Consider the following 61,262-nt stretch of genomic DNA (forward strand, 5'->3'; position numbering starts at 1 on the left):
ACATTTTCATCTTTGTTGCCAACCTCAAAATTAGTAGGGACATTATGACTTTTGTTATTGTTGGTGTTAAAATGTTACTTAGCGTAATGTCTGTACATTAAATTCTAGCAGTTACCCGTATTTTGAGAGCACACTCTTCTTTCAATTTTATATATCTGAAAACTTGCCCGTTCATCTTCAATTTGGGATATTTTTAGGCTATCTTTCTATATTATTTTATCTACTACTGGTTGAATATAAATATTTTTTGTTTTCAGGTATTTTGCTTGTTAAGTGAGCTTGATCCGGAATTTATTCAGCAGTTTGTTTCAAGGCGTGAGCTACTGTTTCTTTCTTATCTTCCAATTACTCCTAATTGTCAACGAGTGGTGGAGACATCACATGTTTTTGCTGATGGTCCAAAATTATCTTTTGTAAGTTGCTTCTCTATGTGCATGTTGTATATGTATGTAGGTTCTATAAGATTGCCACCTTGTTTGTCGAGTTGCTATCTCACTTTGTTTCCTTTATGCTGACATACTATGTCTTGTCCTTATGCAGGATGAACGCACGAGGGCTTATAAAAGGTTAGCAGATGTAAGTAAGAAAATTGGTGAGTTCAGGCATCATCAGCAGTTTGGTCCTCTTGCAACCTCTTATACCATGAGCCGGGTTCTTGACTGCTTTAATGCTTCTAAGGCAAGATATACAATTTTTTTCTCTCATGCATGTGGTACACGACATGGATGTGATTCTATAATGGTTTTGGATCACCATGCTATGGCATGGTAGAATGTTAGAATTGGGTCATGATAGCATGTTTACCATGCTTCACTCTATATGATTATATTTATGTGCCTAGTGCTGGTAACCTACTGGCATCATATGAAGAGATCTTAATCTGAAATATATTTACATCTGTCACCAATCATTTTCATGTTACATGTGAAGCTTGTTTTTTGCAATTTTTCTATTTACTAATGCACTTTTCGGAAAGTACGTTGTTAGCTGCAATTAATTTTAGTAAATTATACTCAGGAACTGCAGTTATTTTGTTCGATCATCAGTCAAATGTACGTTATACGAATGGATGTTTGCATGTAGGATTCACATATGCTATAAATTTGCATCAATTTATGTAGGTATCTTATTTTATGTGCTCATACTTTTTTTTCTTTTGTCGTTATAGCTACATGCTTCTAGTTCTTCAAGGGGAGATTCTACTTCTGGAATAAGATGGCTGAAAGATGTGGTTTTAAGCAAAAGAACAGATAATGTATTCCGCATGACTATGGTTGGTGATCCAAAGATCAAGTTGCAGGAAATTGGTATTCCGTTTGATATATCTGAAAGTTTGATTGTTGCTGAACAAGTTAATTCATACAATTTAGAAAAGTTGAACATGAGTTGCAATCTTCATCTGCTCAGAAAGGAAGGACTTAATACTAGAAGCAAAGGGCAATTAACTTCACTTCATAAAACCAATCAACTTCAAGTTGGTGATATAGTGTCTAGACCTTTGGAGAATGGGGACATTATATTAGTTAACAGGCCTCCATCTGTGCATCAACATTCTCTTATTGCTTTGTCTGTGATGATCCTTCCTATTCAGTCAGTCATTTCAATTAACCCATTATGCTGTGCTCCACTATTAGGTGATTTTGATGGAGACTGTTTACATGGGTATGTGCCACAATCCATTGGCTGTAGAGTAGAGCTTCAAGAGCTGCTTAGTTTAGACCACCAGTTATTTAATGCACAGGATGGTAGAAGCTTAGTTTCACTGACACATGATAGCTTAACTGCTGCATATTTGCTAACAGCAAATCGGGAATTTTTGAACAAAGTTGATATGCAACAGTTAGCTATGCTGTGTCCTTTTCCAATGCCGCCACCTGCAGTTGTTAAGACTCCTAATTTTCAGATTCCTTTATGGACTGGAGAACAACTATTTAGCATGCTTCTTCCTCCAACCATGGATTTTGGTGTAAATTCAAGAAATATGATAAGTAAGGGTGAAGTTATGGCCTCTCTTGGAGGATCTTTTTGGCTACAGAATACTACTACTGGTTTGTTTACTACCATGTTCAAACATTATGGCAGGAAGGCTCTTGATTATCTCTGTTGTTCTCAGGAACTTCTTTGTGAATATTTAACATTGAGAGGTTTAAGTGTTTCCTTAGGTGATGTTTACCTCTCATCAGATTCATATTCCCGACGGAAAATGATGGATGAAATATATTTTGGATTGGAAGAAGCTGAGGATGCCTGCCAGGTTATGCAGCTGATGTTGGAACCTGAGATGGAGATCTTGAGGAATCAGAATAAAGATGAAGATACATTAGATTGTATTAGTCAATACAAGATTGCTTCAGAAAGAACATGTGTAAGCCAGGTTTCTATTGCTGCTTTTAAGAATGTTTACCATGATCTTTTAAGTCAAATATATCAGTTTATTAACAAGGATAATTCAATGTTGGAAATGATTGATGCGGGTAGCAAAGGTAGCTTGGTAAAACTAATTCAACAGGGTGCATGTCTGGGTCTTCAACTGTTTGCACATCCACTGCCTTTTACGGTGCCTAGCAAACTTAATTGCTGTATGTGGAACAATCTGAAGGCATTGGATGGTGGAATATCTGATGCCGCAAAAAGTTCGTGTGGGCAAAGCTCCTATGCTGTTATTGGTGCTTCTTTTCTTGATGGTTTAAATCCATTGGAATGTTTTGTCCATGCAATATGTGGCCGTGCTAATCTCTTCACTGAAAATGCTGAACTTCCTGGAACTTTGACAAGAAAGCTTATGTTTTACATGCGTGATCTATATCTTGCTTATGATGGAACGGTTAGAAGTGCTTATGGTCAACAAATTGTGGAGTTTTCTTATAGCATATTGGAGGATTCAACTGAAGGTGGGGAATCATGTGTTGCATATGATGGAAAGGATGCTGAATATACTGGATTAGGTGGTGAACCTGTTGGTTCTTGGGCTGCTTGTTCGATTTCAGAAGCAGCATATGGATCTCTCGAGTTTCCAATGAATAGTTTGGAATATTCTCCGCTTATGAAATTAAAGGTTATATTTTCAACTGATTTATTACGTCTAGTTACTTGAACAAATTGATGCTGATTTTTTTCCTTTTCTGAGTAATGTTTTAGCTAAATGATATGCTTTCCACATTGATATATTTCTGACATTTCCAGCTAATAACAGCATATTTGCTTATCACTGAGTTGTCTAGATGTCCTTATTTTTTATCATAGTAGTTTTTTAATGCTCTTTTGTTATATTTTATTTCATGCTTTGCATGGCAGTGCATACCTGTGTAGGTTTTTAGTTACCTTTTGCCGTATTTTGTTTGTTATAGTTGTATTCCTAGTGTTTACTTGGTGAGGTACTAGTTGTGTGATACACCCATAAGAAAAATGTTGTAAAGTTATTTCATGCCAGTTAGGTCTGTACCACTAGTAGAGTGTGGTAATTTCTAACCATGTTATCCTTCAGTCTCCAATGAATACAATGTATGCTTTTGACCAATAAGCGCATACTTCTTTGGGGGGAATATATCTGATGTGACTTCCGTGGAGATAAATGATTGATAATTCAATATGCAAACACTACTTAGGTGCTTTTTGGAACAAAAAATGTTGGAAATGCCTTAAAACTACAATATAATGATCTTTATCTTGTTCAAGGATATGATAGTTAAATGTTTTGTCAGGGAAGGATGAGGACATTGTATTTTAAATATCTCAAAGATGTCTATGGGATGGGTCATTTTCTCTAAAGAGTTGCCCAATGTTCAGATAAGCATGCCATTAGCATTATAATTTTGAAAATTTTAAATTTCTTTAGGTCACAGGAAGATGTACTAATTGTGATTTGTGTCCACATTTTTTAGCTTTAGTAGCTAAAGTTTGGTTTCAAGTGCTCTTGTATACCTATTGAACTGGTGGACTGATGTACTGATCTTATTGACACATCAAGAATTTTTTAGTTTTCTTAGTGGATTAATTCATATGTAGTTTGCTGATTGGCACACGCCAATCAGATAATATTTTGGTACATGTATTGGTAACACTATCTAAAGCCTTGACCTGAATTATTGTGCATTCACGTCTTGCAAAACAATACTTTCTACTTCTCATACTTATGTTTAACTTTTGAGTTCTTGTCATTTTCTATTTCTGGTTGCCTCTTTGTTTGTGTTGTGAATGAGTTTGTTTTCCTTGACACAGATGGTGTTGGACTGTTGTAAGTCTAATGCATCTACAAATCACACTGCCTTACTTTTTCTTTCAAAGCGACTGCATGGTTGGAGATACGGTTGCGAGTATGGAGCCTTGGAAGTGAAGAATCATCTGGAGAGAGTTTGCTTTTTCAATTTGATCATCACTGTCATGATTCTGTCTGTGTTTGGTTTTCACCAACTTTTTCATCAAATGATTTGGTTTTCTTCTATTACTTTTCATGAATAACATATGTTTTTCTGATGTTGCAATGTTAGTTATGATGGCCATGATGTTCAAGGGACAAATTTTAGTCCATGGATCATGCATTTTCATGTGAGCAAGGTATTGGACTTTTTGGAACTTTTGTGGATGTGTACTTGATCTAGATAGTTTTGGTTTACAAGAGATATAATTATTTTGTATTTTTGTGTTTACAGGATAAGATGTTGAGGAGAAGATTAAATGTGCAACTTGTCAAAAATGAACTCATAAAACATTACAATTGTATGAGGGAAAGGATGAATCCAATGCTTCCTAGATTATGTTTTGTAAGCAAGTCAGTCACTGCTTTCTTTGCAGCACTGTCCTCCATTTTCTTGTAAATAAATTTCAAGATTCATTTGTGTAATCTGCTGCTTGTACTGACCTCTTCCTTGCTGACATTTACACATATTTTTGATCCCATATGCTTGTAAATTGAGCTTACTTGTTTCATGTTTTTTTCATAACTGAATTGGGCAATTTAAGTGAAGACATGTTGAGATGCAAGTAATGCTTGAATAACGTACTGTTATATATCACAAAACATTTTAATAGTACACTAATCACAAAGCCATGATGCTCTAAACTATTTGAGGTCAAGCGACATGGATTTTTTAATTGTTACCTCTATATAAGGTAATATCCTTAGTTAATCTAAGATCATTTGAATCTTTGATGTTTCTAGAAAAGTATCTTGTATCTCTAGCTCAGTGCACTATCAATACTTATTGATTCACATGATCTAATTATAAGATCTATCGGTTTCTCTTAAATGCGTCTATATTATCTTGGGTGAAACCATTTAATCTAACTGTTCAGGAAGGAAAATATTTTCTTTTCTATTCTTGCTTCTAATGACATGCATTATTTATCAGAGCCTGGTGAAACCATGATTTTCTTGCACCTAAATCATTCCAAATCACAAGTGAACTTTAAGCATTTTGGTAGATAACTTAGTATTTGGAATTCATTTAACTAAAATTGACTGGAGGGAAAGCTCTGGTGAACATGGTATGGTTGTTCATCTGTGACTTGGCATCATGACTTTCATTCACTAGTATACTTTTTTTCAGACTGTTATTCCCAAACTACCTCATTTCTAGGAGTCTGATGCACTAAGACATGAAACTCAATTGATCTGATGTAGCCTGGCAATGTGTACATCATAATCTTGAACTTTTTTTTGCAATACTAATATTGCAGTTTAATTTGTATATTAAGTCAATGAAAGTTATAAGGCATGTGTAAATATGGTGTTTGAATTTGTCGATATCAATTTGTTGTTTGACAATACAAGTATAATTTGTTCTCTTGTACAAACATGAACTATGCACATAATATGATATCATTAAGTTTGTGGAATCTATTTTTCGGTATTTGGGATCGACTATATGAATCTTATTGCCATTTTCTATAAAAAGTAATATCCTTAATTAATTTAAATCTTAAACAATTCTCCATTTTATTTCTTATTGAAGCCACACCTAATTCTACTTTTACCATAACATTCTCATCTCATTGACATAAGTTAAATATATATGTTGTAGAATATATTTTTCGATACATACGAATATTTCATTACTCTTACCTTGTACTCAAGCTGAGATTACAGAATTTGCTTATTGTTCAATGTCCTCTATAGATTCTTTTTTTATTTCCATTAATTGCAGAGTACTTGAATTGACTATTATGATCATTCTTAAATGTTATCTCACACGTTGTGCTAGGTATTGCCTTCTTTTTATGCAGGCTGATCATTCTGACATTATGCCCTCTAGTTACCTTACAAGCACTGACCTGTTATGTTTTCCTTGTATTTTTTGAAAAATGCCTACATGACAGGAATTGTTCATCAGCTTATAAGTGGAAGGAACATGATGACTCTTTCTGTATGTCAGTTGCAGCTGAAACTTCAGAATCACTAATACAGTTGGATACAATAAGAGATATGGTGATACCACTTCTACTTGAAACACCTATTAAAGGTCATGATTTTGTCCATTAAGCTGCTGTAGCTTAGCACTTTGTTCATTTGCTGTTATAATTTCAATTATTTATCTGTCTTTACTGAAATTGTAACTGCTTTCTCATTTACCATCTAGGCTCTTTAACTGTTCAAGTACTTCAGAATGGAGTAGATATATTTAAGGAGAAAATTTTCATTAGTAACAACAGATTCAGTTGTTATCAGTAACAAGTCTGTGCCAACCCATATATGTAATGCTTCCGCTGTTGCAAGTTGACCTGTGCATGCTTTTCTGAAGTTTGCTACCCAACCAGGTGGTATGTATCAGTCCAATCAGAAACCAGAACATAAGGTCTGCCTAGTTTCGTGCGGTACATGGCAAACATCCTTATAAGTTATAACTTATAAGAATATCCTTTTCGATCTAAACTAGTCAAAAGCTTGTCCATTTCTTAATTCTTTGATCTTGGATCTTTGAATATGTTAAGAAGACGAAGAGGAAGAGGAGGTTGCAGTTTTATTGGCTTTGAGCTATACTGGGGCGTTGAGATAACTAATGATGTATGAATTTTTTTGGTTTCCTCATTTATATTTATTTACTTTGGTCGCACCCTGTGTTGGTTCCCATCTTTATGTCAGTTATGTTATCATTACCATACTGGTCCAACCAAGGACCGATATGGGGTGGTGCCACTGGTGCAGGCATTATATACCAGTTGGGCTTACCAGACCAGGGACTGTCTAATTTCAGGTGGTGTACATGCGGTACAAGGGTTATTGTCCGGTAAGTATTTGGACTGGGCTTATTACTTGGCTCTTTTTTCTAAAATTTGAACTCCAATAAAAAACACTTCTATCTTCTGTCTCTCAGGCAATTCCCCTTGCACTGTTTGTTGTTGTTCGCCAGTCCATACTTCTCTCCTCCTTCCTCTGCTGCCGCCACCTCGTGCCGCCACTCCTTGTCTTCCTTTCCTCTATTTTGCTTCTCCACATATGCTTTTCTTTTGTATTTTTCTTCTCCTTCTCATCCTCCTCTCTCCCCTTTTTCTTGTTTCCTAACCCAGATATAAAAGTAATTTTTTTATGTCATCTAGGTTACTAATTTTTAATCTTGCCGCTTCCTATTTTCATTAATCATGGATTCAAGTGCCAGATTTGGATCAATATCCAAATATAAAATATAACAAGATACTGTGCACAGAAATAGTTTATTTGTCAAAAGTGTGCAGACACTAACCTTATCACTTGTTATATCTGAGCAGATGGCAGGCCTTCTATGTTTGAGAAGAGAGCTAGGTAACGAACAATTATCATCATATTGTTTCTTCTGAGGTCACACCTTCACTTTGTCATTTGAAGTCTAGTCCCTATATGCATGAACATAGAAATGATGTTTCAAACCCAAGTTTTCTCTTCCAGTGCGCAAAAAATTAGCTATGGAGGGAATCCTGCCTTATTATCTAAATGAGATGTTGGAAGGTGTGATCCACATAGCCAACATTATGAAGTTAAGAATTACATGCTATTCATGGTGTTGTTGACATGTCGCCCTTATTTGAAGCAACGAAACTATATGTTTCTGTTAATGTTTTTGAGTTCAATTCATAATTCTATTTCTGCATGGTAATAGCAATTGAAAAAAGATAATTTATATCGAGAAATTAATAGATCATGCTTTTGTGATGTTTGTAAATAATCATGTTCGTCCTGCTTAAGTGATGCCATCTTTGATTTACTCAAAGTTTTCCTATTTTTTCCTACTTACGGGACATGCCAAATTAATACATATCTTGTGTCACAGGTTTTTGGGCTTCTGAGAAGGTGGAAATACTGTGTGAAAGCCTTCCAGGTTCTGGTTCTGAACTTTTTCTAAGAGTTACAATGTCTAAAAAATGTTTACCTGGAAGTTTTTGGAGTAACCTTCAAGATGCCTGTATACCAATAATGGACCTGATTGACTGGCAACGCAGTCATCCTGACAATGTTTATAATATTTCTGGCACATATGGAATAGATGCTGCATGGAAGTACTTTGTAAAAGTGAGTCTCTTGTTTTTCTTTCTGAATAATTTGTTAACCTGAGTGATCACTTTTAATAGGCTATCATGTATTCTATTCAACTTGCAGTCCTTGAAGTCAGTAACAGCTGATATAGGGAGGGACATACATAAAAGACACTTATTTATGGCTGCAGATTGCCTTTCAGTGACTGGGGAGTTTCATGGATTAAGCACAAAAGGTCTAAGACAGCAAAGAAACGATATGTCAATCTCATCTCCATTCGCTCAAGCATGCCTATCTGTGAGTGCTTTTTTTTTTCATGTGGCTTTTTACTCATTTATTTCTCGTCCTATATTATCCCAGTATTGTTTGTCTCTTGTTGGAGCATTGGCAGAATCCTGTAAATTGCTTTGTAAATGCTGCTAAGCAAGGCTCAATGGATCATCTATCTGGTACACTTGATGCAGTGGCTTGGGGTAAGGAGGCTCCAAGTGGAACTGGTGGACCTTTTGAAATTGTTTACTCAGGAAAGGTGCGACTCTTATTAATTGCTACCGATAATTTTGGCATATAGCCTATCTCATATCTTTGATAACTCTTTCTGGTAGCATGGTTTTTGAAAAGTAAACCATATCCATATTGTGGTCCTAACGTAAAGGTGTGCTCTGGCCTGATGCTGTTATTTTTTTCCTTCTCTAGTTTTATTTAACAGAAAATGGAATTTTATCATATTTGTTTTGTATATTTTGGTTTTTCAGATATCATTTTCTTTAATGTTTCACAACCTTTGCGTTCTTTCAGTCTTGTCGCCCATTTCTCTTTTGTGGTCCACAATTAGTGGCCATGGCTTCATGGTGTCATTTATCTACTGAAGTTCTGTTCGCTGTCATATCCAATGATGTCTCCCATGACCTTATTGGATCTAACCCCCCTCTTTAAGGAGTTCTTGATGCAAGATAATTATTAAAAGATGTGAAAGTAAACGTGTGGAAATGTCACCTTGTGAATGTGCCATTTATTGGTAAATCACATAATAGCTATATTTATATCTGAGTTATTGGATCTTTAGTGAAATGCAAATAACAATGATATTTTGGTGAGTGACTCATTGTTGGAAACAAATCGTTTTTACACATTTTATGTTGATTAATTGCATTTTATTGTGGATATTTCATTTTCGTCAACAACTTTGTTTACTGGTGAGAAGATCCCATAGGACTTAGGAGTACTATATGACTTTTGCAATGAGTGATTATGTAAGCTTGTCGGTTCATAAAATTTGGTGAAGCACTAAATTTCTGACATGTGCCTCACCAAAATTATTGTCTGTAATGTCTATCAAACAAGATGTAATGAAGTGAAAATATTGAGTCACTGATAGAGAGTATCGTTTATGTACCTAGTGGATTATTAGGTCATCATGAGAATGCTCACTTGACTGAACTCTACAATTGCATGGTGGACCTACAAAGAGGTACCACCGCCAACTATCAAAAATGTGTTTCAGTCATCTTCCTATATTGGTGCATGACAGTTCTAAAATCAAATTCGTAACAATGTTTTACTCCAATCTATGATAAAACTGTTATTGAAGTCAGAAGATTATTGACCACTACCACAGACACTCATATTCAAATGATTTCATATTTGTTAATATATCTGGTCCATATACTTTGAATCTTCTACCTTTTGTTTCATGAAGTTTTCATTTCAATTATATTGTTCTAGACTTCTCAAGTATCTTTAATTAGTGAGTAGAAAGTTTTGTTGCTAGGTAAAGCAATTCATGGCCCAAAACTCAAGTCGTTGCATGCGAATCACACATGATGTGGAAAATCAAACTGTTTTTGATATAATTATTTAGTTAATCATATCCCATCAGATAGTCCTGGTTTTTTTAATCATCCATATTGGTGGGAGAAATCTATGAACATAAAATTTGCACTCTATGGGTAGTTTCCTATTCAAAGAGATCTTTGTATGCATTAAGATACCAATTGTAGGATGATGATAAACGTTAAAACAACAGAAATGTACTCAAGCTGCAATTTTTCATGGTTAGATCTATAAGTATGATCTATGCAGTTGTTACTTTGCCTTTTGTCTAAAGTCAAATTAAATGCCTTAATTGGGTGTTTAGGGCCTCCAGTGTAACCATGTTTATCTCAAAATGGTTTACATCTGCATGGTTTTTTAATTGGCTTGAAATATATAGAAAGCCATTTTTGAATTGATTGGTTGATTCTTCTTGTTTTTGCTTCGAGTTTTCTAGGCATCAGTTTTTATTGATCAATCTTTATAAAATTTTCAGGTTCATAACCTAACTAGAGGTGAGGGTATATATAAAAATTTGCACAGCATTAAAGCTGAGTTACAGCAGGGTGATGGTGAAGTTTGCATGGCTGCTAATCAAACTGTCCCTGCCAAGTGGAAGCAGCAACCAAAGTATTCCACCAATTTTGATGGTGCTAAAGAGACAATTGACCCACAGACTTCTGATGAAGATCACCTAAAGGAAAGAATCGTTTCTAAATTTCGTACCAACAACTGTATAGGTTACAACAAGCAACAACAAATTTCAGCCAATGATTTTCTTGCTAAAAGCCACTTAACTTTTGGATTAAGATCAAAATTCTCTTCAGAAAGTGTTAGCTCATGGACTGATGTCGTAGATATGTGCTCTTCATTACGAACAATTCTATACAAGTAAGTTGGCTTTTTTGTTGCAAAGTTCCTGTTATTTTATATCAGTCAATTTTGTGGGATGAATAAAACTGAACTGCAGAGTTCTTTTTATATCAAATTGGTTCACCTGCCATGATGGTTTTTTCCTTTGTTTTACATTGTAACAATAGAGAATCTTACATGATTTTAATGAGTTATGTCTTTCTGAATTTGATAGATAATTGCTAAGAGTTCATGATTTTATACAAGTATACATTTGAAAGAAATAAAAGTGTGTTAAAATTTTGTTAGTTTTCCTGTTGTATTCCTTACACTTATGGTCCTTGTTCCCCTTAAGAACAGCTTATTCTATGCCTGCCTCTCAGTTAGCTATGTTAGTTTCCCATTTGTCTTTACTAAGAACTGTTGTTTAACCTGTCTTCATTGAGCCTGTTCATGATTACTGCAGAGTGTTCATTGTTCTTCATAAATAAATGTCATTTTTTTCATCTTCCTTACATTTTTCTCATTGAAATTGAATCAGTGACAATGCAATCACTTAGTGCATTGCTAATATTGATTTTTCTAAACCCTTCTTACGTCGGCACCTTCTAGTGCCATCAGTTGCCCATTGGCTATTAGGTGTTTACTTGAGCATCTTGCATCCAGCTTGACTGCATATTAAGAAAAGATATCCTTGACGCCTGACATATGATCACATGAACTGCATTTAAGATATGTGCATTCCTTAATAGCGTTCAATTAATGCATCTGGATGAATGCTGATGTTTTATCATTCCAGTGTTCTCATTCTTCTTATGTAGAGGCACTATAACATGTGTCAAGCATATATATGCCTGTGTCACACATCCATTAATTGCGTGTATTTTCTGTTTAATGAGTCTCAATTATGAACAAAAGGGAGTACAATCATCTGTCCATATTTAGTTTTCTTGTCTGAGTTGGGCCAGACTTGGTTGGACAAACAAGGTTCCATCATGTATTCAATATTCATAAATATTGCTCTACTTTGCTTTTCAAATATGGATATGAACATATCTTGATATGGCCCGAGTTGAATAATCATATATGAAAATATGCTTACAAGTACTACAACTGAAAAGAAAAAGAATAAAAGTGTGAACAACTATTAGATATATTCGACATTTTTTTTTAACCACTTGTCCCCAAGATATGCTTGGGTGCTACTTGTAGAAGGTTGGTTGGGATAGATAATTAAAACTGTAGAAGTTAGATCTTACATTGTGAGGGTTAATTGAGATTATTGTGATTTCATTATGGGTCAATGGGGAATTATCTGGATTATTAAAATGAATAAAGGCCTATAGTAAGAGATATGTTTGAGATGAGCCTATGAAACTTTTACTTGGGAATGTGGTTTTTCTGCGTCAACATGTCTCATTATGAGATTGATGCCTTTGAAAGGGACTGTTTCTTATGTTAAACTAATTTTGTTTTGATTATCTGTTAATATCATCCATCGATGGCAAAATGATGATGACAAATATTGGGGTTCTATTTAAGGAGAATACGCTAACCGAGGGTGAATAAGATATCAGAAATCTCAATGGTTTATAATTTTTATTGCATAAAGAAAATACCTAATTTCGTAACCATGCCTCTGGTGATTGTGACCACTCTTGTATATAGCTTTGCTAAGATGTGTAGTGGGTAAAAAACTATTATTTTCTGATATGTAGTAATACAGTTTGAAGTGCTTTCAGCTGTGTGTTTTACCTTGCATAGAAGAAGATTGACTGCTGACGTGAAAATAGAACTTCTGTGGATTGTTAAAGTCACCACTTCTGATAATTATGTAGGATGAAAAGATTTCTTTTGGAGGATTAAGCCTCCATCCATGTCTAGTTTCCAAATATGAACTGTTATAACCGTTATAACAAATATTTTGATGTATTTTGGATGGTATGTAAAAAGTAACTGGCATTATATCCCCTTCGTTGTCCATTGTAAAGTGTGTTAATGACTCCAATCATATACACTAATATAATGTTTTTCGATCTATAGTTCACCATGAGCACCAACTCGTGATTATTGTTACACGGATGGTCACTTGGCCAGTTATGGCTACCATCTTCTGTTAGTTTCTATTAGGGGCCTTCATAATAGCCATTTGTAATAATTAACTTTAATGATTAGGTTATGTTCAGTGCACAGGGGAATGATAATTAACTTTAATGATTTGTAATAATACACCGATGGTCACTTTAATGATGCGACTTCAAATCATTGCTCATCATTTTAACTTCTAGTTAGAAGATGAAAATAGAAACATAACATTCCCTGCTGAAAGTTTTCTAAATAGAATGGGCTAGTTCATTATTTTCCCCTCGTATTAATTGTTCCCTTGTAACAGTATTTTCTTCCTCCTCGTATTAAGGTTTCTTTATCATAAAAGGTATTCATCTTTGAAGGTACCCAATTGATGGATTTCTTGATGAGAAAGATAATTCATCTTTAATCGAGGCTTTGAACTATCATCCCAAAAGAGCTGCAAAAATAGGAAGTGGAATCCAAAAAATCAAGGTATTTATTTTTTAGAGCTTAATTGCATTATCCGTTATTTGTTTGACTGACATCTAAAGGTTACTTTCTAGTGGCTATAATTTATAAAGGATTACTTTCAGAATTAATGACAATGACAAATTCATTGTGTTCATTGTGTTTTTTGGTGTAATTACCATATTGGTTTTAAAACAATTGCTTGGACTAAATTTAGAATTTTCTTTTATAGTTTTTTTACTTTCAAAAATATATATGCTGAATGAATGAATTTATTTAGTAAATTTCAGCTGACCTGGCCTACATTTGATGTCCTAGACATGAGGTTCTTATGGGAGATTATAGGATGGATCCCTTTATGTAAGCTATACATTTTTCCATCTTTAGGATGAACAGTTCCTTTTGGTGGGCTTTTGGGATTAAATGCCATGTGTCTACTCAATGAAAAATTAAAACTAATGGTAGTTGATATTATTATTTTACTAGATAATCTTTTGATAGTTTATGAAGTGACTGGAAATCTTTCTATTAATGATTTGTTAGTAAAATTAAAGGATTTGGTGCATTGAACTTCATAAAAGGAGTTTGATAATATGTGTTTTGTGTTAAAAAAAATTGAATGAAGAGCTTTATGGGTGATTAATTGCATATTGATTGAAGAGCTTTATGGGAGGTCGACTAATCTAATTTCAGTTCAATGTCTTCTACTGTATCTTGCTATTGTTTTATAATTAATCATCATTCCAGTTCCTTTGGCTTGTCTGTGCTATCCATTTCTCTTCTTTCCTTGCTAGTTCTGAGATAATATCTTAACCTCTTGCAGGTTGGGTGTAGCCCATTGCATCCTGGCTCCCGATGTTTTGTTCTGTTGAGGTCGGATGGTTCACTAGAAGATTTCTCATACCGCAAGTGTGTGGTCGGAGCAGCCAAACTTATATCACCCGAGTTTGGCTCTATTGTCCACAAGAAAATCTTTCATAGCCGATAACTCGAAGAGGATGATAGTGAACTGTCTCCTTTGATTAGTTTTGTTAAATGAGAATTAGGCTGTACATACTCAGAAGGTCCTGTTCGAACAGTGAGCAGCAAGCTCTTTTGGTGGATAGCTAACATTGGCAAGCTGTTCCATCAGTTGTTCTCTTAGAAGCTTTTGCCCCTTACACGACACATGATCTTCATAGTTTTTTTTTCTTTTACTATTGGTTGGAGCTCATGCAGAAAACCAGAAGCTTTTTAAGCAGCTTGAGGAGTTTATCGGTGCATTTGAAAGATCACAAACCAATGTTCTTGCTTGTATCCATCCATTCTTATATTATCCATTTCTAATTATCGTGCGGAAAACCAGAAGGTTTTTAAGCTGCTTGAGAAGTTCATACGATGCATTTGAAGATCATGAACCAGTATTCTTGCTTGTATCCATCCATTCTTGTATTATCCATTTCTAATTATAGTGCAAGTGATGATAGCTAATTGTACATGCACCAATTTTGTTATCTAATTGATGTCAGGTGGTAGGATGGATGTAATTATTTTTTGCTAATTCATGTAGATGGATCAATCCTCAAGAAAGCAATTTATTTTGGGTAATAAAGCGAAGCTGCACCTTCCTGTTTTCTCAATCTTTGTACCAATAGTATCGTCACCGATCAATCCTCAAGGGTTTCTTTTACTTTTTAAACATTTGGTGGTATAGCATATTCCCCTTCTTACTTTTCTATCACACCTTATCTGTTCTTTTTCTATTTCATAGCAATGAAGTGTACTATTTTTCGTGATACTTTGACGTTCCTAGTTGATGGTTATTTGAGTTGGATGAGGTGATTGATTGGTGACGATACTATGAATTTTTCCATATACAATTATACTCTTCTGGTTGTATGTTTTTGAGTTAGCTGGAATCATTTTAACATGTGATTATGACTGGGTTAATTATATATTATTTTTTATAGTTAGATTTTTTTTATATCTCAGTTTTTAGATTTAAAAAAATTATATTAAAAATTTTATAGTTATAAAAGTAAAACATTTGAGTTTATTTGTACTTATGTTATCGATTTTACGAATGGAATGTACAATACGTGATAATATGGTATAGAAATGTACAAAAATGAGAAACAAAAATATAGTTTTAATATTTTAATTATGTTTTCGATGGTGATAGATTCGTACAAGATGATGATTAACAGCACTATAATATAAGGATCAATAGTGTAATAAAATCACTATAAAAACATCATTCTTAAATTATCAAAATTTAGTATTTTACAGTAATGTCATTCCATCTAACAGCTTAAGCTTAGAAATCAGATACGATACGTTGATTTATATTACTAACGCATGGATTGACAGATGACAAATTAACACGTGAGTGAACTTAAGAAAAATATACTTTAAAAAAATGTCATGGATAATTGTCGAATACATGGCGTTGATGTGATCGTCAGCCGCGGTGGTGCGTTACCATCTTGGAATGTTCGACATGGAGTTGTGTCCGGAAATGTTGGGCTTGTCGGCTGACATCTTCCCCAGAATAATGTGTGCAATGATCCGAGTCCAAATGCGTCTCCGTCCATCTGAATCCCATCTCTCGTGGTTGCATCAGTTCAACTCCCACCGCCCGAATTCTCTGCTCCAGTTCATACCTGGCGACTGCCTTCGACCACAACTCCTCCTCCGTCTCTCCATCATCTAAACTCGAATGACTTCACTCAAAACGAGATCTCTGGCCAACGTCGCCGATGCCGCCTCGTGGTTCCTGGCGCTTGTCATCGTTGCCCTGGTCCTGTTGTGCTCGTTGCCGAGGGATCAGCTGCCAGCGCGGGCCGGGAGGCTCCGCGAGCGGGCGTGCGACGAGACTTACGTGGTAGGGGAGGGAGAGACGCTGCACATCATCAGCGACGAGTGCGGAGATCACTTCATCGTGGAGCGCAACCCGCACATCCACGACCCCGACGACGTCTTCCCGGGACTCGTCATCAAGCTCGCCCCCTCCAAGCCTAGATAGGTCGCGTGAGATGGATACAGGGACGCCGCACACGTATTTGCATGAATGCCTCGCTGAGATGTTATCATACACTCTCGTCAGTCACAAGGCATAAGGAAAAATAAGCGTATTGAATGGGTATATATGTAAGTACCCGTTTACATATACAAAGTGGTTGCAAGGCAGCTATTGCCCTTCCGTTACTCCTCCCTTGCCATGGCTCCATAATCGGGACCCACATGGGCCAAGGACTACATGCGCAATGGTCGGTTGCGTGGTGGGTTCCGTCGAGGGTAGCTCATCATGAAAGATGTCTCGATATAAGAGAATAATAACTTGGAGATTCGCGAAACCCGATTTATTTGGTGTCCGTCACCCGGTTGTCTCCAGCTGGCCTCACTCACCATTCCTCACCGTCCGATGGGGGGATCGGAAGGACCATTGAGTTTTTACCAAGAGTAGGTGGGGCAGTTGACAAGCCGATGCGGGCCACCGACCGCAAGCGAAATGGTTTGTTATGGGTAAACCACGTCGTAAGCAGTTCAAAACCGCGCAGCCAGTTATTCCCAAGGTGGGCCCACGGTACCTCTGGACAAGAACAACCACCCAACCAAGGGTCGAAACGCGTTCAACAGTCAGGTAGGGCCCGTGCCACGTGCCCCACCCACCACCCCTGGTACGTGGCGTGGGGACCACTGCCCCTCCCAGTCTCCGTCCGTAGCTTGTCGTCTCGCACCCTCCGGATGACCCCACCTTGGTTGTGGGCCTCGCGTTTTGTCTGTGGGATCCAGTCGCCCATGCCGACCTCTCCGCCCTCTCCCCACCGCCCACCTTCGTTTTCTCTGCGAGGGCAAAGGGGACCCGGCTGGCACAGTACCGAGCCCACACCCTCAGTAAAGTGACGTGATAAACGAGAGGACAACGATTTAAGGGACCAGGGTCCCGCCGCTGTTGCAACCTATCGGTGTGGTTCGACAGAGCAGAGGTCCGTGTGTGTTTCTAGGACGAGAAGTTTTGGCGAGGTTTCGTATGAGAAGAGCGTTGAGGGGGTTTACCTACCTGTGCTACGGATTGGAACCATGACTCGTCGATCTCGCAGGCGTTGCCTGTGGAGTCACCGTTAACTCCAGTCGCAAGACAGGTAGGTCCCACGGGTACGATATTAATGGTAGGAAAAATATGGTTCAGATCAAACGGGTAGAAGACGAGCAGTCTGGGAATCCTCATCCGCACGCGACACGCACGCTTTGGCCTTTCCAAGATTAAACAATTACCGGTTCACCGAATTCCCCAAATCAACCTTCTTGTCTACCCTTAAATCTCGACCAAGTGGACCATCCTGGAATCCGACGCTCGTTACAGCGCGGAGCTGGGTCCCGATCTGGAATAGGTGTCCATTTACCGTAGCCTAGGATGGAGGATAAAAAGAGAGGGGAGTGGGTATCTAGGTTTTGATTCGTGTGCAAGTGTGCGTGCGATCTGTTATTTTTGGGAGAAGGGAGGGAAAAGGCGAAGGACGTGAGCTTTTTCGAAGAGGGTAAGGTGGGGAGATATGGAAACACAGAAGCGCGACGAAGAGGTTTGGCAGAGGAAGGCAACCGGAGGCGGCGGCCGCAGCCTTAGCGGGGTAGCGGTTCCGTCCCCCGGGGCAATACCGGTACGCCGCTTCATCGTCCCGAAGCCGGAGCCGATCGAGATGTTAGGGGTTGGGGCTTTCCAGATAGTCCGGAGGCCAGCAAGCCGGACCAAGGACCGGCACACGAAAGTGGAAGGCCGTGGCCGGAGGATCCGGATGCCGGCGGCATGCGCCGCCCGCATCTTCCAGCTAACGCGCGAGCTGGGACACAAGTCCGACGGCGAGACCATAAAGTGGCTCCTCGAGCACGCTGAGCCGGCGATCATTGCCGCCACCGGCACGGGGACTGTCCCTGCCATTGCCACCAACGTCGGCGGGACCCTGAAAATACCCACTGAGGCACCGACCTCCGCTCCAGTGAGCTCCACATCCACCATCGTGGCCGCCGACGACGCGCCAGCAACGGACGACGAGGAAGCGGGCAAGAAACGAAGGAAGAAACTCCAGCCGTCACGGACTGGTGGCGGCACTGTCATCGCCGGGTACTACCCCGTCCAGGACCCGTTGCTTCCGGTGGGCGGCGCCATCTCGATATCTTCCGGCTTGGCGCCAATCGGGCCAGGGGCGCAAGGGATGATGCCGATGTGGACGCTCGGAGGCGACGCAGCCGGGGCTAGCATGATACCGCCGGGAGCGCTGTGGGTGCTGCCACCGCCATCCGTGGCGGTGGCCCCGTCGAGCCAGTCCCAAATATGGACGTTTCCCCGGGCGCCACAGATCATCAATCTCACAGCGGTCCGCCCAGTCTCCACCGAGACGCGGTTCACCACCACAGCTTCCGGCGTCAACGTCGCCAAGGCGGCGGAGGTTCAGCACAGTCCCGCGCCACCGGTCGCAGCTGCGTACGCTCCGGCGACTGGAGGAAAGCAAGAGCTGCAACTGATGTCAAATCCCGGCGCGTTGCGGCGCGGGCAAGTGCATGAGCTGGACGATTACGAGGATGACGAAGACGATGACGACGACGACGACAGCAGCGCCGAAGATTAGAACTGGATTTAGGATAAGCCGATGGATTGCCCCTCTTCTACTCCTTTTTTAACTTTTCTTCTGTTTCCCATTGCTGTGGCTCTCTGTGCAACTCCCAATTCAGTGGCGCCACAAAGCACGGTGGCGTCCAGCCCGTGAAACAGTCGCCGTTGCATTCACAGCGAGGTCGGCACGTGCGAGGGGTGGTGTTCACGGTGGGTGGGGTTGGAACGGGGTTGCGAGTGGTCCCCGTTCGGGTTGTTGGAAGCCAGTGCGAAAAGTGGGGTCCGCTTTCCGCCACCTGTCCGTCATGTGAGCCAGCGGGAGCGGGCCCCAAGTCCAGGATCCTTCTGCTGCCAGGATGCTAATCCTAATCTATTTCCGTGTTGGCTTTAGGGAAACTAATTAAAGGTTTATTAAGCATGATTTATGTCCTTCAAACTTCATGCGAGCCCATTTAAGCATATCTCTGTGGATGTGGTCGCATCTTTTCCTGATTTCCTAATGTGCTATAACTATTGAAAGCATGATTGGTCGCATCTTTAATCCTCACTTTAGTTTGATATCATCTAAATCTTAGTTCAGGTTGGCCGAGATGATCAAGCCGCTTTAAACAAGGCTCATCTAAATTTCATTATGTATGCAATCTGAGGAGGCTTTCTCTTTTAATCTAATCTCATGATTTATGTAAAATACTTATAGAGGTACATATGAAAAAAAAAATATTTTTTTTAGGAGTAAAACATACAAAAATTTTAGGATAATTATATATTATCTTCTATAAATAACTATGATTAATATTCCGATCTTATACTTTAAAAAATAGTACAGAGATTCTTAAATTTATAAAAATGAAATATTTAATATCAATTTTTTTATGTTGTTAACTTTTTCGATGGAAAAAAAAAAAATGTGATAACAATGAAAGTGATAAAAACATAATTTTACTATCTTTAAATTATTAATTTTATATAAATTTTTCTAATCGATTTTCTCTTCCTCTTCTCGTTCCAACCTATTCGCTCGTTATTCGTTAATTCTGCTTGCCCGTCACACTTATCGCCCATTACTCACCCACCGCACCTACTCAATCATTGCTTGCCCATCGCACCTAATCGCTCATCTCTCACTCGTCGCAACCGTTCACCCATAGCACCTACTTGATCATCACTCGTTTACCGCACCTATTCATCCGTCGCACACATTTTCTTTTATTGAAATGATGAGAAATTATTTTTTTCTCTCATTTTACTGTATGAAATGAAAGTGTTTATGTTGGATGTAAAATCTTATTTCATTTGCCTGCTTATGAAAGTAGCATGACAAAAAAAAATAAAAATCTGTGGCAACATTAATAGAATTGATGTTGATGGGCATCTTTGAAATAGATCTATCATTTTGTGCCATTTGTTGCGGAGCTCATTTAGTACTTTTATACATTTGCTTTCTCCTTGTAACTTTATTTGTATGAGACTCATCATATCGAGATATCACAACAACTTAAGCAGAGTTACTGTAAGCTAACAAAAATTACATTCAAATTTGTTCATTTGTTTACATGAGCTCATAATGACATGAAAGCGATAACGAGCGATAAAAACTTGTATGCTTATTGGTTCATGAACTTTGCCGGTTTGACTCAGTGGCAATTTCTGACATGATAGCGATAACGACGATAAAAACTTTTGTACATTTGCTTTCTTTTATTTCTGATGCAAGTTGTCTATCTATAGAGATGACACTTCTGCTACATCTGTAATAAAAATTACAACTAAAGACACATATGTAACACAATAATCACAGTGGCAACTTTTGTACAGTAAAAATTAACAACGAAAAGAGGGGCAGTGGGCGAACGGTGAGTGAGCAGATGTCAAGGGCAACAAGTGCGACAAGCGTGCAAGATTAATAGGTGCAATAAACTGTTATACACTTAGTTGATTTTACTTAAGTCGTAGTACTCTTGCTTATCTGTTCAACGATCAATCTTCCCCAAATCTCCTCTAGTCCCTTAGGATCTATAAATGAGAAAACAAATTAGAGAAAGTGTCTTACTCTGGATCCACAAGTAATCATTTCAGTAAACATTTTATAGCCAATAAAAATTACAAACAGATTTTATAAGCATCGTACGGGTCCAAAATGATCCACTATAGACCAAAAATCTTCACAAGTACCCACATGACATAATCTTTGTTTGCAAACCTAAGACAGCCACCAAAACTAAAGAAAATATGGATGCTAAGCCTGCTGCCAGCCCTTTAAATATTCTGCAAAACATGAATAAAATTGACATATACAGACATACATGAGCATTACATCAAACACCCCATTTACAGTTTTGTCTATGACATTCTCCCCCACTTATTCCCTCAACGTCCTCGTCGAAGCCTTTGTAGACGCTGCATCTCCTCGCCTTTGCTGAGTCTTCAATCTTTTGCTCCAGTTGCATTGCGCCTCTTGGCTCCCAACTAGACTTTACTATTGTTGTTGAGTGATTGAACTTTAATCTGCCATGCTGCTTCAACTCATCAATGACTCTAACTCTAATATGGGGTTAGCTAAGTTGTGCTAATCACTATTGCTTCCTGCAAATCTCTCAAATGAAGGAAAATATCATTTTTAGTATTTGTTAGTCTCTCAAATACCTCATACCGCTTGAATTAGGTGGATACTTGTTGGAGCTTTAACGAGCATCGCCTCGCAACTTTAAAGTTTTTGGATCATTCCTCTATAAAATTTGCTCATCAATTCTTCTTCTACTTAGTTGTCACTTTTAAGTATGTTCGCATTACCTCTGCTTTTAATTGATATTATGTTGGGAAATAAAATGGATAATCTACTCTCAGTAACATTGATCACCACCGGTGAAGATTTGACAACTATTATCTTCCATTAAGTTTCTTCGAATGGTCTTTGAACCATGTAGAGCCCCTCTGCTTGATATATAAGATAATTGGGGTACTCGATTTCACCCATTCTCTCAAAAGTTGAGAAGACAAACGTTACTTTGATTTCGCCCCCCTCCTCGAGGATTGTACTCCATGCATTGAGCTAGTTACTAGCCTTTGCTTGCTCTTTGCTCGCATTTCTGAAACACTTGAAGTGTTTTCACTCCTTGCGTTGAGTTAACTACTGTGATTCACCTTCTCAATGTCATCAAACTTCTAGAATGCATGATGTTTTCACCATAACTTGGAGTAAGTCTCTAGTAATTTTGGTCGCCTCTGGGATTGTACTGTATTCTCCATCATCTTTGTCGTCTGCTCCTCTAAATTACAAAGGTACAACACCATGTACTGTCAACATCGCCTACTCCATCATCTTAGTCAAGCACTTTCGCATCGACTCGAAGTCTTCCACTTTCGGCTATCATGATGAGAAGCTTGTTGACACTAGTCTTACGAAATTCCCTGACCTCTGCCCTTTAGCATTGTCTCCATACTTAGAGTTCACATTCACATTCTCCACCTCCTCAGCCACTTTCATAACCAAGCGCTCTCCCTTTATGAGAACAAGGGATCGATGACTTCATGAAAGTCTCGTCTCTACAATACCATGGTGTTGCCATGCTCAAGGTCCTACTATCTGTCATCTTACATTTGTGTCTCGTTCTTCATGAGCAGTAGATCTGCCTTTATGGCACTACGACACTCATTCGAGTCTATCTCAATTCTAACCGATACTTAATTTTGGGTAGCTAAATCCCTTTGGATTCATCATCGTTTTCTTGCCCCTTTCGACCCCTAGTCTTAATACCTTTGTGTTTTCCGAGTAGTTCCCCTTGGTCTATAGAAAGACAAATTGCAACTCTCATGCATGACCACCGCCATCATGTTGTAGGGTTCGCATCGATTCTGTTCCTATTAGCTTCCTTGGTAGCAACTGTTGAATCTCGGATTTTGATGATAAAATTAATTGATAAAGTTATGATCTAATGTGCATTTAAGTGATATAGGACTAGCTTCGATCAAGAAGAAGTAAATTGATTAAAGCAGGAAGAATCAATTGTTGAGTCGGAATGAACAATGTTAGAAGATTGGTCGACGTGTCAGTAGAAGGCTTCATGCCATGAGTTCGGGTATTGGGCCAGAAGGATTGGATATTGTGCCAAGAATATTGGATGTTGCAGGAGGTCAACATATCGATTGAGCAATACGCCAAAGGAGACGATGATGAGCTGAAGGGTCGGATGAAACATTAGAGGAATCAATGACATACCGGATAAACATGTAGTTTATGCTTTGTAAAAATTTGTCTACATCGAAATAGTTTAGGTTGTAATTGAGTTAATTTTGAATGTAATTAGGCTAACTCAATTAGGAGCCAACTAGAACTAATTTGGGCTCATTAAGAGGCTCATTCAGTGATCCAAAAGTTGGGTTAAACGGTGGCACCGTCGGTCCAAGCAATCGAACAGCTAGAGGTTCGGTCTCCAAGACACAATCTTTAAGACTGTGTCAAGTAGTGGTACCATTAGACTAGGCGATAATACTACCCAATGTTAGTACTGCAAGCGGTGGTACCGCCCAACATAGGTGGTGGTACCGTTAATATCCCAAAATCTCAAGGATTTAAATATTAGCTCCAAATTTTGAAGTCATTTGGGGTCTATAAATATCCTAATCTTTTGTACTTAAGGAAGCAAAAGAAAGCTGAACAAAACTATGTGATTCTAAAGTTGTAAAACCTTGTAAAATGTAGAGTCCCTCATCTTAAAATTTAGAGACTATTCCAAGGGAAAGTGTTAGGAGAACTTTGTAAAAAAGGGGTGTAAAGGTTCTCTCCTGAGCCTGTCAAAAGGAGAAAAGAGTTATAAGAAGGTAGTTAGTCTTTGCCCATTAAAGAAAGACCATTAGTAGACATCGGTGGCCTAAACGGAGGAGAAATCGAGAGTAGATGTAGGTCATAGTGATCGAACCACTATAAATCTGGTGTGCTCTTTTCTTTTGCAATTTACCTTTATTGCTTACTGATTTTATTACTCATTACATTCTACAAATGTTTTCAAATTAAGCATCTTTCCAATACGGGGTTTATCGAATAAGATTTTTCTAAATCATTATTTTTGCCAATGGTTTGAAAACTCTTGACAAATATTTTTCTAATCTTGAACTTGTAAACAAGATTCTAAGATCCTTTCCAAAAAGTTGGGATCCGAAAATAACTGCAATACAAGAGACAAAGAACTTAAACAATTTTTCATTGGAAGAACTCATTGGTTCATTGATGACATATGAAATGACGTGCAAAGCATATAATGAATATAAGAATAACCTTTTAAAGAACAGGAATAATTTGACACTTAGAACAAAAGAATACCACTTGAGCAAAAGCTCAAGTGATGAATACTTTGAACTCCTCATAAGTAAATTAAAAAGGTTCATAAAACGAGAATCAAAAAATAAAAATTAACTTAAAAATAAGAAGTTGCCAACAAAAAAAAAGTATTCAAGGTAAATTAAAAAGGTTCATAAAACGAGAATCAAAAAATAAAAATTAACTTAAAAATAAGAAGTTGCCAACAAAAAAAAAGTATTCAAGGTAACTTGGGATAAATCGAGTACATTGAGAACGAGACCAACAAAGACAAAGTGATGAACTACGCATTAATAGCTTTCGACCACGAGGTAAATGACTCAACCGAAACTCCTTTATCTTATAATGAATTGCTTGATGTTTGCCATGATTTATTTGATGAATTAAAATTAGTTGGTAAAAAATATAAATTATTAAAAAAGGATCATGCTTCTTTTTCTAGTAAATTTTAAAAAATTAAAAAATTTGTATGATAATTGCATGTTAACCTTTTGCACTGAATGCGAGGAATTAAAATCATGAAAAAAAAATTTGTTACTAAAATAAATATTAAAAAAATTAAAATTGATGGCAAATTTTTAAACATGATTTCTGCCAATAAGAGTCATGTTCGTAGAAAAGAATGAATCAGCTTTGTAATAAGTAATACTTAATAAAAACCAACTACATTTGTTAAAGGACCAACATTACATATTACCCCTAAGATTAAGTGTATTTTTTTGTAGTAGACATTTATTTTGTATATAAATGTCCATTCAAAAAGTATGATCCACACAAATTAGTTTGGGTTCCTCCTTATGTCAAAAATTAAGATAGATATATCTGACCATGAGAGACTCAAAGCTAAATTGGTACCTAGAACAAACCCACCCTTCTTGTATGAATATCTACAATCGAAAGCCAGGAGTAAAAATCATATCTTGATAGTAGATGCTCAAAGCTTATTACAAGAGATCCAATACACTTTTCAAAACTTATTAGTTGAAATAATTAATAAAAGAAGTAATAATATATATCTGGATGATTTCAATATTACTTTTCATTTTCAAATGATGATATAATGCTTTTGTCTAAAAGACTAGGGCATCACACAAATTGAAACAAAAAAGGAATGCATTTTCTTTTGGAAATTTCTCTATCCTATCGAGTTTTCAATAAGAGATTAAAAAATCTATTTATGTCATTTTGAATCTCTTGAAAGTGATCTTGATGATTTAAATTTGAATGAGTTTTATCCAAATTTTACACTTGATACTTGAAATTTTTTATGAATCATGAACTTGATCATTTGAGATTTCTTATGTATGAATTAAGTTCTCCTATGTTGCTTTTTACTATAGAGAAGTTTTATCTTAATTTCTTGATATTTGATACTTAAGATTTTTTTATGTGAATCAAGATATCTCATTTGATCTCTTATATTTCTTTTTATCATTTACTAAAGTGAAAAATTATCCAAATTATTCTTTTGATTACAACTTGAAAGTTTTATATGAATCAAGATTTTCCTTTCACTAAAGAAGAGATTCATCCAAACGAATCTTGATTCTTTCACTTGATATTTATGAATTGAGATTTATTATGAATCAAGATTTTTCATTAATTATCCTATTCTTCTTGGTATTTACTAAATAAGAGATTTATTCAAATTAACCTATGTCACTTGACTCCTTGATATTTATGACTTGAATTGCCTTATATTTATGATTTATATATCTCATGATATGTTTGAATCATTCATGTAAAAAGAAAAAAATTATACTATTGTATTCTTCCCTTCTGTTTGATAATAACAAAGAGGGAGAAAGTCTTGCTTCTTGCACTTCTCAAGAGAAAAATGCTAGCTTACTGAGAAGCAAAACTTGCTAGCCTTCATATTTCAAAGAGAAGTAACACTTGCCAACTTGTTAGCTTACATGTTCTAAAGTGATGTAAATATTGCTAAATTACTAGCTTGAAAACTTGCTAGTTGCACTTCTCCTTTTTATTAATAACAAAGGGAGAGAAGTTATGATGATGATCATGCATAGTGAACTATGATGTTTTGAAATTATGATTATGCATGAAATACTCATAATTTTAAAATGCATGCAATGATATGATTAATTGGTTCTTTCAATATTCATGATGCATGTAATGATGAAATAGTCATGATTTTATGATTTCAAAAGTTTATATCAATATGACATATTGATAAGGGGAGTTTAGTTAAACTTCATCATCAATTAGTTATCATCATAAAAAAAAGGGAGATTATTGAATCTTGAATTTTGATGACGAAACCAATTAATAAAGTTATGATTTAATGTACATTTAAGTGACATGAGACTAGCTTCGATCAAGGAGAGACAAATTGATTAAAGCGTGAAGAATCAATTGTTGGGCCGGAATGGACAATATTAGAAGATTGGTCGATGTGCCGGCAGAAAACTTCGTGTCATGAGTTTGGGTTTCAGGCCAGAAGGATCGGATATTACATTAAGAATATCAAATATTGCTAGAGGTCAATATGCCAATTGGGCACTACACCAAAAGAAAGGTCGATGAGTCGAAGGGTCGGACGAAGTGCTGGATGAACTAATGACATGCTAGACAAATATGTGACTCATGCTTTGTAATAATTTGTCTAGATTGAAATAGTTTAGGTTATAATTGAGTTGGTTTTGAATGTAATTAGGCCAACTCAATTAGGGATCAATTTGGCCTAAATTAGGACTAATATGAGCTCATTAGGAGGCTCATTCAATGACCCAAAAGTTGGGTTAGGCGGTGGCACCGTCGGTCCAAGCGGTGGAACTAACAGAGGCTCGGCCTCCAAGACACAGTTTTTAAGATTGTGTTAGGTTCCATATCGGATCCAAGTGTGCATTCATTTTGTGTTGCCTTGGGTCGCTCCCCCACTTGATCTTATAATGTATCCACCAATGCATTACCTCGTGTAAGATCATGCGAGATCATGCGATATAAATCCTCATCATCGCTTAGTTTGTTGAGCTTTATGGGGTTATCGTCTTGAGATATTCCTCAACATGTGTGGTCCATTGTACATGATTCTCCCTCTGGAGAACCGGGACTTATCCCTCCAAGGTATCTATATCGTTAAAGCAACTTCTCTCTTCATATCATTCTCTCTTGAAGTTCAGAGACCACCATCCCCTTGGATTACTCCGCTATGCTGAACAAACTATGCATTGTTCTACCCCCATAAATACACTTGCTAGATTGAGACTCCTCATCAATACAACCCTTGAGGCCTAGCAACATGCTGAACTCACTGCATACTTCAGCCTCATACGGACGCATCCTTCTCATGTCGAAGAGAAAGTTTCAATGCTCTATAGCGCCAAGTTTCAATCGTCTTGGGATGGCCATGAGCATTCCATCATTCATATACAAGCTCTTACATGAGTATCGAATTTTTTGAGTTAACAATTTCCCTCACCTCTGTGAGCTTTGCATAACTCTTTCCGTCGTTGAGCAACCCATTCCACTTTACACGGTCTTATCCTTTACCAAACACTTCGCTTGCCTTAAGCACCATCAAGTATGGTTGCCATTGTCGAGTCGTAATTGGAACTCAAACATCCTAACCTTAGTATGCTACGCATTCTTCCCAGCTTACTTGTCTTCATAGCGTCACTTACGTGAAAGGTTGGCCATTCCTTTGAATGTCGATCTTAGATGTCCGCTCCTCTAAACGACTCCTTTTCCCTACATCTCCATGCTTGTTTCTCCAAACGGTCACGCGTGTTGGCTGCCCTCAATGCAACTTCGTTAGGTCCCCTACGTTTGTATACCATGTATTTCTATGTATACTTGTCTCGCTCTGATATTATATGTCACACATTTAGTTGACTTTGCATAAGTCGTGCGGCACCCTTGCTTGTCCATCTGCACAAAGGTCAACCTCCCCAAATCTTCCTTTGGTCCCTCAGGACTTATAAAAGATAAAACGAAGTAGAAAAAATATCTCACTCGGGATCCACAGGCAATCATTTCAATAAACACTTCATAGCCAATGCAAATTACAAACGGACTTCACAAGCTCTGAACGATCGCACAACAAAGGGTCCAAAATAGTCCACTATAGATAAAAAATCTCAATTAGTATCTACATGATACAACATTTGTTTGCAAGCCTAAAACGACTACTAAAACCAAATAAAATGAGGTTGCTAAACCTACTGTCAATCCTTTACATGCTATGTAAAACATGAACTAAATCGAAAGACACGAACATCATGAGCATTACATCAAACATCTCATTTACAATTTTATCCGTGACAAATCGGTGGGTGAGTAGGTTGGAACGAGAAAGGATCGAGAAAATTAAAGTTTATAAAATTAATAATTTAAAGATAGTAAAATTATATTTTTATCATTTTCCCGTGACAACATGTGCTTTTTTTTCATTGAAAAAGTTAATAACGTAAGAAAAATTAAAATTTTTACTTATCTAAATGTAGAAATCTTAATACTAATTTTTAAAACATAAAGACTGAGATATTAATAATAGTTAACTATTGAGGAAATACGTAATTACACATAAAATTTCAGATAAACGTCTAATACGTTATATCAATTGTCTTGGCGTCCGAACCCGTCTGTTAAGTCAAGAAATTGACGAGCCAAATATCACTCCTCATCCTTCCGATGTAAATCCACTCTCTCCGACACCCTCGAAGTCGGTAATCGGTCTCAGTTATGGCGATGGAAAACGATCGACGCACAGCAGGAGTGGAGGAAGACGAGAGCGACGAAGCCCTAGAATTCCTTCTAGAAGCTTCTAAAACCCCCGGGGGACGCGCCCACCTCGCCTCCACCGGAGCCCTCGCCGCGGCGCTCCGCCGCGTTTCCTCCGACACCTCGTCCGCCCTCCTCCCCTCCCTCCGCCTCGTCAGGAACCTCTGCGCCGGGGATGCCGTCCACCAGGACGCCTTCGTCGAACTCGGCGGTCCCGATCGAATCGCTTCCGTCCTGTTGAGCACGCCGCCGGCGTCGCCGGACGTCGCCCGTGTCGCGCTGCAGGCGATTGGGAACCTCGCCTGTGGTGGAGAGGCACAACGGTCCGCCGTGTGGGCCCGCTTCTTCCCGGCCTTGTTCCTCGCAGCGGCTCGGTACCGGGACCCGGCGGTTTGCGATCCCCTTTGCATGGTTTTGGATACGTGCTGTTCATCCGAGGGGGGCCATCGGAGGTTGGCGGAGCTTTGCGAGACCAAGACCGGACTGCCAATTATTCTGGAGATCGTCACCACAGCTTGCCGAGGTTGATTTTTAACTTACCCCTTCATCTAAATTGACTTTAAAACCCTAAACCCTAAAAGTAAGATCCCTTTTCGTATGTGTACTAGATGTAAGTTTATAAAAGATCAAGGAGAAATATGGTTTCATTGCTCCTAAATTTGTGGTTCTCTTAAAATTTAAGTTCCTGGAATTGGCGAAGGAAAAAAAATGATGTTATACTTTTTTGGAGATTATGGTTTTGTGTGCATAGATCAGCATAGTGGATCATGTAGATCATAATATTTGGATTAATTATGAAATATTTCTCTTTATTGTTCATTATTAGCTGCACTTTATCTTGTTTAGTGCATTGAAAGGATTGGGCATTTAGTTTTGGCTGTAATAGCCACAACTGTGCTTTATTGGAAATGTAAATTCTTGAAGTTATGGGAAAGATAAAATTCAATATTTTGTTCTCAAGTTTAGTAAATTACATGCTCTTATTGTTTGCGTGAAGGATTTGCTATTTGTTTCTTAGTTGCATTAAGAAGGATCTTCTGATTACTGATTGGCCCCCTCTTAATTGGAGTGTTACCATTGATGACCATTGTTCTTGATTATCCATGCAGCTGGTCATCAAGAGGAGTGGTTGGATTGGCTCCTTTGCAAAGTTTGCATCGAAGAGGCATACCTTTCACGTCTTTTTCAAGGATTAGCCTCACCAAGTACAGATAACTCCATTGATGCTCAGTGCAGATATTCCTTCTTCACTAGAGAGCAGGCATTCCTTCTTGGAATGCTATCAGAATACTTGAGTAATCGACCTAAAGATGTTTCCATGATTTCCAGTCCTTTTGCACTTGAAGTTCTGAAAGTTCTAGATATAGCTTCTGCAATTGTTGATTTTTCATCTCGAGGAAGTTCTGATGTACCCACTGGCTTCCCTGCAATTGATGTTCTAGGCTATTCTCTTACAATTTTGAGGCATATTTGTGCTTGGGAAAATGATATTGCTCATGCTACAGAAGCCCCTGTCGACTTGTTGCTATCTGCAGGCCTTCTACAACTTCTTTTACGTTTACTTGGTGAACTTGAGCCACCAGCAATTATAAGAAAATCCATGACAAATGCGGATCACTTTATACAGTCATCAACGGCTTTAAAGGTCTGCCCTTATAAGGGGTTCCGGAGAGATTTAGTATCCGTTATTGGAAATTGTCTACACGGAAGGAAGCAAGTTCAGGTGGAGATCAGACAGCAAAATGCAATTCCTTTGCTTTTGCAACAGTGTGTTGTTGATGAAGACAACCCCTTTCTAAGAGAATGGGGACTATGGTCAATGAGAAACTTGCTAGAGGGAAATCCAGAAAACCAGCATGAAGTAGCTCAACTGCAGCTGCAAGAGCCTGTCAATACACCTGAAATTGCTGGAATAGGCCTAAGAGTCGAAATAGATGAGAAAACTGGACACCCGAAGCTGGTAAATATTGTATGAGGTACGCTTCTTTGGCAATTGTGCCCACAATGGGCAATAGCCTGGTTAAGCTTGGAATTAGTGGATCAATTCAGTCTGCAGTGTTGTTTTTTTGGGTGGTCTAGCAACTGCAGAACTCCTAATATTTTATTTGCCCTCTCTAACAACAGATGTACTTTGAATTTAGTTTCCATAATTCTTGTTATGCAACACTATTTCATGGAAAATGCATGGTTTTATATGCACACAATGCTTTTCTCTAAGACCTTATTTATAATGACTCTGTGAATATACTTGCCAAGTCATAAGGAAATCATGTTGATACTCTATTCTTGCTGGTAAGATTTTCATCATCTAGTCATTTTTCCAGTTTATCCAATAAAGTTATGAATTTCTAACTTCCTACTGTGATCTTTAGAGAATGGAGTATGAAGTTCTCAGACAAGTTTGTTCAGACTTGTCAGGTACAAATCCATACCTGGTGCCTGACATGATTAAAGGCAATGTATCACATTTTTAAATGTTTTTCTGTATAACTCCATCATATCTATAAAAGGAATTCTGCTTTTGTTACTTATTTAACCCATGTTCATTTTAGATGATAGATAGGCTTTCGATAACATGAACTAATATTTATTAAGGCCAACTTATGTTTGGGTAAGTATATGTTCATTTGTTGTTAAGTTGGTCACATTAATGCACTTTTCTATACAACATGAACAATTAATTTAAGAAAACTGGCTGATAATGTTCAAAAATATCTTTAGAGATGACATATTTACTGGATCTAAAAATTAAATTGGTTTTATTAATTGGTTAAGGTTGTAATGTTGCAATCCACATGCATTATGTATTCAGATTGTAAAAAGTCCGAAGTCCGTAGAAGTACTTACATCTAGTAGGTCTTTCCTCCTAAAACTTTAAATGACTGCATGCCTAAATTAAAATTAAGCATAAAGGTTTCCTTAACCTATAAAAGGGTTGTGCCTTAGTTATCTCATTACCTTTTAAATTAAGTTAGCTGTTGATTGCAACTCTATGTTGAAATAGCTCAATGATATATTTAGCTTCAAAACCAGCTTTGAACATGAACCCAACATTTTAGCTGGTATTACAATGCAAAAGTATACTTTGGCAAGAGAGGGAATTCCCATAAAGTAAGAACTCATGTTTATAGGTAGAAAGATAACTGTTGCTGTTAAATTTAACCATGAACTAAGTAATGACAATGCTTTCCTGGAGGTAGTTTAGACGAAGGGGAAGAATCAAGCTTGAGATTTGTAATGCTGAGGCATTTCATGATCAAAGCTCATATGTTTATAGTAATCTTGTATAAGTACTTTGAACAGCACAAGTTCTGAATACATTGTTGCCCTGCCACATACAATGTGTAACCATTCTAACAAAAATGAAGGTTCCCACCAAAAATTTTAGTTCTGCATGATACTATTAGGATCTTGATGTTAAGTAAATTTCTTGATTGCTGTACACCCTGGTGGTTCTGTTCTGTTAACACTGTATGCTAGTATTGTAATAATCAGGAGAATTGTTCGAAATTGTTTCACACAAACATTGACTTGATATACATTCAGCATTGCATTCTTGATAATTAGCAGAGTTTTAGCTTGTGTTCCTTTTAAAGTATTTCTATATTCCAGAAATATTGGCTGGTTATCTTTTCTGCATGCTGCCGCTGCGGTTCCAGTAACTGTTTTCTGTGTAGGCTTATTACAGCCAATAGAAGTAATCATGTTGAACTCTGTTAGTGCTTTAATAATCTGGCTGACATATCTTCCTTTCTAACCAAACATTTCTTACCTTATGAATTATGATAGTTCAAAATTATGCCCATGAGTTCATGTGACATATTTCAAGTGTTGAAGCTTTCTTTCAGTCAACTATTGAGAAAAATACGAGTAAAAAAGTTGTTGTTCTGTAGATTAATACTAATTGTACGATTATCTTCGTAATTGTAAGCAAAAAAAGCTGATCTGTACGGAACCCTCCTTATGCAGGGATTATCTTTCTGGCATAACTTTTTAACTACTGTCTTTCTGGTTTATACTTTTTGAATTTAAGCTGCAATCCTTTTTCCCATTTGCACCTCACATTTAGGAGATGTAACTTAACCAGTCATTTCCACTTTCTGGGGCATATCTGCTTAACAGCTGGTTAATTACCATTGTTCTCTATACTTGCTCACTCCTGGTATTGGAGTCTGACCACAAAACAGCTTCATAACAAGTTATAGGAACTTTACCATGACTCCTAGCACTATAGTGTGTGCAGGAACCAGCAAATGCAACCTGCATACGCCAAAGTCCATGATTCCAACTTATTGCTGTAACTTGTATGTTATCCTTGGTTTACATATTTTAACCCAGTGGAAGTGCTACTTTTTGCTTACTTTGATTGTGTTTGAACTTCTTGCATTGATCTTCTCTTGCAGGCAAAACTCCTTTGACTATAAACATTGATATTATTACTTTTGTCATTCAAGTTGCTGTATCAGTCACCAAGCTTGACAGATCAAGGTTGGTCCTCTGTTATTTGGATATTATGACACTGACACCAACACCAACATATGCTTTTGTTCTTGCTTTGCTTCTTTCTTTTCTAAATATCACCTCTTGGTCAACGCATATATCTATATCATGATATAGCAGGCTGGTTGATGGGCAGTTTCATTTGCAAACATCATGAGATTGATCTGTGTGGAATGGTTGTTTGAAACCAGTAGCCTGTTCTAGGTGTCATATGACACTATTGTACTCAGATTTTACTCTCAGCAAGACTTTGTTTTATGATCCCTTACGGATCTGAGTGTATGTCCATTCTGAAAGTTCTCATGGTAAATGTAACTAATGCAGACAATTTTATTTTATTTTTGGTGTGAAGCATGAGAATACACAGCTGGTCAGCTACAGTTAACAGTCAGTCACAAAGAAGAATGACTGAGAGTTGTCGAGGACATCATGATAATCATCTGTTAGCAAACTCAATAACAGAATGATCTTGTACCAAATTCAATGAAGCTGGATCCAGTAGAGCTGATTGTCAACTCAATGTCACCCCACTGTTTATAATTGGATCTTGTAACGTTGGTGCGAACCTTGATCGAGTGCAACAAGCTGTTGTGGCATCAGATATGAACTCCATCCAGCAACAAGAGCGCGCCCGCCCCTTACTGATGGATGTGTGAAGAAGTTAATTGGTGCTTCCGTAAGGTGAAGCCCAAGTGAGTCCTAACCACCTTTTTCTTGTTAATAGGGGTTGCTTAATTGCGTGCAAATAAATCACTTATAAATTTATTTGTAGTAGGTAATCTATTTGCAGGCATTATCTACAAGTAGATTGCCTGTGGGCAGAATGTATAAAGTGGTCTGCACTGCCCTGTTCCTGCAAAGAGGAGGTTCATTGCCTCCAACATTAGCAGGTATTAAATGAAATAAAGCATGTTTTTGTTTTCCCAAATGGTAGGCCACGGAAGATGAAACTTCCACTGCCTGCCAGGAGAGACTTTGGTGACAAGCCCGAAGCTGCTCATGGATGATCTCCTAAGCAAGTATTTGGGTAAGATTCTTATATAGTCATCTTCATTTAGTAGGAAGCTATTCCGGTTGAGTTAACATTTTACAAATGAGGACCTCATGATTGGGTTACTAGAAATTTGGTAAGCTTAAGCATATTCCAACATTATCTCTCTCGTGCAAATTAGATTAGGCTTGATGTACTAGCCAAACTCAACTGCACAAGTATTGATTTATCTTATCATAGATAGAAATAATTTTGATGCATCCATGGGAACTATAGCAGCGTCAGAAAGAAGTCACAACTGCAATCTATGGATGGCTGGCCATATAGTTAAGAAATAAAAAGAAGGCAGAAAATGATGTGCATTATAACAAAACAAGTCACACGTGCTGCTTGCATCTGGAAACGTCTAATAGTTATAGTGGCATGTCAGGGAGGAAACTCCGTACAGATCCTTGAAAGCATAGTTACACAGAAACTCCGTATTGGATTAGTATACAATGGTTCATCTTTATCAAGCCAATCTTCTGTGGCATATATGAGCCAGTTAGGTCTTGATGATCCTGTAAAAGAATGCTAGGGGGGTTTGAAGTGATTGATCCGCATCATTGCGAAGAAAATATCATATGGTAACGTTCTCCTGAATGGATAATGTTTTGTTGAAATTTGTTGCCAAGTTGGATGTGACTTGCAGCCATCCAACACTCTATGCTGCATCTACCTCGTGTTGGTACTACGAACGGTCGAATCCAGAAGAATATCCAATAGGCATGATGTAGTTGGCAACGTTTGAAGACTATCGTTGTGTCAATTACGCATGGTGAGAGTACTGTGGACATGATGTCCAGGTGTCCATCATTTGGAATCAAGGTGTTGGCTTTCTGACACCAAGATACTAGCCACCTAGCATCAATGTGTAACGTTTAGGTATTTCAACAAGTGCTCTGGCGCTTGCCTAAGCATTTGGGCGAGGCTGAGGCCTGAGCGCCTCACTTCATTTCTAAGTAGCACATTTGAAAGAGGTGTCGCTTGGGTGCTCGCCCTAGCCAAGGTGTCGGGTGTTTCGGGCGAGTGCTTGGGTTAAACCAGGTGACTGAACCAACGTTTTAGGTTTGGTTCGATATCCGGTGCTTTAGTTGGTTCAATCGAACCAACTAAAGCACTGATATCTTTCCTCTCGCGACTTCCTTAACCCTAACCATGCTCGTCGCTCCCACTGCCACTGTCACTACTTGTCGCTCCCACTCTCGTTGCTCGTTGTCGTTGCCACTATCGTCGCTCCCACTCCCGCTGCTGCCATTGTCATCGATCTCACCGTTGTTGTTGCCATTGCCACTGTTGTCGCTCCCGCTCCTGCTGTTGTTGCTCACTGCTACCGCTGTCATTGCCATTGTCGCCACTCGTCGCTCTCACTCCCGCTATCATTGCTCGCTACTACTGCTGCCACTATCGTTGTCGCTTTTCTCAGTTAACAGTCTCGGTCTTTCCTTACTCACACTCTTCTCTTTCGATAGTATACTATTAACAGTATATTGCTAACTGTATACTAGTAACAATATTTTTATTTATTAGATTAATAATATATTATTTTAATTTTAATACTATTAATTTTTATTTATTTAAAATTATTGTTAGGTTTCAGCATAAATAACAAGTGTACAAAGCAACTCAATAGATTCTCCAATGGCAAAAAAAAAAGGATCCTGTATGGAAGTATAATTATCTAAAGGATCCGAAAGATTTTAATGCAATGACTTACATGTTCTACGATAAGACTACTAAAGGTGATAATTTTCGTACAAAACAACATCTAGTAGGAAATATCAAGAATGCAGCAGCTTGCAAAAAGTGTCAACTCGAGGTAAAAAAAGAGTTGTTGAGTTATATGAATGAAAAGAAGACGCAAGAGAATAAATCTTACGGGAATTTACCAGAAGATAATGTTGAACATCTCAGGGATGAAGAAGAAGATTATTCTATGAGTATTAACCCAAATGAGAAAAAAATATACGACAAAAAAGGAAAAGAAGTTATGAGTATTAAGAAGGGTAAAAAATGACTGATGGATCTATATATATTTCAAGGATCGTAGAAGCAACAAGGGCAAGTAGGAGGCTCAAAATTTAGACAAACAAATATAAGTGGTGCTTGTGATAAATAAGTGATAAATAAATAAGAGGAAGAACAATTCAGCATATTGCTCGCTTCTTCTATCAGGTTGGTCTTGCCCTTAATACAACCCGTTTATATAGTTTTAAAGAAATGATTGAAGCTATTAGAAGATATGGTACATGATTAAAACCTCCAAATTATTATGAGATGCGAGTTCCATTATTGCAAAAAAGTGTTGAATTATACAAATGACTTACTAAAGGGTCATAAAGAATCATGAGCAACACATGGTTGCTCTGTTATATCATATGCTTGGACTAACAGAAAACATAGGAGTATAATTACTTTTATGATTAATTATTTTTTATAGACTATGTTTGTGAAGTCAATAGATGTTTCATTTTTTGTAAAATCTGGAGATAAGACATATAATTTACTTAACAAGTTCACGGAAGAAATTAGAAGATAAAATGTCATTCAAATCATAATTGGCAATGGATGCAATTATGTATTAGCTAGTAATATTCATCTTTTGAATTTTTAAAAATTTTAATTATTTTATTTTTAATTAAATGTGTTAAACTTTTAAGTCTTATCATTTTTGTCATCCTTATCTCAGGTAAATTACTTAAAACAAAAAGTCAACACTTATATTGAACTCGATGTGTGGCATATTGTATTGATTTAATATTGAAGGATATTGGAAAGATCTCAAGCATCAAGAAAATATTAGAAAGAGTAATTTTTGTTATTGGGTTTCTTTATAATCATATTGAGGCTTTGAATATGATAAGAGAATTCACATGTAATAAAGAATTAGTGAGATATAGTATCATCGATTTACTACTTCATTCTTAATATTATAGAGCGTGCATCGTCAAAAACATAATATAAGAAACATGTTTACCTTTGAGAAATGGGTGACAAACAAATGAGCAAATGAAGCAAAAGGCAAGAGGGCTACTAATATTATCTTAATGTCATCCTTTTGGAATCATATAGTTTATATATTAAAGGTAATGAGCTATCTTGTTCGAGTCCTTCAGTTGGTGGATAATGAAAATAAGACTGCATTAAAATATATTTATGAGGTTATAGATAGAGCAAATGAGATGATTAAAAGGTTTTTTAATAAAAATAAAGAAAAATATGAGAAATTTTTTGCAATCATTGATCAAGATGGAATTTTCAACTTCATCATTCCTTTCATACAGTAGGATATTATTTGAACCCTGAATTCTTTTTTAAGATTAAATTTGTTGGGTTTGATATAGAAATTTTGGATGAGTTATATTAGTGCGTTACAAGATTAGTTCCAAGCCTTGAGGTGCAAGATAAGATTATTTATAAATTATCTCTATATAAAAATGTCGAAGGTCCTTTTGGAATTCCGATGGTAGTTCGATCCTAGACAACTACGTCTCCAGGTATTAATAATTTGATATAATTAATTTCATCTATAGTATATTATTATGTTATTGCTAATACTAACATAAATTTTGCACTTGAATAGTGAAGTCTATTTGAAAATTCCACCTTAGCAATTTGCTATCAAAGTACTTAGTTTGGCATATAGTGCTTCGGGTTGTGAAAAAAATTAGAGTGTTTTTTAGTATGTAAGGATCACTAAATATTTTTTGTTTTAATTAATTTATTTATTTAGATATATGTATTAATATATTTTTAAATTATATGACATGACAGATTCACTTAAAGAGAAGAAATCAATTGGAACATCAACGATTACATGATCTTGTTTACATAAAGTATAATCAAGCTTTGAAGGCTTGTCATGATTTGCAAGATAGAATTGATCCAATCTTATTATAAGATACTGATAATTCAAATGAGAGGTTGGTAGGAGAAATGAGGCCAACTTACAAGATGTCGAAGACGAGCTTGTATTTGAAGATGATAAATTGACATAGGGAGATGTGACAAGAGCTTCGGGTGTCGGAGAATTACAAACATATACAAGACAAATGACAAAGAGAAAAATGAGTGCAAAAGCATCAAGCTCGGCTCCTACTATTATTAAAGACATAAAGAATGAAACATATTTAATAAAGAGGATGAACAAGAGGAAGATGATGAATTCAATGAAGATGATTCGTGTGAAAATAATGATAATATTGATTATGACGAATGACTTTGATGTAAAATTTTATTGTTTTAAATTTTGAGACTTTTTGTTAATATGACATTATGATTTTGTACCTTAGATTTTCTTAATTTAATAACATATTTATATTTAAATAATTATATTTATTAATTATATTATATATTTTTATATTTTAGCACATCGCTTCTCTCGGACGAGCGCCTAACGCCTCGGGTATTTTGGGACCTTGGCGCCTTTTAAATCATTGATTAAGGTGTTAGACTACACTTTGGGCCTTGACAAGTATAGCTAGGTCGGGACACAATGAATCAAGTCAATTAAGTTGTATCGTTGTTGAGAGGTGCTTTGGGTTTGTGTCATCTACATCATCATAATGGAGTGTTTCAAGCTATGTCGATCAAGTTGTTGTTGAAAAGAGCTTTATATTGTGTCGACCAAACCCTCATCTACATCATCATAAAGAGTGTCAATTGCACTATCATCATAGAGAGTGTTTCAAGTTGTATATGTCACGTTATCATAGAGAACATGTTGAAGAGAGCGCTTTAGATTATGTTGACCGAACTATCATCGCAAAGATTATCAATCACACTACCATCATAGAGAGTGTTTCAGGTTGTATATATCACACTGTCATTATATAGAACATTTAGGCATGTTGATAAGGAATATATTAACGACCAATCATCATCCAACACCTAAGCACCATGTGAAAGCTATCATGGAAGGAAAAGGTCTAAGTTACCCTCCACCTGTCTGCCCCCGTCTGCCCCCATGGAACAACAGTCCAAGGCAGGTCACCTGGGGTTATCTCCTCCTTGTTGCTCATGAGGACAAAACGTCAAAAGGGGACATTGGGGCAGTTACAACCTGTCCCCTCTGAAACTAGGTATAAAAGCAAACCCTCGGTGTTACACTATGAGGCTCTCTTCCCGAAAAAAGCCAACACCCACTAAGTCCTCGGTGACTAACTTGAATGTTAGTGGGATCGAGTCAGAAAATTTCTCCCAACATCGATCTTAGTGCAAGTACCACCTTGGGGTCACCTCGTGGCCATCTTAGAGCCACCTTGGACACTCCTGCGCCCACGGGTTTGGACTATATCGAGTTGACTAAGACGTCAACGACGATTTAGCGCAAAGAGTGTGATGTCATAGGAATGTCCACCCATCAACCCTCTCAATAAATGCTCAAGCGAGGTGGCCCAACCTCTGACCCATAGCACCTTTATTCAGGGGGTAGTTGTCATCCTTCCCACACGTGGATACATCCACTCTAGCACAAGTGTCGGTGTGGTATTAGCGTTTATTCAATGACACGAGCTTCTCGCCTCAAGGGACGACCTCAAGCAACCTACTTGTCCTCGTCGAGGTGCTCCTGAACCTCACTCGGCAGGAGTATATGCTAATGGGCATAATGTAAGCTATCGCCCCACTCCTGCTTACGTTATCCCAACAAGCAACACCATCACAGTCGTGATCAATACCTCAATCGCCAATGGCACAGACGCCCATTGGGATCTCCCCATTCGACGCGGTGCCAGCATCTTAGGATCGCCCAAGGCCCGTGAAACTACCATCGAGGGAGCACCCCACTCTTGAACCATGAAATTTAATACACCGTCGCACCATTGCTCTGCTTTGCCCGAATTTGATATCAATCGACAGATTCCATGGATGACTCCCTAAGGATCCAAATATGATAAATGGACCAATGCTTAGAAGAGATGCAGCGAGAGTTCTAACAATCTATAGGGGAAAGTCCAATCGATCCCACCTAGGGTCAGTCCCCATTCATTCGGAACATCCAAGAGGAGCTAATCTTGATGAACTTTCACCTCCAATCGATGGAGGCTTTTGATAGTAGTACCGACCTGATAGAGCACACTATCGCCTTTCGGATCCAGATGTTATTGTACGGCACCTCAGACGCCTTGATGTGCCACGCCTTCCAAACAACGTTAAGAGACCGGACATGAGAATGGTACACCCATTTGAAGCCGCTCTTGATCGGCTCATTTGCTCAGCTTGCAAAGGAGTTTGAGCTCTACTTCCTTAAGAATATGCATTTGAGACCATCGACGGTAATGCTTCTCGGACTCAACCAAGGGGAGAAAGAAATAGTATCCAACTTCGTCGTTCGATTTGCTAACGAGATTCAAGGCATGCAAGAAGCACATCTATTGCTTGTAATTTAGGCATTCATGATGGGGCTCAAGCCCTGTCGCTTTTTCTGGTCATTGGTGGAGAGGCCACTGATGATGGTGCTCGAGATGCTCCAGAGGGCAACTAATATATTACCGTTGAGGCAATGGTCTCGAGTAAGCACAAGGAGACATGCAAACGGTTGAGATAGGAGTGACTATCGTCAGTCCCAACCCCAAGGTCACCATGACGAAGAAAAGAATGACCGACCTAGCAAACAACATGAGGCGAACAAGAAATAACTGACTTGAGCTACCTCGCCCAAGGTCTGAGTCGACTCACTTGACATAACTAGAACTAAAGCCTTTTTTATAGATAAAGGAAATGGCTCTTGAAAGACCCTCAACCAATGAAGATACTATTGGAGAGGAGGAACAAATCCAAGTACTACCTCCTCCACCATGATTATGGCCACGACACGGAGGACTGTCATGATTTGAAGGAGCAAATCGAACAACTCATTTGTCAGGAACACTTTAGGATGTTCGTCCGGAGGCATCGGGAACCTTCACCCTGACCTTAAGGGCTAATGGAGATGCAGATCAACGTCATCATCAGTAGATCTATCTTGGGATGAGATAGCTCCTCGGGTCGCAAAGCCTACGCCTAGGCTACTATCAAAAAGTTCCTGAGATCCGAGGACAACTCAGAAATTATCTTAAAGGAAGAAGAGATAAGGTACCTTGACCCAAACCATGACGATGCCTTGATGATCTCCGTGAGAATAATTAATGCTTGAGTAAAGAGGGTCATGATTAACATAGCCTACACGTCACGTTTGGGGGTGAGCCCTACTCCAAAATGGTGATGACCAAATTCATGGTGATGAAATTTTCAATGAGGATCGATATCGAAAAGGTAAGAAGTAACTCGAGAGAGTCGCACTAGTGCTATCTAATTGTGGTTTCCCTACCGAAGAAGGCTTAACCTGAGGCATGGGCGATCAATCCTCGAAATTTTGCCAAGTCTCACTCACATTTGGAGCAGATGGAGTCATTGATCGAGGCACCTATAGACAAAGCTCACCGTGACAGAGAGACAGGCCAAAATGTACCCAAGACGCAGAGGGACAACTTGAAATCCGCCATGGCGCAGGAAGGACTTGAAGCCCTCCACGATGGAGGCACAATCCAAATGTGCCTAAGATGCGTGAGTCCAGAAAATACATGAGAAGAAATCTGCCATGGTAGAGGCACAATCCAAATATGTCCGAAATGTGTGAGTTGGAAAAACTTATCTTGCATGAGAAGAAATCTGTCATGGCAAAGGCAAAGGTCGAATGCGCCCAAGACACGTGAGTTAGGAAAACTCGTCCCGCGTGAGAAGAAATCTGTCACGACGGAGGCATAGTCCAAATGTGCCCAAGACGTATGAGTTGAAAAAATCCGACCCGAGTGAGAAGAAATTCGCCACTATAGAGGGACGGTCTAAATGTGCCCAAGATGTGTGAGTCAAGAAAGCCTGACCCGCATGAGAAGAAATCCGTCATGGCAAAAGCACGATCTAAATGTGCTCGAGATGTGTGAGTTTGAAAAACCCAACCCACGTGAGAAAAAATCCGTCATAGTGGAGGCACAATTCAAATGTACTCGAGATGCATAAGTTGGAAAAACCCATCTTATGTGAGAAGAAATCCGTCATAGCGGAGGCACTATCCAAATGTGCCCAAGATGCGTGACTTAGGAAAACCCTACCCATATGAGAAGAAATCTGCCATGATAAAGGCATAAGTCCAAATGTGCCCGAAATGCATGAGTCGAGAAAACCCAACCCACATGAGAGGAAATCTGCCATAGCAAAGGCATAGTCCAAATGTCCTTGAGATGCGTGAGTTGGGAAAACCTTACTCTTGTGAGAAAAAATTTGCCATGACGGAGGCATAATCCAAATATGCCCGAGATGCGTGAGTCGAGAAAACTTGACTCGTGTAAGAATAAATTTGCCATAGCGGAGGCACTGTCCAAATGTGCCCAAGACGCGAGTCAAAAAAACTCATCCTGCTTGAGAAGAAATCCATCACAATCGAGGCACAATCCAAATGTGCCCGAGACATGTGAGTTAGGAAAACTCGTCCTCCGTGAGAAGAAATCTGTCATGTCAAAGGCACATGTCGAATGTACCCGAGACGCGAGTAAGGAAAACATGTCCCAGTGAGAAGAAATATGCCATAACGAAGGTACAATCTAAATGTGCTCGAGATGTATGAGTTGAGAAAACTCGACTTGCATGAGAAGAAATCTGCCATGGTGGGGGCACAGTCCAAATATACCCGAGACGTGTTAGTCAAAAAAATCTGACTCACGTGAGAAGAAATCTGCAATGGAAAAGGTACGAGCCAAAATGTGCAAGAGACGTGTGAGTTGGGAAAACCCATCCCGCGTGATAAGAAATCTGCTAAGGCAGAGGTGTAGGGCGAAATGTGCCCAAGGCATTGAGGTTGGGAAGCCTGATCACTTCCATAAGAGGCGTAGAGGTCGAGATGCCTTACCCCAACTTCTACTTGAGGTGCATAGGTCAGGACGCTCGACCCTTCACAAAGAGGTCAAGATGCTGATCTCTGCCTTTGCCAAAGGCATAGAGGGAAGGAAGCTCGACCTCTGTCGTTGCAAAAGCACAAAGGTCGAGAAGCCCGACCTCCACCATCACAAGAGGCAAGGAGGTCAAGTCTCACAACCTCCGCTTTCGTCCTTGCCCAAGGCGAAGCCCGACCCTTGCTTCCAAAAGAGGTAAGGAGTTTAGGCCTCGCAACCTTCGCCTCCGTCCTCACCCAAGGCGTGGAGGTTGGGACGCCTAACCCTTGCCTCTGCCCGAGATGAGGAGGTCGAGACGCTCGACCTCTGCCTCCACCAAAGGCATAGGAAGTCGGGAAGCCCGACCTCCCCCATCACATGAGGTGTGGAGGTCACGATGCCCAACCCCCGCTTCTACAAAAGGCACGGAGGTCGAGAAACTCGACCTCTATCGTCATGCAAGGCATGGAGGTTGGGACACCTGACCCTCGCCTCCACCCAAGGCACGAAGGTTGGGACACTCGACCCTTGCCTCCGCCCAAGACATGGAGGTCGGAACACCCAATCTCCGCCATCACATGAGGCGTTAATCGAGAAAACTCGACCTGCGAAAGGAGATCTCGAACGCTCTCATGTCGGATGAACTAAACATCGCATTTTGAACCCGTCTTGCAAGAGCATCGAAACATACCTTCGGGGAGGACAAATGATAGAGAATATATTAACGACCAATCATCATCCGACACCTAAGCATCACGCGAAAGCTTTCATGGAAAGAAAAAGTCCAAGTCACCCTTTACTTGTGTTCCCCCGTGGACAACAGTCTAAGGCAGATCATTCGAGGCTATCTCCTCGATGTCGCCAACGTGGAGAAAATACCAAAAGGAGACATTGGGGCAATTACAGCTTGTCCCTTCCGAAATTAAGTATAAAAATTAACCCCCTCGATGCTATGTTAGGGGGCTCTCTTCCAAAAACAAAAAATAACACCAATTAAGTCCTCGATGATTAACTTAAACGTCGGAGAGATCGAGTAGAAAAAAAATTTCTTTCAACATCGATTTTGGAACATATACCACCTCAAGATCACCTTGAATATCTCCTTAGACACTTGCGCTCTCGGATTTGAATATGTCGTGTTGACTCAGATGTCAATCACGCTGTCGGCACATAAAATGCTTTAGGCCTAAGAAAACCTAATATGATAGTTGAGAAAGAAAATGGCATGCATTACAACAAAACAAGCCACACATGCAGCAACTGTAGCAACATTTGAAGAAGTCACATCTGCAACCTATGGAAGATTGATCTGATTGTTGAGAAAGGAAAAGGCAGAAACTAGTGGCATGCAACTGGTAACGTACAATAATTATAGTGGCCTATCATGAAGTGGCTCTGTACAGATACTTAAAGCATACATACACAGAAACATTATAGTGTGTGAACCCACCATATCGGATCGGTATACAATGTTTCATCTCTATCAAGTCAATCTTCGGTGGCATATACTAACAGTCAGACCTTGTTGATCCTGTACAAGGATGCTGGGGAATGTGGCTGAAAATAATCAAAATATTCATGGTCTCCTGCTGTACATAACAATCTACATCGGCAACCGAAAATCTAGCCCAGCGATGAAGTGGTTGGTCCGCATCATTGTGAAAACAAAATCATATAGTAAGATTCTCTTGAATGGCAAAAAATGACCCACAGATTTTGCCACCAATGTCTGGGAATGTCTCGTGTCCAGGAAGAGGTTTCACCTTGCCTTTCCTATTGACATCCACTGGATACTTTAGTAGGTGGCCCCTTATTTCAGTAATCTCATCGGCCACGTATTGGCTCCAGTTAAACTGACCCATGTCACGAACTCGCCTCATGCATTCAAGGCTCTCCGGATGGTTAAAACATTCCTCTATAGTTCCAATGTGCTCAGCCCACAGCGACATTCTATAACCAAAAATCTGCATGTTTGACCAACCACCAATCAAATCGATGACATAATTGATTATATAAATATACTATCTAGCTTGAAGAAAGGTGTGAAAGCCCCATGTAGACCCAGCAGAAGGATTAGAAGATGATCTTAAGTTTACTTAGCCAAGGCATTTTATGGTTGAAAGAACAGAACTGGAGTTAAAAATGATTAAGTAGCTGATGAAACAGATTAATTGAAAAACCAAATGCAACCTTCTAAAATTAAATGCCCAGTGAACCAACGGTTGATCAATTGTTTTGGTAATGAAATAGGCCTACAGCATGTATAAATGACCGTAAACATTAGAAGAGGTATACTTAACTTAGGGATGTGACAGTAAAACAACTGGATTTAGAATTATAATCCATACCTGTCCACGAGGACTAGAGAGCTTTCTTGCCCGTGTATGCTGAGGTTGGTACGCACCCATTGCAATCTCAGTGTCCCTGGTACCTTCCAAGGACCTCTGGTTGATGTTTGCTGATCCCAGTATCACATACTCATCATCCACTATCATACCCTTTGAGTGCACATAGATCATGAAGCGTCTGTTCTTCTTGGCAAGCGCCTGAAGAAGTTATAACTGTTCTGTTAGATTCTGGATAATTGCTTTCTATCTGATGCAGATTCTATTCAGGAATTAGGAGTGCATGCAATTGTCAGCTCTTAGCAAATATTGAGTTCTATCTATCATCAAATCAGTAGGATTTTATTTCTAAAGATCATGCAACAAAATGGGCCATTATATAACACAATGAGGATGCATTATTCTGTGGGAATTGTGATCCTAACTAGTCTGGTAAACGAACCACTTGATAAAACTTTTCGTATATAATTAGCAAACTAAGATGATCATTAGGCTCTTAAAAAATTTTAAAAAAGATGATCATTAAGCTAACACATCAAATTCACTACTTTTACCACTTAATGCCATCAAATAGAACCATGCTTGCGGAGTTGTGAATAGGAAAATATAATCAGTAGCATGAACTGTAAGTTTCTGATAAGAATAAAAGCTGGGAGTTACTTGAGAAGAGGTTTCTGCATTCCGACTTGAATTGTTTACATCTGGAACTTCACGATTACCAAGGCAAAAGAAGTTCAAATAATCTTGTGGCTCATACGTATTTTCAAGACCAACTTCTTTCAAGGCTGTGTAGATCGTCTCATACATCATTTGCATAGTTTTGTTCTGCAGTGATCAACAAAAACCATATCAACAGTAACATAAATGCAATTTTCAAGTTAAGGTAAAAAATATCATCACTGATAACTAAAAACATGGAAAGGACGCAAATACATTTGACATGCAGCTTGAGGAACACCAAAAGATGCATATTGTATACAGAAGAAAAATAAATAAATAAATTGATAATGACATTTCAAACAAAAATATTCCTTTCTTCCTTAGTATATATTATTACTAAGTTACCACTAGAAGGCAAGCCTTCATACAAGAATAAAGTTCTCCATACTGAGGTGGGTATTATAAATTCAAATTGTTGTTATTGTCTCCACACCCTGGGCAGGCTGTATGCTGCATACATCTGGTTCTCTCAGCCTGGCAATGAGCCGTGTGCATTGGATTTTCCTCTATTACCAAACCATTGTTACTTGGTTGATGATATAAGGAATACAAGAAAAGAGAAACATATGATCAAAATCACATATAATTGCCAAGTTTGAAGCAATCCACAATACAACATATGCTTATACAAATACAAATGCTCTTAGATAATCCATTCTTTGCTTAATCATATGTGGTAAGAAAACTATGTGGTAAGTAGCAAAAATGCACATTCACTTACTAATTCTGCTACCTTGTTTATTAAGCATTCACTGGTCATCCTTGTCAGATTAAGGTGAGAATAAAAACTGAGTTTGCAAAATACATTGAACTTCTCAAAAATGTTCATTTGTTAGCCTAGCCATGTGTTGGCACAGCTCAATACCATGCATGCTAAAACCATTTTGGCTGGCACATGCCGACATGCATGACAGCCATGGTTATATACAGGATCATGCTAGGCAATCTCAGTCCCATGATTAAATGATAAGAGATCCATCAGTACAATCAAGTAGCAATGAATGTTCAGAAGAACCAATATGGAAACATGTCAAGTGAATTAATGAATGAAATGTTATCAAGAAAAGCATGAGAGAAGCCCTGATATCCATAAAGATCTAATAGCCAAGGGATATCTAGTGAAGAGCTGCAATCAACAGTTATTTATATCAATGATAAGCTAAAATTTCCAACCTATATCATATTCTACAAAGAGATAATGGTATACAGAAAAGAAATATGTAGGGCATTCTTATCATAAAGAAAATTCCAGACTAATCTAAAAACATCAGAAAACTAAAAATTCTTATTCTATGGCTAATTTGCACAACCATCATAGGTTTATGATGCACAATCTAATTCGAAGTACATAGATCCTAACCTGCCAAAACAGAATCCTTTGTGTAGGAGCACCAGTTGGATTACCCTCAGGCCACATGGGGATAACAATATATGCAGAGAACCTCTCCTTTGCTCTGATTTTGTTAGCAATTTTGAGAGCAATTTCAATTGGTATCAGATTATTAGCACCTATAAGAGCAAAATTCATTTTACAAGTCAAAAGATCACGAAGGAATCAACATGAAGTTCATAGACAAATTGTCTGCATGGGATCAATACAAGGAATCACAAGGAACTAAAAAGAAATCATCGCCGTTTACATAAGGATCACACCAATGTCAGGTTTATACATAGTGTTATCCTTGGAAACAGAAAATTTGTCTCAATGACTTGTGCACAAATATAATTGATCTAAACAACTGTATAAAGCAATCAACATTATGAAATCATATTTGACATATGTGCTTGTAAAACTAGCAAAGAAGCATATTGAGTTTGACAAGTTTGCATATTCCGATGTGTGGTTGGCAACCTGAAGGTACTAGAATACTGAATACAAGCAAGATACTAGAAGTTGCACTTAAAAGTTCAATTTCTATGCCACGTTTTTAGATGCTAAAGGCAAAGGCTGAATAGAAAATTGTAAAAAATACAGATAAACAGAGTTTAAAAGAAAAAACTAAAATGCTAAAGTTATTGGTGAAGTCAATCCATATTTTCACCCAAAAACTTGGAGATATCTAGTCAGCAAATGATGATTACCTCGATTCATCATCTAATTCCTCGAGATACTGACAATAAATTACATCATAATCATAATTAATATTTTTAATATATTGCTTATTAAATTACAAATACAAATTTTGATCATGAAAAATCAGACATGTATAGTGATGACAAAAGAATGTCATGCTTGAATAATGACAAAATCAGTCAGGTACAGCATCACAACATTGTCTAGGTACCCAAATATGTTCCTATGTAATTTTGGAAAAAAAAAAAAAGTATATTCTGGTCTATTGACAAGTTTGGATATTTTCAGAAAGTTTACCACAGTTGGCTGCCTTTGTTTCAGCAAGCAAGGATATTTTCAGAGATTTGATGATATATGATTCTACTGCTTTTGCAGCATGATCACTAATAAGGACCCCAAAATCCAGAAACATGAAAAAACAAAGGCATGAACTCCAATTTCTCGAAGGACTAATGATCTAACACAAGTAGGCTACATCCAACTTCAAAAGTTTTATGCACACCGATTTTAGCAACTAATATTTTGGAGCCCCATTGCAAAAACCCTCCATTTCTTCTAAAATTATCAACCGAGAAAAATAACGTCACAAGAAAGTCTACTACAGTCCACACAAAGTTCTGTGGCATCATAAATGCTGGTAGATTAGCAAATTAGATACTTGTACCTACTGCAGCATAATTGACAGCTTGATCCTGACTGCTGAGGACCATTTGAAGCATTATAACTAGATGACTGATTACACTTTCATTCCCATTAATTTGTTTTCAATTGAAATCCTTAGCAATCTCAATCAAATACTTAATAGTTGAATATTGTAACTTACTGATGACAAGTAATTTAAAAACCAATAAGAGAACATATAAAACATCTCATTATATTCAGTGTAAAAGACAGTGCAAAATCCGAAACAAGCTATAAAACAAATTGAAAAAAACTAATTTTATCTAATTAGAATTTTGTAGCAGATTGTAAATTATGTAAATTAATAAGCTTCAGTTCTCTATCAGAATATCCGATGCCTGTTTTAATAAAAGGCAAATAAGTTTGCTTTCTATTGTTGGTGTAGTACAATGTATTCCATGAAATTTGTTTTTGCATATAACAAGGCGTGCTTCTGAATCAAATACTTGATTATAAGCCATGTTGATGCTTACCTAAGTCTTTGTTTGAATCCCAATTAAATGATGATCCCAGGAAGTATTGATTCTCAATGTAAATGAAGTGTTGAGCAGCTCGGATGGCATGAACATAAGCTCTATGGATACTCATGTCAATCAGTACGTTCTTCCCACAAACGAGGTTCTGTTGGACAGAAGTTTTTCATATTTGTTGTGACAAGATAGCAGGACCGGTAACTATTCAGATTTCAAAGCAAGAGTTCATTGATTGATGAAGACGATATATACCTTTTTAGTAGCATCTCTTGGATCCTTAGGAAAACCTTTCACCGAATTTGAATCAATGGATCGGAAAATCTGAAATTTCAACAAAGGAAATGTAAATGTCATTAAACAAATACTCATTTGAAAACTTCAGGAAGTAACTAGCACAATACCACCTGAACATGCCAAGTCTCCGGATCATTATCATTCATGAATAACAAATCATCAACCCTTAAAATATCTGGGATTTTTTCAATAATGAGCAATGCATCATCTGATGATTTCTTCAGTTTTTTGATCCCATGGTGCTTTGAAGCTTTTAACCAACGCTCCTCAAAATTTTTCAAAACATCATAAGCTGCTGGACCATCAATCTTAGAGTGCAAATCATGCCATGGTTCTCTTGGACCGCTGTCATCAGAATTCTACAAGGAAACATTTGATAGAATAAAATTTATTATCCACACTTACAACAAGCAAATTATAATAGTGTTGCATGGATTAATTGTTCATGTTTCATACTTGGTAAAATAATCAAGAAGTTTAAACATAGGAACAAGAGAAAAACCAGTAGCTTACACTTTTGGAACACTCATGAAAAGCACAAACAAAATCAAGATTCAAGAACTACATATGACAAAACCAAGAAGCAGCTTAAACTACTCAGGTTTAAGCTGAGATTATGCAGGTTTCAAGTGTTGTGTTTTAAATTCCTAAGTCTATATTTCATTTATTTTGACATAATTTTCATGATAAATCATATAAAGAAATGATGCTGTATCTTAGACGCCTTTCTGGGTTATAGTAGATGAGATTAACAATGGGCTAACAGTTATATATAAATTGTAGAGGTACCAGCTTGACGTGCTGACAATTCATTGTAGGACAACCAGAATTATAAATGCTTAGCAACCTCAGCTAAGGTAAAAAAGTAACTTTCTGTTGATTGAGGCACTGCTTCAATTGAGATCACTAACTTATTGTTATCTTGTCCTCTTTGAAAATGTGCAATCTACTTCTGTGTTATTTTCTATGAATAATTGACATAAGAATTATGAATTCTTGGGCTGACTTCTAACTAGAAATTAGATTTGATGCTGAACCATGTTGGCTTGTTCAACATTAAGAGTTCTACTGCTGTTTAAAACTTGCTTATTTTGGACAAGGTCAGGAGAGTTTAATTTCATCCAGGATGATACGTAGGTAGCTTTTAAGGTCTTCAGACACATGAATGATGGTGAGGAATTCACTACAAAAAGAGAAAAAGAAATTCAAGCTCTTTCAGAAAAATTTGGGATTGTCAACGAGAAGCTTTCAAACATGAAGCATAAGCCAATCCATCTTGTTTATAGAAATCTATTAATCACATTAATTTTGCCAATCCATCTTGTTTTTAGCGATAAAAATTAGAAATTATTCATTGTTCATAACTTGGGTATCATGATTATGTTGCCTGTTCGTGACTTAGGTGATCAAGGTTCGAGTTGTGGAGATAGCCTCTCAAATTGGAGTGAAGCTACTATGCTAAGATTTACTCTCCTCAGATGCCACATTGGTGAGAGCCTTGTGCAATGAACCATCCATTTTGTATTGGAACTATGGTCTCTTGTCACAACAACTGAATCATTATAGCTACCTACCAAACCACTTTCCACAGTACAGTTGCTTTTCCTTTTCCCTTCTTTCAGGTGTTCTAAACTGCTACTGATTATGTAATTTATTAAATTCTGCCTACACAGTATGAACTGCCAATTAGTTTAATAAAATAGCAAAAGAGAAGTCAATCCATATGAGCAAAATAATCAGCAAGATGAAAACTGTTATCAACATAAAGAATGTTGAGAAGTTACCACAAAATTAGGATTATAATAGTCATCCTTATGCAGTGTTTGCAGTGTCCTGAACAAAGAATGTTTAGGAGTGTCATATCGCCCGCCACATAAATCAAGCCCTCCAACAAATGCTATTATTTTTCTTTTCCCATTACCAGCATCAGCATCCACAATCACTTGTTTCTGATGATGAGTATAGATAGCTCCTGTTTCCTGATATCAAGGAAAGTAAAATCAGTATCTCCACATAATATGTTCAGAGAGGCCACAATATCTTTTATTCTTCGAGTGAGACAATTATGCAGATTTGTAGAACATTCAATTGATTCATAAGTCTTCTACAAAATATTTGTGGCACAACATTTGTAGTTGAGCCATGCCAAAATTTGCCATCTCTTGCTATGATATACCAACACATGACCAGGCCAGTTTTTTAACTATGCCATGAACAGAGATGTGCTGACACACACAGCATGTAACGTGAAAAAAGATGTTGCACAACCCCATTCGACAAAACAGCAAGCCATGACTAAAATCATATTTTCAATAGTTTACATTTGCCAAATTCTTGGAGTAAGAAATAATATAAATGATTTGGGAGCTATATATACACCAAGCACAACAGAGTGACAAAAATAGACCTGACAATAACAATTTCCATGCAATGATCAAGGAAATAAATCAATGATGGGTAGGAACCTGTTGTTTTACAATGCCGTGTCTTTTACCAGCTGAGCGAGGACAAAGCAGCACCTGCACTGAAGAGTGCTTGAAAAAACGACGAGTCTCCTCATCACGGGTTCCCATTACGCCATTCTGCATATGCCACTCTTGTGAGAAAAAGATCAAGTGATTTTTAATAAAAACCTACAGAAGCTAGAGCACCATAACAGATCACAATGGGAGTTTGAAAGTTAACTAATTGGCAAGAAACAAAAAAATCTGACGATACACACATTAAACATAGCATCAGTATACATGATCCTTTGCTCCAAACCATCATCATGCACAAGAAACAAGATTCCAACATAAGCTTATCTGAATGAGAAACTACATTTCCAGAAGGTTGCAGTTCCAGTTGATTAAATCAGAAACAATAATATCTTTCTTTGAATCAAAATTAAAAGAAAGTGAATATCTAATCTCACTATTATGCGTACAGCCTCACAATTGAAAGCCATGGAAATTTTCCCGCAATTACAGAATTTCCTATGAGTGTCAAACTATTAGGTTAAGGTTTAACTCTTAATGAAAGTAACTGTTATGCAAAGATTCAAAGAAAAGTTTTCATCTATGATTTTGAAATCAATTTTCTTGAAACTGAAAAAAAACAATATGAAGATTAATTACATTAGTCGAAGACAAAGATTAATGAGGGTGGTGTTCCATCGACAGGGACAGAAATATGGAAGCTGAAGGCACGTTCAAGAGTCAGATTTTGCCAGGAGTCATGAAGAAGATGTTGACACATAAGAAAAAGGTCGTAGTCATACAAATATATTTCTTATTATGTTGTAGAGCAGAATATGAACGTATTAGGATACCATTGTTATATAAACCTCACAAGTGCTTGTTTCTGGCTATAACATATTAATCATCTATTAATAAATAGTACCTGAAATGCTTTAACACTTAGAAATTTTTCAAGAAGAAGGCAGCTTTCCATGTTATGTTTGGTGGTTCTCGACTCACTGAGTAGTCAATGCTCTACAAGCTTTAAACTCAACAGCTATAGGATTTGAGAAGCATCAAAGTGCCTAAAAGATCTACCTAAAGATGCAGACTGCAGGCAAAATCCTGGAGTAATGCAAATGAAGGAAACAAAATGGACAGTATGATGTCCAATCAACTGCACAAAATTGTCATGAAAAGCATGTGTTTTCTTTTCTGCAAAGTGCCATGGTTGTAAGATTGTATTCAAAACTAATCAGAGGATATCAATCAGAAGAACAAATGAAGCATACAACTTATGTAGACATAAGGCAACTTATAGGAAACAGAATGGATCTTACTGTTCGAAAGCCCAGGATGTTCCTAGATGTCGGATCATCCCATACTAGAAGAAGCACTCTCACTCCTTCCTGTGATTTAGATCTCAGTAAATCCCCAAGGATAGGAGATGACAAACCGTCAGGACCTCTTACGAGCTGGACTGTGTGAAAAACTGACCAACCAACAATGTATATCAAACGGCGAGCCTGGCTTATTGCATTGAAGATGTCATGCCAACACTTGCCATGTTCGTAATGCATCCCATTTCCCAGCCTTAGGTCCGGAAGACAACCATCAGGCACATGAGCATCCTGATAAAGCGTGACCTTCCCACCTTTTCTGAGAGGAAAATAGGTATCAGGCACGCCACAGTAGTGAGGACCAGCGCCAACTCCTTGACGGTAAATGCTGAGCCTCTCCATTGGTATATACTGTATCGATAACCTCAAGACACTGCCAGGCTTGCATTGCTTCCCGTTGGGACCCAGAATTTGGTAAGCCCCTTCCACCTTCTGACCGGAGTAGATCTGCTCTGCTGGGATCGAAACCACGCCGATGAGCTGCGCTCCGACAACGTCGCTGTCCTTGACCACGAACTGCACTTCGGCGGCATGATGCGCTACCGGAACATTGAAATGCTGCATCCAGACAGGGTTCTCGCTGTTACTCAACACATATGTCCTACCAATAGCCGCACCAGACACTGTTATGGTCACGTACGGGTCGCTGGTTATCGAGGTCATCTGCTCCACCTTGCCGGTTATGGTGCCCGTAATCCGAGGACCAAGAAGGTCTCCCAAGGTCTTGGAGAACAAGTCCATGTTGGGGAGGTTCTTGGCGTCCATCACCCAGATGTCGAGGTTCCCATGAAGCAGCAGAACCTTCAGCGACGCCCGGCCTTTCGACGGCGACGCTCCAACGAACGGCACGATCGCCCCGTGCTGCGACACGCCGAAGGAAGCCGGCGGCGGCGCGGAGACCGGCGTATAAGGCGAGAAACCCCCGGAGGAGGAGGACTGGTGCTGGTAACAGTCAACACCCGGGCGGTGATGCGACGAAACCGAGCCCGGGGGCGCGCCGGAGGACTGATCGGAGAGGCGGACGTTCGCGAGGAGATCGTCAATGGGGTAGATCGACGAGGAGGAGGAGGAGATGGAGGATTGAGCGGAGAGGACAGCATGCTCGGATGGCTCATGGTGGGAGGAGGAAGCGGTGTGGTGGAAGCCGGAGGAATTGGGGTCGTAGGGAAGAGAGTGGGGGTAGATGTAAGGGTGGGGGTTGTTCTGGGGACTGCAGTAGGGATCGTAAGAATAGATCGGCGGGGCGACCGAAGGGGGCGGAGGAGGAGGGTAGGACGACGACGGCGGTGGAAGGTAGTGGAAGGAGCCGGAGTGGTTGAATTGCGGTTGCGGGTCTTGTGGGGACGGGAAGGAGTTGGAAGGGTAGAGATAAGGCGGTGGAGGTTGGTACGGGCTTTGGTATGGGTTGGGGACGGGAGGAGGTGGAGAAGGATGATTTGGGTAGCCGTACGGAGAGTAAGGATACGGATTATCCATCGACTTCTTCTTCCTCTGCTTCTCCCACCACGCAGTGCTCTGCTGCTCCGGCTTCTTGATCGCTTTCTTGGGCCAGAAGAAAGAAGGCGAGGAGACGCCGGTCTGAATCAATTTACGCGTGAGGAAGAGGCAAGAGGAAAGTCGGTGGCTGAGAAGATGGCGTGAGTTTACCTTCTCCTCCTCGAGAAGAAGGGAAGGTGGGGAAGGCACGACGAATTGGAGTTGGTCTTGAACGCGATGATCTTTATTCATCCGCACGCCGCCACGACGGCCGAGAAAGCCCGGGTGCGATGTCCGAATCGGCAGGGCGGAGTCGCCCACGCCTTCACCCGGCGATCACGACTTTTCGCCAATCAAGAACCGACAAGAAAAAGCCGTCGGGTGAATCGATTCGCCGAGAACAGTGGCAGATGTTTACGTGGCCTTAACCAGACCAAAGTCAGAAGACGGATGTTTACCGACGGATGCTACTTACCGTAGTCATCCTAATATCTATATTTTCGGATTTTTTTTAAAAAAATATATTTTCTTTTTATTTTTTAAATAATATTTTTATTTAAAAATACCTAAAATATTCTTTACAAGTTTTTTCATTAATTTTTTTTATCATTTTTAATTATTATAATATTTTTATTTAACTCATTTATATTAATTTTTTAATAATATTTATAGTATTTTTTTATTAATTAACTAAAAATATTATTAATATTATTAAAAATACTATAAGTGATTTTATACATGTCTCTTTAGTTGTCATTACTTATTAATAATTATAATATTATATTTTTAAATTTATAATTAATTTGATTAAGGTTAGAAGTCTATTTATATCATTTATAGTATTTTCAAGTAAATTTTAAAGTATTTTTATTATGATGGTCAAAGCATTGGAACAAGTCAAAACATTGGTGAAAATATCTTTATGAAGTAATTTAAGTATTTTTTAAACAAAAGATACTATTTAAAAATAAAATGAGATATACTAATTGAAAAATATTCTAAATGTAGATATTTTCTATAGAAATCGTCCTACTTAAATCAATATACTCTCTGGGGTCCGCAATTCCTATACATGTCTCTATTATACGACTCGTGGTTAGCACGAGTTCACTGGGCACGCAGATGGGATGACAAGCTGGAGAGCGTCCGGTGGATCGATGCAGGGAGTGGTTACGATGAACGTGAAGGGTTGATATATATTGCACGAAAAGATGGGCAGATTGATTAAAGGCACGATAGGACCAAGCCCACGTGTTCGCTGGTTGTTGCTCTCATTTCAAAGACGTGATATGGACATGCCCATTTGTGTCAAGAACATAAATTAAATTATATCTCATTTAGAACCTTTCAGTTTTGGGATAAAATAATATTATCAAGAAAATTAATATCATACTACAGTGAAAGACAGTAGGATTGATTGAAAATAATCTTAGAGAGGAGGAAAAAACACCTTCCTATGATTGATAAATGTCTACTGATGTAACCATCACCCATATCAATAAAATGGATTAATTATGACATCAGATCGTATATCGTCATATGTTATATCGATTATACATATCCACGTTTTATAATCTTCGCCAAAACGTTAATAGAAATCCCTAGCCATCTATTGCCATGTCACTGTGACAGGACTGCGAACTGTAGCGTCGTCACCCACCCATGCCAACTCCCCAAAACCAGAACCATGACCACCTACAGTAGAAAACGTCACCATGTACCTCATCTTCTGCCCAACCTTGTTGAAGGTCAACACCTTCGGCTTCACCGTAATCCTCACGCCCTGTGGCTCGCGTACATTCACTGTGTATCCGCACGGCGCCTGCCCCACGTTGGTCACCGTCCTTGTGTGTGTCAGAGTAGCTTTCTTTCTCCCACTGTCAAATAGCACCGAGAACGAAGGATAATTCAAGTCCCGTGCTCGAATGATCTTGTTCTTGGGGCAGTTGTACTTCTTCCCCGCGAAAGTTGCCAGTTGCTGGGGTGTGTACTTCAAGCTACAGAGATAGTTGAGGTAGTCATCTGGGGCAATGTCATAGATCAGGCCTGGTTTGGAAGCTTTCTCTGGGTCGACATGGCCGGATCCCAGAACGAATGGCGTCGCAGGCAGTCCAGTGCTCACGTCAATGATAGAAGCATTTTGGCTGTCTACAGAAAAAGCAGTGGTCATCAGTGCTGATCTTATGGCGGCCGGAGACCAATCGGGGTGCAATGATTTGAGGAGTGCCGCAAGCCCGCTTACGTGTGGGCAAGACATGGAGGTGCCGGAGATTATGTTGAAGTTAACCCTCCTTTGATCGCTGTCGACAAGAGAAGGGCTCACAGAAGGTGGCCATGCCGCTAATATGGCCACGCCTGGTGCCGTAACGTCGGGCTTTATGATGTCTGGTCCGACCAAGCTCGGCCCTCGCGACGAGAATGCAGCCATCATTGGCGCAGTTTTGCCATAAACCGTGCCCTGGAAGGTGATCATGGCAGTAGGCGTCTTCGACGAAGCGATGTAGCTTTTGATGGCCGTGGTGGCGGCAGCCCCTAAAGATGAGGCGGGCAGAACATGTAGATCGGCGAATAGCTCTTCTCCTTGCTCTTCGGAGTTCAACAAGAGCATCGCAACGCCTCCTGCGAGCTTAACTTGCTCGCCCTTCTCCGTCCGGCTGATGAGGCCTCGATCACAGAGGACCATCTTTCCCATCACACGCTTCGACGAGAGGGAACCGGCAATGCAGAACCGGGCCCCTCGCCCGCCGGCGGTGTCACCGTAGACGATCGGTACAAGTTCCGTAGGCTTCCCCGCGTAAAGAGACGCACCTTCGAAAGTACGGCCATCGCCGAGCTTCACTGAAGTCGGAAACCGTCGGTCGAGGTAGCTCGCAGCGACTGTCATGATCCACGGGGCAGTGTTGCTCACGGTGGACTCGTAAGGGCCTGAGTTACCGGCCGAGCAGGAGATGAACACGCCTTTGCGGACAGCCCCAAAGGCAGCAATGGCGACGCTGTCGGAGTAGTACTCTCGAGATCCACCGCCAAGGGAGAGAGACAGAACGTCGACCCCGTCCGCCACCGCTCGATCCACTGCAGCTAGTATGTCCGAACTGGCACAACCTGAGTTCCAGCATGCTTTATAGGCTGCAACTCTAGCAGTATACCTCATCCCTTTCGCTGAGCCCTTGGCGTTGCCAAGAAGACTTGCACCGGCGACGATGTTGCCGGCCGCAGTGGAAGCAGTGTGGGTGCCATGCCCTTGCGAGTCCCTAGCCGACCGGTACTCGTTAGTCTCGTTTATCCTGCTTCCGACGGCCTCATAACCTTTCCAAAAGGCCCGGGCGCCGACGAGCTTCCTGTTGCAGTTGCTGGCGGAAAAGCCTCTGCCGGCCTCACAAGCGCCTCTCCATCGACTGAGGTTGACGCCGGAATAACCGGTGTCGCTGAAGCTAGCATGTTCCGGCCAAATTCCAGTGTCGATCACACCGACGACGATGTCGGAAGCTAAGTTGCGCGAGCTCCAGAGGCCTTTGCCAGGGTTTAGGCCTAAGAAGTCCGGGCTGTGCGTGGTATGGAGATGGATCAACTCGTCAGGGTATGCCGTGAGGACTCCATCGAGCTGTCGAAGGGACTCCGCTTGTTTGGCCGACAGTGTGGCAGCAAACCCGGAGAGGGCAGTGTCGTAGACGTATAGTAGCTGAGGTGCCGGTTCTGCGTCTCCCTCTCCGCGCGAAAGCGAGAGGGAGTCGAGCACGGGTTGGGGCCATCTGGTGGCTCCACCGAGGGAGTCGTCGAGAGCTGCGATCTCAGTGGCATCCATGTGGACTATGTAAGTCCGTCTCTTCATCGAGGTGTATGCGTATGGATGTACTTGCGCCATCAGAAACTGCACAACCATCAGCATCAGGGATAAAGACGGGACCATTTCGCCTGCAAATAGACTAAATATCAGTTCTGAAGGTCCACATGTTGATCTACGCGATGGCAGCTCAAGTAGAATTTTCACCATAAACAAGAGGGTGAAGTTGGCATAGACTAATCGTGCACAGATTATGTAAACTAAAGATAGAAGTCACGATGCTCATCTCAATCTCCACCAACAAGAAGAAGAACTAATGCTAAGTATTCCAATTGTCAAACCTGTCTTCTGGAACAACATGCAAATATATAACTCAGACCTTCCATAGAATATCTCTAGGGCACAAACAAATTGGGACGGTGCATACCTGCTCGCAGGGACAGAGGGGGCAAAGCGTTCGGGTCAGGATCACCAAAACAGAGCAGAGGAGACACTTAAATAGAGAGAAAGAGGAAAAGATCACAGAGATTAATGATGATACGAATGAAGCAAAGCGATGATGCTCGGTGCCATGCTACCAACAAAGAGATTCGATCCCATGCCGATGCATAGGCGTGCACTGTCGCTGGTCCAGTCCATGGGAGGGACTCCGCGGCACCCGTCTTCGCGCACAAGCAAAGAGCGGTCTCGCCTGTTGCTGCGATGGGAAGGGAAATGATAGCGCGAGCCCATGCCGTGCGTGGGTGGAGGATTGGGGTGTTTCGATCATGGCCGGCCCTGCTCGAGCAGTGGCCGCACCATGCAGTGTGGTGTGAGTGGGAGAGCACATGCAGTGGCTGCACGGCTGTGCAGGGAGAATGTGACGAGGATGAGTCTGGGGGCGATCAAATCGTGGAGCAACATGTAGCGAGTTCCACGGAGAGCTTGGCGGACGCTGCCGATCATTTCAAGAATGGGGCAAACTGTGAAAAGAGGACATAATTGCTGCGGCAACAATTTCAAGAATGTGTGCTGCGACAGATAGGTCATCATTTGTCGTCAACGAAGCTAAGTCGTAGTGCTCATACTGCTGACAATAAATAATAACTCAAGTCAAAAGTAGGATCCACCTATACCTCAACTCTTTTACTGGGCATTATAAACTTCAACATCATCCATTATCTTAGACAGGCCTTTTGGGACTCATATTAACGGTAAAAAGGTGTCATCATATTGGTTCACCGAAAAATTGCTCATGAGTTATTATTATGAAAAAAAGTCGTTAACGTTCTATCAATTCTATATGATCCAGGTGAAAACGTCGGACTCTTTTAAGTATCACTTACACGAACGATCGAATTCATCGTACGTCTAAGTTAATAACACAAGATATATAAATATAGATATAAGTAGTTAAAAAGATAATTCTTTTTTTTTATTGTGTTGAAGGTAAATTTTTTATATCTAATCGTAAAAAGATAAAATATTTCATGAAATATTCTACGATATATTATTGGAGTTCAACGTTTTAGTCTCGGACGTACGTATACGAGTTCAGACCACAACGTTATTAACGTTATTAACTCGAGCTCATGGCCCAACATTTGACATTACCAATACAATGTCACGTGAATGACATTAGTCAAATAGTCCCAACCTCAATTATAAAATTGATGGTTCCAATTGTGTCCAATTTAGAATCGAAATCAAATCAGTTTCTTTTGCTTTCGAATTGAAATCATTTATTTAATTTTTTTTAAAAAAAAATTAAAATATCCTTTAGTTAGTCATTTATTAAAATATCCTTCAATTCGTTATTTGAAGGGGTGTTTAGTTTTTTTCTTTTTTTTTTTATCTGATTCACAATCAAACT

At 38.9% G+C, this 61,262-nt stretch overlaps 5 protein-coding genes across 14 annotated transcripts in view; 3 read left to right on the forward strand and 2 right to left on the reverse strand.

Annotated features, from left to right (window-relative positions):
* The window catches only part of LOC103993205 (DNA-directed RNA polymerase IV subunit 1), a 31,847-nt gene extending 16,583 nt beyond the window's left edge, over positions 1-15,264 (forward strand). For 3 of the 4 annotated variants that reach the window (XM_065078837.1, XM_065078838.1, XM_009413174.3), the window contains 13 exons: positions 258-413; positions 541-678; positions 1,169-3,055; positions 4,219-4,388; positions 4,488-4,554; positions 4,650-4,768; positions 6,316-6,458; positions 8,241-8,479; positions 8,567-8,740; positions 8,835-8,972; positions 10,752-11,146; positions 13,558-13,669; positions 14,469-15,264. In XM_065078837.1, the coding sequence (XP_064934909.1) occupies positions 258-413; positions 541-678; positions 1,169-3,055; positions 4,219-4,388; positions 4,488-4,554; positions 4,650-4,768; positions 6,316-6,458; positions 8,241-8,479; positions 8,567-8,740; positions 8,835-8,972; positions 10,752-11,146; positions 13,558-13,669; positions 14,469-14,633 (3,903 nt within the window). In that variant the 3' untranslated portion in view covers positions 14,634-15,264. Of the gene's footprint in view, positions 1-257; positions 414-540; positions 679-1,168; positions 3,056-4,218; positions 4,389-4,487; positions 4,555-4,649; positions 4,769-6,315; positions 6,459-8,240; positions 8,480-8,566; positions 8,741-8,834; positions 8,973-10,751; positions 11,147-13,557; positions 13,670-14,468 lie in introns of those variants that run through there. The other variant, XM_065078839.1, reaches the window with a different exon arrangement.
* Positions 15,265-18,092: 2,828 nt separating this feature from the next.
* LOC135587433 (transcription factor PCF2-like) lies at positions 18,093-19,686 on the forward strand. The gene has a single exon (XM_065078840.1). It carries the CDS (start codon positions 18,181-18,183, stop codon positions 19,249-19,251), a length of 1,071 nt encoding a protein of 356 aa, XP_064934912.1. The 5' UTR covers positions 18,093-18,180; the 3' UTR covers positions 19,252-19,686.
* A 9,464-nt stretch (positions 19,687-29,150) lies between these two features.
* Positions 29,151-34,897, forward strand: LOC135587434 (uncharacterized). Of its 6 annotated transcripts, XM_065078846.1 has the most exons (6): positions 29,151-29,815; positions 30,402-31,268; positions 31,665-31,710; positions 33,527-33,596; positions 33,696-33,780; positions 34,145-34,897. In XM_065078846.1, exons 1-2 carry the CDS (start codon positions 29,254-29,256, stop codon positions 31,265-31,267), a joined length of 1,428 nt encoding a protein of 475 aa, XP_064934918.1. In that variant the 5' UTR covers positions 29,151-29,253; the 3' UTR covers position 31,268; positions 31,665-31,710; positions 33,527-33,596; positions 33,696-33,780; positions 34,145-34,897. The 6 variants fall into 6 exon arrangements, with proteins under 6 accessions (XP_064934918.1, XP_064934916.1, XP_064934915.1 ...); XM_065078844.1 differs by lacking the exon at positions 33,527-33,596; XM_065078843.1 differs by having other exon boundaries at positions 31,665-33,780.
* A 10,173-nt stretch (positions 34,898-45,070) lies between these two features.
* On the reverse strand, positions 45,071-55,989 carry LOC135587435 (phospholipase D gamma 1-like). Of its 2 annotated transcripts, XM_065078848.1 has the most exons (11): positions 55,801-55,988; positions 54,094-55,731; positions 52,781-52,897; positions 52,100-52,294; positions 50,426-50,674; positions 50,274-50,342; positions 50,022-50,169; positions 48,154-48,302; positions 46,734-46,898; positions 46,077-46,274; positions 45,071-45,692 (listed from the first exon to the last, which is right to left on the reverse strand). In XM_065078848.1, exons 1-11 carry the CDS (start codon positions 55,879-55,881, stop codon positions 45,399-45,401), a joined length of 3,303 nt encoding a protein of 1,100 aa, XP_064934920.1. In that variant the 5' UTR covers positions 55,882-55,988; the 3' UTR covers positions 45,071-45,398. The 2 variants fall into 2 exon arrangements, with proteins under 2 accessions (XP_064934920.1, XP_064934919.1); XM_065078847.1 differs by having other exon boundaries at positions 54,094-55,989.
* A 1,240-nt stretch (positions 55,990-57,229) lies between these two features.
* On the reverse strand, positions 57,230-60,348 carry LOC135588963 (subtilisin-like protease SBT1.1). Its single transcript, XM_065081291.1, has 2 exons — positions 59,838-60,348; positions 57,230-59,541 (listed from the first exon to the last, which is right to left on the reverse strand). Exon 2 carries the CDS (start codon positions 59,534-59,536, stop codon positions 57,239-57,241), a length of 2,298 nt encoding a protein of 765 aa, XP_064937363.1. The 5' UTR covers positions 59,537-59,541; positions 59,838-60,348; the 3' UTR covers positions 57,230-57,238.
* Between the last annotated feature and the right edge of the window lie 914 nt (positions 60,349-61,262).

The sequence above is a fragment of the Musa acuminata genome, chromosome BXJ1-8 (genome assembly GCF_036884655.1).
Source record: "Musa acuminata AAA Group cultivar baxijiao chromosome BXJ1-8, Cavendish_Baxijiao_AAA, whole genome shotgun sequence".
Classification (NCBI taxonomy): Eukaryota; Viridiplantae; Streptophyta; class Magnoliopsida; order Zingiberales; family Musaceae; genus Musa; species Musa acuminata.

Bases quoted from the DNA above. Each gene is read 5' to 3' on its own strand.
- LOC135587435 (XM_065078847.1), bottom strand. From the start codon at position 55,881: ATGAATAAAGATCATCGCGTTCAAGACCAACTCCAATTCGTCGTGCCT. The intron at 50,343-50,425 runs GTGGTATTGTGC...TTGAAATTTCAG, and splicing joins CGGAGACTTGGCATGTTCAG to ATTTTCCGATCCATTGATTC. The intron at 45,693-46,076 runs GTATGGATTATA...TCAAACATGCAG, and splicing joins TCTCTAGTCCTCGTGGACAG to ATTTTTGGTTATAGAATGTC.
- LOC135587433 (XM_065078840.1), top strand. From the start codon at position 18,181: ATGGAAACACAGAAGCGCGACGAAGAGGTTTGGCAGAGGAAGGCAACC.
- LOC135588963 (XM_065081291.1), bottom strand. From the start codon at position 59,536: ATGGTCCCGTCTTTATCCCTGATGCTGATGGTTGTGCAGTTTCTGATG.
- LOC135587434 (XM_065078843.1), top strand. From the start codon at position 29,254: ATGGCGATGGAAAACGATCGACGCACAGCAGGAGTGGAGGAAGACGAG. The intron at 29,816-30,401 runs GTTGATTTTTAA...TTATCCATGCAG, and splicing joins CGTCACCACAGCTTGCCGAG to CTGGTCATCAAGAGGAGTGG.